Source organism: Calliphora vicina, chromosome 4 (assembly GCF_958450345.1).
Source record: "Calliphora vicina chromosome 4, idCalVici1.1, whole genome shotgun sequence".
Classification (NCBI taxonomy): Eukaryota; Metazoa; Arthropoda; class Insecta; order Diptera; family Calliphoridae; genus Calliphora; species Calliphora vicina.
Window position 1 is genome coordinate 79,419,159 of NC_088783.1, and position 72,089 is coordinate 79,491,247.

The 72,089-nt window shown below is 30.8% G+C and overlaps 5 protein-coding genes across 5 annotated transcripts; 1 reads left to right on the forward strand and 4 right to left on the reverse strand.

The window, feature by feature from the left end:
• Window positions 1–24,055: 24,055 nt before the first annotated feature.
• zuc (Mitochondrial cardiolipin hydrolase zuc) lies at window positions 24,056–44,331 on the reverse strand. The gene is made up of 3 exons (XM_065507602.1): window positions 43,042–44,331; window positions 24,272–24,441; window positions 24,056–24,205 (listed from the first exon to the last, which is right to left on the reverse strand). The coding sequence occupies exons 1-3, from the start codon at window positions 43,550–43,552 to the stop codon at window positions 24,080–24,082; spliced, it is 807 nt and encodes a 268-aa protein (XP_065363674.1). The 5' UTR covers window positions 43,553–44,331; the 3' UTR covers window positions 24,056–24,079.
• Window positions 44,332–46,771: 2,440 nt separating this feature from the next.
• p24-1 (p24-related-1) lies at window positions 46,772–48,235 on the reverse strand. The gene is made up of 2 exons (XM_065507649.1): window positions 48,077–48,235; window positions 46,772–47,945 (listed from the first exon to the last, which is right to left on the reverse strand). Exon 2 carries the CDS (start codon window positions 47,820–47,822, stop codon window positions 47,166–47,168), a length of 657 nt encoding a protein of 218 aa, XP_065363721.1. The 5' UTR covers window positions 47,823–47,945; window positions 48,077–48,235; the 3' UTR covers window positions 46,772–47,165.
• An 883-nt stretch (window positions 48,236–49,118) lies between these two features.
• LOC135956529 (epimerase family protein SDR39U1) lies at window positions 49,119–51,397 on the reverse strand. Its single transcript, XM_065507061.1, has 4 exons — window positions 51,266–51,397; window positions 50,756–51,204; window positions 49,566–49,799; window positions 49,119–49,506 (listed from the first exon to the last, which is right to left on the reverse strand). Exons 1-4 carry the CDS (start codon window positions 51,285–51,287, stop codon window positions 49,309–49,311), a joined length of 903 nt encoding a protein of 300 aa, XP_065363133.1. The 5' UTR covers window positions 51,288–51,397; the 3' UTR covers window positions 49,119–49,308.
• A 228-nt stretch (window positions 51,398–51,625) lies between these two features.
• On the forward strand, window positions 51,626–52,292 carry MED10 (mediator complex subunit 10). Its single transcript, XM_065507395.1, has 2 exons — window positions 51,626–51,827; window positions 51,901–52,292. The coding sequence occupies exons 1-2, from the start codon at window positions 51,706–51,708 to the stop codon at window positions 52,178–52,180; spliced, it is 402 nt and encodes a 133-aa protein (XP_065363467.1). The 5' UTR covers window positions 51,626–51,705; the 3' UTR covers window positions 52,181–52,292.
• Window positions 52,293–57,969: 5,677 nt separating this feature from the next.
• On the reverse strand, window positions 57,970–60,389 carry LOC135958275 (glutamate--cysteine ligase-like). Its single transcript, XM_065509174.1, has 3 exons — window positions 58,767–60,389; window positions 58,261–58,442; window positions 57,970–58,194 (listed from the first exon to the last, which is right to left on the reverse strand). Exons 1-3 carry the CDS (start codon window positions 60,387–60,389, stop codon window positions 58,095–58,097), a joined length of 1,905 nt encoding a protein of 634 aa, XP_065365246.1. The 3' UTR covers window positions 57,970–58,094.
• Between the last annotated feature and the right edge of the window lie 11,700 nt (window positions 60,390–72,089).

Consider the following 72,089-nt stretch of genomic DNA (forward strand, 5'->3'; position numbering starts at 1 on the left):
AATAACAACAGCCGTTATTTCAATATTTTATTGGTTTATGGCTTAAAAATGCGGAATATTTTTCACCTTTTCCCATCCTTCTGGCAACATATGGATTCGGAGCCAAAGGAACTGCTCTGCTTTTGAGGCCATGAACGAATCATGCCAATAAACTCTGTTCCAAAGTGAAGCGTATCGCATAGAGAGCGTTCTGCGTCGATCTAAACAAAATAGTAGTTGGACGCGGCAAGGTCTAGACTATAAAGCGGGTGAGGCAAAACTTCCCAATCACTTAATTCTAAACACTTTGTGGCCGAGCGTTGTCATGATGGAATATTACGGTTTCATGTCTGGCCGCATATTCTGGGCGTTTTTCGGCCAATGCCAGCTTCAAACGAATCAGTTGCGTTCGGTACAGATTCCCTGTGATGGCCTGGCCAGATTTCAGCAGCTCATAATAGATAGGACCTTTTTGCTCCCACCAAATACACAGCATTTCCTTAGCGCCATGGATATTTATTTGGCTTTGGTGTCAATTCGGCTGGTTGGCCGCGCTTCACATACGATCTCTTACGCTTCGGGTTATCGTAATGGATCCATTTTTCATCAAGTAATGATTCGCAGCATTTCAGACATACAAAATCATCTTTCAATGTCTCTCCTCTTCAATTCGTATGATACCGAATTTTCCTGCCTTCGGATGAATCCTGCTGCTCGGAAACGTTTTGAAATTGCTGCTAGAGTTTTACATCAATCTTCATGCCTCCAAATCCTGATCTTTAAACTTTTCGTTAGACAGGTACTGCGAAAACTTAACATTTGGGAGGAGGACCCCGAAAACTACTCCAATATAATTTAATATCAAGAGAGAGAGAGAGAGGAATTCCCAAAACGTTATCAATAAACTAAAATTGGAAATTAGTTGTTGAAGTCATAGGGCAAATGATGTTGGAAACCAACCAATATCGACCAGCAAAAAACTCTTTTTATTTCTAAAAAACATTTAAATTGATCGAAACATAAATGGAATACTGTTCTCTTTTTGGATGAATCCAAATACATTTTAAGAGGCAGAGATGGGAGACCATATTTAAGACGGGAAAGAGACTGGACCCCAAATATATAAATAAGACATTTAAGTTTGGCGGTGGCAAGGATGACCCCAATTCAAGTCATAAAAGATATAGTAGTATGACTGAAATCGGATCCAGATCCATTATAAACAATCTTATTTATCCATACGCAGAGGAAATTATGGACCTAGTTTGGAGATTCCAGTACGACAGTGACCCCAAAGACAGTTCTTGGGTTGTAGCCGAGTGGTTACGATCCAATGAGGCCTGCCCAATCGCCAGACATCAATACCATAGAAAACTTATGGAAAATAATAGATCGCTAAATATGGACTCAAAATTATGCCTCGAAGGATGCTTTATCAGATGCAGTTGTAAGGGAATGGCAAAATATTTTAAAGTATTGTGAACTATTAATTGTTTATTTGGAAAAGTTTCCATCTCTGTATGACCAGCATCGCACAGTGGTTCAGAAACGTATTTTTTTGGCAATAATTCGGTATCTCGGGAACTATTAGAGATATTATTACGAAATTTCACATGATTGGAGCTGAGGTGTTTTTGAGTTGATTTGCGGTTGTTCAGCTTACTAGGGGTAATGGGGGCCAGTACGTGGCCCCTCAAATTTGGTCACCTCTGGTCTTAAATTTTTAAAAAATCGCCAAAAATCCATTTATGATCCGAATGAGCTGAAATTTAAAATATAAATAGTCCTTGAGAATATCTACTAAAAATACGCTTACACATGTAGGTTTTCTCTATTAGTTGAAGAGATATTTAGGTTTATTGATTTTTTTTTTTAATTTTGCTCGATCTTTTTTTGGTTTTTTAGTTATGGCGGGCCAACGGAGGGTCGAATTTTTTTTTACAAAATCAGCTATATTGGCGATAAAATTCTAAATAAAATACAAACAACTTGCTAAGAGTCATGTCGTCCCTATAAAAACTTACACTCATCCAAATTTGGAACATTTAAAAAGTCCGTATTTTTTACGTTTTTTTACCAAAAAAGTGCCTATATTTTTTCTTTTGTAGAAAAAAATTTTCTTCGGAACTACATACAATTTGTATATGATCCGGAAAGAGAACTTAATGGAAAAGCGTGTAAACTAAAATTCGGCTCACTTAAATGGACATAACACTCCCTAGAACTATCCAAACTTGGCCAATTTAAAAAAAAAACATTTTGGTTTGAGTAAAAAAATTTAAAAAGGCAAAGCATCGATCCTCGAAATAGCCCCCTATTTGTATAGCCCTATATGTTTCTTAAATACTTGCAAAGTTTTTTTTACTATCACACGGTAAATAACGTCACAGTAGGCAGTTTTCTAAAAAAAACTGAGTTTTTGGAACACATTTTCCTCGTTTCAGGAATTTCAGTATTTGAAAATAAAAAATGTCAAAAATTATAATGCCATTGATTTAAGGACATTTGAGTCTATATCAGTTCCAAATTTTGTTATGATATCTTTAACCGTTTAAATTTTACATTAATTCAAATTTTATATTTTTCTTCATGGAAAATCACCATATTATAATTTTTTTTTAGTTTTTACATTTTCTAAATTTGGCCCGCCATATCTAAAAAAACAAAACAAGATCGAGCAAAATTAAAAAAAATAAATCAATAAACCTAAATATCTCTTCAACTAATACAGATTACCTACAAATCTAAGCGTATTTTTAGTAGATCTTCTCAAGTACTATCTATATTTTAAATTTCAGCTTATTCGGATCATAAATGGATTTTTGGCGATTTTTTTAAAAATTTGAGACCCGAGGTGACCAAATTTGAGGGGCCACGTACTGGCCCCCATTACCCGTAGGAAGTTGAACAACTACGAATCAACTCGAAAACACCTTAGCTCCAATCATGTGAAATTTCGTAATAATATCTCCAATAGTTCCCGAGATACCGAATTATTTTTTAAAAAATAGCTGTTATTGCATGCGCAATAAGGGCTCAGGGTTTAATTCGATATAAGTCTCGGGCTAGAGGTCCTTGGAGATCACTAGGTACAATCCATAGAAGTTGGAGAAAATAAATATTTTTGGACAATTTATAGTATTAAACATTTTTTTTTTTTTAATTTTCAAAATTTTTTTTATTTGCATATAAGGAGTGAGATCGAAAAATTCTTAACATACATATATGTTTATAAAAAAGAAACCACTAAACTTACAGCTTTAATTTTTTTTTTATTTGATTGAAATTATTATTACAATTTACAAAAAAAATTATTTTTATAGTTTTAATCACTAGTGATGAAATTTTGAACCTTTTTCGGAAACCCTTCCATTAACGTTTTTATAGTGCTTTCTGTCACTTTGCTCGAACATGTAGTCCATCTCCGTTTAAAATCTACCACACTTTTGGACACCTTTTTTGTACTCTTCAATTCTCTTTTAACAAGAGCCCAATATCTCTCCACTGGCCTTAGCTCCGGGCAGTTTGGAGGATTTGCCTCTCTTGGTACAAATACCACATTATTGTTCTTGTACCACTCAAGGGCTTGTTTGCCATAGTGACAGGATGCCAAGTCAGGCCAAAAATAAGTGGACACATTATGAAGTCTTATGAATGGAAGCAGCCTTTTTTGTAAACATTCCTTGATGTAAATTTCGGTATTTATAGAGCCCGTTGTAACAAATGAGTGGCTTCTTTTGCCGCAACTGCATATTGCTTGCCATACCAAGAACTTTCTGGGAAATTTTGTCTGCTTTTGGGTCCTAAACTTTTCTTCAACATTCCCTCGAGCATCAGCAACATAAAATTTTTGACCTGGAAGTTGCGAAAAATCTGCCAGAACATACGTTTCGTCATCCATTATGCAGCAAGAATATTTTTTTATAAAACTTGACTTCAATTTCCGTGCTCTGTTTTTGGCCTCTAAATTTTTAGTAGCGTTCCTGTCAGGAACTTTTTGAGCCTTGTATGTTTTTAAACCTGCATTAGCTTTAACTTTTCGTACCAAATAGTCCGTGCACTGAGCTAACCGGGCTGCTTTCCTACCGGATGTGTTGGGAGCTCTTTTGAAAATGCGTTCTATTTTTTTGGCTTTAGAAACATCATGTGGACCATTCCTTCTACCTGAACCAGGTTTTCTATCAACTGACAAGTTCTCCCGGTACTGTTTAATAACATTGGAAACAGTTTGACGGCAGACCTTTGTATGCTTGGCCAACTTTTTGTAAGACCAAGTTGGGTTTTGTTGAAAATATTTAATAATTTCAGTACGCACTTTTTTCTGGTCACTCATTTTAATCAGATTAACAAAAAAATTAATATAATTGACATTACACATAATAACTGACATGTTTTTCAAAGGTAACTTGATCAAAAAAAAATTCAAATAATACTTGGGTTAAAAAATGTAATGAAAAACGTGTGTTAAGAATTTTTCGATCTCACTCCTTATATCATTTATAACATCCAATTCTATAAAAAAAATCATTATAGTGTTATTACAAGAATATTTTAACAGCATGAAGCGATAAAAGGTAGCATATATAATACGGTAATTTCAAACGCATTCACTTAGGTCACCTTTGAATGTCTGTGGACAAAAAAGTAATAAAGATATAAGCCTAATATTTTTGGTACATGATAATTAGATTGTTTATTACAAACTGTGAAAAAATCAGGTAGATCAGAAGACATGAACAAAATTAATTAATGCCGCCCTTGAACCAGTGTGCATCGTCTCTACATAGAATGCCTTGAGGAGTACAGCTCTTCTCTCCAATGTTCGCCAAAGAATCTAGTCTCTGCACTATGGGTAATAAAAGGTCATATTAAGTTTACAGCCAATATATGAAACTAAAAAAATATATGATATGAACAAATTTAAACCAAACTAAATCCAATTATTACACACTGCTTTATATTCTCCCTTTTAAATCGTATTATTGGCAACATATAAAATAAATATTCCAAAACAATTGAATTTCCTTGAATTCTGCTTTTATCTTACTTGTGTCCCTTTCAATCTGCAAGGTGGCGGCTTAATTTATTGTCTTATCAAAGTAAAATTGCTAGAATATTATGAATGGTTTAATCTTAAATATGTTTAATAATTTATGGCATTTTAAATAAGAAACCTATGCAACATATTAAAGTTAAACAAATTGAATCAAGCATTAAATTTATTTAAAAAAATAACAATGAAAAGAAAAACTCAAACCCTTAATATGTAATTGTTGCTTCTAGGTAAAATATTGAAGTCCTTTAAATGTAATATGACATGTTATAGAAAATAAAAAAATCAATAAACAATTTTAAGGGATTTTAGCAAATTTTTCCTTTTTTTATAATGAAACATAAAGAGGGCACTGTGAAAAACCTCTTGGAAATTTAAAAGAATTGGGAAAATTTACTGTAAAACAACAACAATAAGTCACCACATTTATTGTAAAAGAAAATATGAATTTGACAACTCTTAAGGCGATCGACCCCCTACTGATGGGAGCTAAATTACAAACACACAAGGATAGAGAAGAGAAGGGAAACTAAAAAAAACCAAAAGAAAGCAACATGTGAAGAAATGTCAATTCTAGGGTTTTTTTAAAGAAAAAGAGCATTTAAAACAACAACTTAATGCTCTACACATCATAAAAATCAATGGTTTGGAAAAATTACAATAATTTTCCTTTTTTTAATGTTTTTCTTTGGGTTTTGGAAATAGAAATTTAAAATTCTCTTGTTACTGTTTCATGAGTATGTGAGTAAGTATATTTAAGAGATTCTTTAAATTTCTTAATGAAACGTAACGGTGCGTGTGGCTTCTTTGGTAACTGTAGTTACAAATACAAAAACTATTACTAGAGAGTTCATTTCTTTTTACTCTTAAAACACTTAAAATTGTTATAGAAAACTATCAGCTAAATCTAAACAAAACTGATCTTGCTGAGCATAATAATGAGAGCGATATGTTGTTATCAGTTTGGGTATTTCAAGAGTTCAATTGTGCACGTTTTTAAGGATGTCTTTTAGTTTGTTTATATTCTAAGGAACTACTTTAGTCCTAAAATCTAGACCTTTTTTGTATCTTAAAAAATTCACAGCATATAAGAAAACTACCATGTTAGACAGATCATAAAATGTTATATTAAATGACTTTAGGAAATCGTTGTCAAGAAGAATACAAGTGACGGAATATCAAAAACAAACGAAAAAAAGGAATTGATTTTTTGTTGATGTTTCAAGATAAACAGATCTGAGTCAGATTAAGGAAGTAATTTTATGATATTTGTTATGAATTATTAATGAGTTTGAAAACGTCTAAGAAAACAGAAAGGTTTGTTATTGGCAATTTTAAAATTCACAGACTTTACATACAGATTTGTAATAATTGTCAATTTGTTAAGCGAATTAAATAAATCTCGATTTGTTTTCAAAATTGTTTACTACAATTAGAGTACAAGTGGTTAATTTTATTCTTATATTGTTAGAATATTGAGTATTTTAAATTTCTTCTTAGCAACAAACAAATTAACTTCTATGTTAGAACCATAGAGAAATAGACATAGATCGGAAACTAAAAAAAACTCAAACAAAATATTGTTTTTGTTTTCACATTGGTAGTTTAATTTACAAATACATTTTCACCACTTAGGATTTTGAGAACTGAGTTAGGTCTTTGACAGGAAAGTTTCCTCTCTATGTATATTTCTCTATGGTAAGAACCTAATTTGTTGCAAAAAATTCTTTCTAATCAACTATTTCACCTGTATTAACGTTACAATTTTGTTATTATTATTATTGTTTTGTTACACCATTATTTATGTTTTGTTCCCTTTCTGTTTTTTCTTCTTGTAATTGGTTATATTTTTGTTTTCAATTTCATTTAGACTTAATTTAACCACAATTATGTTAATTACACCAACTACAAGGAATATTTTGTAAACAACGCAATTTGTTGTTGTTCTGAGTGAGTTTTACTGGCTGTGTGAGTTTGAATAAAGAGTGCGCGCGAAATAAATTGTGCACTTGTGCACAATTAAAACTTTTCAGACATGACAAAACAAAATGTATACGTCAATATTGGCTGTCATAAGTAAATTCGAGTGACCGTTACATAATTTGTTATAAATAAATTTTGACATGTCATCACGTATTTTAATTACTTTAATATGGATCGATTCTTAAATCAATTTGTTGAATTTTGTGACTGCAGTGACTAACAATCTCAGAGACAAACTTGTGTAGATCACAAAATCTGGTTCGTTTCTTTTTTCCAATCCAATCCCTACTAATTGTAGATTTTGCGAAGATTGGCCGAGCGTTGTTATTGTCTGGCCGCATATTCTGGTCGTTTTTCGGCCAATGCTCACTTCAACTGAATCAGTGGCGTTCGGCACAGGTTCCTTGTGATGGTCTGGCCAGATTTCAGCAGCTCACAATAGATAGGAACCTTTTGCTCCCACCAAACACAGAGCATTACCTTAGCGCCATGGATATTAGGCTATGGTACTGATTCGGCTTGATGGCCGAGCTTCACATACGATCCCTTACGCATTCGGTTATTAACGCATCCAATTTTCGTCGCTCTTCTATAGCGATCAAGCATCATTCGTGCATGCAAAATAGTCTTTCAATTTCCCTGCTTTGGATGAATCCTGCTGCTCGCATACATTTTCAAATTGCTGCTTGAGTAGCTCTCAATGATTTAAAACTCTTGCTGAGTTTTACAACAATCTTCATGGAATATAGCCTCCAATTCTTTGTCTTCAAACTATTTTGGTTCCTGGGTGATCTTTGTCTTCCTTTTCGGCACTTTTTTCAAATTAAAGAAGTTAAGTAAAACTTCGATTCGTTGGTACAAAATTCCACATTTTCGAAGCAAAAAAAAAAAAATTGTTGTTTACACTATAATGTTCAATAAATATATGAGAATAAATGGCAGATATATACTCTTCAAAATGACATATAGTTATTAAAAACAAAACCTCGTTCAAAAGATACGTCATCTATTGTAAATCCCGCATTTTGCCTCTTCGTCAACTAGAAAATTACCTTATGAGTTTGGAAACTGGCGAATACGGGTGAATGAGTTAAAAATTAAGCATGTTAGAGGAAATTGTCCACCTGCCACACTCAACAATGTTAATACACCGAAGTCTGATTATGTCCTATACATAGTATTGATCTAGTTGGCGCCGTCACATTGAAACCAAGAGACTTCACATGAAGCTAAAAGCCTCTAGCCTCTAGCCTTCACTGATTAATCAGTGATCAATCAAAAATAAGCCCTGAATATAAAGTCATCCTGTAGAAGGCCGATTAAAACCAATTTTGAATTCATCAGAATTCTTATCTTGTTTTATACAGAAGGTCGAATCTAAAATGCTAAGGACCATGACGGGAGCACCATGGTATATATGAAATGAAAACATCCACTGGGACTTGAAAGTACGATTGGTTGAGGAAAACTGAAAAACCATTCCACCCGCTTGCAAGACTTCATCCACAGAATCAAACCCGATCAAGGCTTCGTAGATAAGATCTACCACCACGCTGAGATAAGGGCCATTCATCCATGAAGGCTCTCTTGTTAGAAAGCAACTAGTTTTAATTTTAGTTATAAGATTTTAATGCTTATTGTTAGGCCTGTAAAAAGGCAGATTCCATAAAGCGTTAAAAAAAAACTTAAAAAGTCTTCTATCCCCCGATAAGTGAGTTTTAACTGGAAGTCCAGTGTACGTAAATATAGATTTATATAAACAATATTGATGCTTTTTTGCTGACATATTGCTATATTGATTTATGCGATGGATAATAATGAATAAGTTAAACAGCTGGTCCAGTTATGATTCCGTATGTTAAATTTCACCACAAGTACAAGCTCAAGGGTCGTTGTTCATCTTGAGTAACTAACATGTCGAGTAAATAAAGGTGTGGATCATTGCCAAATCACTAGTGGAGGGACTTGCCTAACCAATGAGCAGCTCACTTGGGTCCATTCAAAACTGTTACCAGGGTATTTATAATACTTCCGTTGTTTCCGAGTTAAACCAGATTCCCTGATGAAGGAGTAGATTCGTCGAAGATTCATTCTTGATAGCTCATTCAAGCTTGATAGGAATGGCGTTCCCTCACGTTTGTCAGAGCCGGGCAATGGCAGAAAAGGTGAGACACAGTCTCCTCCTCTTCTTCATTATGACAGCATCTACACTAGTCGTTGTACCGTAGTGTTCTAGCATGTGTCCCAATTATACAGTGTCCTGTAATAAAGGAGCTAATTAGCCTTATTTGCTCACGATGGAATTCCATAAGTAGATTCATCCTACTGGCATTATATATGGCCCAGGTCGACCTCGTCGTAACACAGGAAGGTTCATTGGTGCACCTGTTTTGTGCAGTCTCATATAGTTTCTGCTGTACAGCCATCTTGCATTTAACAAGAGAAATACCAGAAAAGGGGTTGATTGGCTCCCCATTCATCATAGCACCCATTTTGATTAATTCATCTGCTATACAATTACAGTGATTTCCATCGTGTCCAAGGACCCATATAAGCGTTATCCTAGAATGTCTCGCTATCTCATTTAGGGATACCCGGCATTCCTCGGTTATCCTCGATGTCGTGAAGACACTCACTATTCCGTTAACGGCAGCCTTGCTATCAGTAAATATACAGAAGTCTTTATGGACTGGTTTTGCCAATGAGCGTTTGATTACGAAAGAGTTTTAATCGCCAAAAGCAGTTCAATATGATGTAACTTTCGTGACATTAACAGTGTGCCCTCTCGAAGAAATTAACCAATGTGTCAACTCTTCCTATTAGCATAGGGTGATCAATGATATCTCTCGCTATCTCATCAAGAGGCACCCAGCATTCGTAGACAATTTTCAATGTGATGACATGCTCTAGGCATCCAATTGCCGCCTCACTATCAGTAAATCAGTAATAAATTATCAGTAAATATGAGGATATCCTTGACTGATATCCCTCGAACTGAATTATGACGTAGAGAGTCGACATTGTTAAGCGACAGTCTCAAAGTCAGCTGATCTGAATAAATTGAACATCCAACGACCGGTATAGTCCACAGATGTACGCAATAGCAGACATTTTCGGTAGTAACTAATCAAGTATAATAAACTTCGTGACCATACTTAGCGCTCCCGTTACTATTGTATAATCGACTTTATTCTCATGATGCGTTCGAGTCTGTCAATGATTTTCTTTCCAACTTAAACAACTAACTGGTGAGATAAACAAATTAGTTTTTTCTTAATCGTCATTAGACTTGAATGTTATTTTAAATTAAATTGAATGTTATTTTAAATGTTGTTAATTGAAAGGAGAAATCACTTCCAATTTATTATCCTATTTTTAAATACCTAAAATGCATTAAATTTATTAAGTTTGCTTAGAAAAGAGTAAAAAAATGGAAACTATTTTCTAAATTATATTTACAGAACTACTTATGACAATAGTTTAGAGATACAAATGTGCACCATTTATTCTGCGTACACTGACAAAAGTAGTATTTGCAACAACAAAAAAACACCTTGCGGCTATTTTCTTCGTTTTTTTTTAATTCGTTCTCTAAACATTTTCAACAACAAAAATTAAAGTGTCAGTTGTTGTTATTATAATGTTGTACATTATAATTCTTTTTGTTTTTGTACAATTTTGCACAACAATGTTGTGTTTTTTTGCTTTATTTCGTTGCCTTTTAATTCGTAACAAATGTTGTTTTTGTAAAATGCATGTGTGAGTTATGAGGAGAGTAAAGTGTAATGAAAGGTTTGTTATTATTTGTATTTGTTTTGTTGTTATGGCAAAGGTTACCGTTTTATTTCTTCTAGTGTATTGTTTAGGTTCCTTTTATTTTTGTTATTATTTATTCCCTTGGCCTTTTTTTAATATTTTTGTTTTGGTCTTAATATTCGATTGGTTTTCATTTTGCTCTTTCTCGTTTTGCATTACCCTTTTGCTTTTATATTACTATCTCCTTTATTGTGATTATTATATTGTTTATAAAATGATTGCGTGTACATTTGACGTTGATCCACTTAATTGCCTGAATTTTGAGTGTCTTCTTCTTGTTTCATTGTATCGTCCAATCGCACTTGTCGTCTCCTGTAGCTTCTGAGCCCTAATTGTATGATGGAGTATGGTATATCAAAAAAAACATCTGTTTTTCTTTTTATAATTTTAGCCAATTATTATTATGTACAGTTTATTTTAGCTTGTTGTTAAAACTAAAAAATTTTGAGCGAATCGTCAGAGTCTTGAAGTCTGGTAATTAAAATTGATGACTTTAATGTGAATGTTATAACTTAAAAAAACAGCAATAGTATGGAATAGGAACTGATAAGGTGCTGAGTTGAATTTAAATTGTTTGGTTATGTTAATGTTTCATGCGAGTCTTTCGTTGGTTTCAGGTTGCTTTCGGTAATCTAAGTTTGAGTAAGTGAAATAATTAGCCAAATACATCACCAGGCCTACTAGGACTGATGATCTATCCAACAGAAAGTGTCCCTGGGAAAAAACGAAAGAATAAGGTGACAATTCCTAGCAAAAATCCTCAAATATAGTGTTCTTGGAATCGAACCCAGGTCGCAAATACCATAACATACTTAATGATCAAACGCGCTAACCAATTAAACAACAGCACAATAAACAATTAAGCCACAGCACGATTTTTTAATGATAATTTACTGGTGGATCGAATCTAACAATTACACTTTGCTTCACTTTTGTGATCTGGAAGGTTAGGTTTAATTGACAAACGCCCGAGGCATATATTGAGTCTATCGCTCTAGGATCTTTCCACGCTCTAGATTCTTTCAAAAGAGAATTGTAGGACCTGAGTTCCGCTCTGTCAAAGGAGGATGGTAGCTTGTAATATACTACATGACCATAATAATAGCGGCAGTATTGGTATTTTTTTCGACAGCCAGACATACATTAATTTAGTTTGGGTCCCAGCGCATAGAGACTGCTATGGCAAAGAACAGGCAGATAATGGAATCTGCTTTGGATATCTCCAATGCGGTTTCAGTAGCAATTCCACTGGAAACTATTGAAAGTATTATCTGCTGACACTTTCTTACAAAGGCTGAGAATAGATGGCGCAACTTAAATACAAGCTAATGTGGGCCTCTTTTAACAAAAAACTAACTATGCAAGTGATAATCCGTAATAGAAGGGACATATCAAGGTTTCAGGCAGTATTAACGAAGCACTGGATGCAAAGCATGCATGTCGCCTTGGACTCCTCATTAACGACCATTGTCGTAACTAAAAGGACAGAGAAAAAGAGGGAATGATTTTCCGCCTTCACAGGCACATATTCCTGTGCAACTACATATTAACCAACCTTGCTGAGTTATCTGGGTCTAGACTTAATGACCTACTGAGATATCTCACGGATACAGGCATTTTTTTAAATATAAATGACACTACATCCGACGAGGTGTGGTCTTGTCAAAACAGGATCCTTTCGACTCTACTTGATTATTCGCGGGAAGGAAACTACCACATTAACCAACCAACTAACCTTTTTCCCCAGGAAAGAAGTCTCGACAACAGTGGAACTTTTCAACAACTATTAACAGCTTAATACTCTGTCATGGGGATCTTCATTCTTAATGAAAGTATATTAGGTTAGAATAGCCCGCAAAACGGGAGTTTACCTGGAGTAAGTGATCGATTCGTTTTCATACAAGGAGAGAGGGAATAGTACAGCAAAAAATTTATACTGAACTTATTAACTCGCGATTTCCATAAGAGTATCAAGTAGTTATTAGTATTAGCCTAAGGCTGACCCGACTCTTAGCGCTGAAATAATCAGACCTATTATCCTGCTGAACTAAGTTAAGGAGTGATAATTAAAGTACCCAAGAAGGTGGATAACTCTTTTAATCATGATTAATAAGGTGTCAATTTCAGCAGATTTTCGAAATGAGCAAGCTGGTTTCAGACCACACCGATCTTGCACCGATCATACAAATAGCCTACCGATCATAGTGGAGCAGTCAGTAGAATGGCGATCTCCACTATATCGGATATTTATCGACTTCTTCAAAGATTTAACACTATCCGCCATCAGGCGTGCCAAAGCAAGAGAATGGAATGCCACCTGAGATAATCGACCTTATAAGAGTTCTGGATGGCCGAGTACCGAAACAGGGATGCATCATATCTCCGCTGTTATTCAATATTGTATTGGACTCAATTATGAATGGTCGACTGGAGGATATTGACTACACTGATGATATTGGCCTGCTCATACACAACTTTACTGACATATCAGCCAAATTGGAGCTGATATGTCTGCTGGCATCCGGTGTTGGTTTTCATATTCATTTCGACAAAACTAAGGTTCTACGTATCAATATAACTAATCTGCCCAAGTTTAGAGTCAACAACATAGAGCTCGTGGATGTGCAATCGTTTTGTTACTTAGGGAGTATCTGATGATATCCCTGGAGGAACTACTCTGTTATATTGATGTTATGAGGCTTTGGAATATTATTCCGCCTAATATTAGCTGATAAGTGGTGGCCTGTTATGGAAGTCAGTAGTCCGAAATCATATCTACTGCTTATGGAAGAGCAGACAAGTTAGAGGTATTCATAAGTTTAACATACGTTGAGAAAGGTCATTGTCTTGAAAAGCTTTAAACCCCACGTATACCACGGTGTTCTAAGAAGTTGTTGAAAAATATATATAAAAGCTTCAGCGATTTCATTCGACAGTAAAAAATGCAACAATTGCCAACGAGTTAGTTAGTTAAATTAAATTTGAATTTTAAATTTGGAAATTTACAGAAAACTGACCTAGAGCTTGAATAACGAATTTCTTTTGTTTCTTAATTCACTCAGGTCAATAAAACGTTTATAAATCTAGAGTATACAATTAACAAGATTATAAATTCTACAGACATGTTTCAATTTCACAATAATGCGAAATTAATAAATCTAAAATCCTGATGAATAAATCTTTAAAATAACGCATTTGTATATGATAGCTAAACAGACACAATAAAACCAGGACAACAAAAAGTCCTTTTACAATAAATGAAAAAAAACAACAATGAACACAAGAAGAAAAGGAAACAAAACAAGTTATAGATGGACGGATGAAACACGAAGAATATTACAATTATAACCACGAAAATGTTGAAAGTTCTTCAGCTTTTTGTTTCCACTTTCAATAAGATGGCAAGTTTGAGCTGAAAAAAAATAAAAAAACTGAACTGAACATCTGTTACAAATGTTTTTGGTGGTTCCAAACGCTATGATTATTACGCGACTCGCAAAAAAAAAACTCAAGCGTCTGCGAAATGAAAGAAAAAAAAAAAACCATAAAATAAAGATTCAGCTGCTTATTTCCAGCTACAACTTCAGTAAAACAAGCAAATGAAACCAAACCAAAGTAACTCTTCATTCTCTAAAGAGATAAAGAAAACAGTGTTTGGAATAGGGATACGAAGGAACATGGAAAAAGACGCGTGGTTTCCTCAACTGAAACTCTAAAGAAAAGACAAAAAATTAAACATGTTTTTTGCCTTAACAATGCAAAAAAAAAAACTGATACTGAATTAGAGTAACTCTAAAGAAGTTACACATAAGTAGACACAAGAGAAGAAAAAGCTTCAAGAGTCTCTAACACAAAACTGTAAATGATGTTAAGCTTTTTATTCTTTAAAAAAAAACTTAATATTAATCATAAAAGAAAAAGGGGAATAATATTGAAATAATTTCGTTTTATACCTATAAAAAACGTATGTATGTTCATCATAAAATGTATTAACCCTGATGTTGGTTGTATGTTTTCTTGAGTGCACAATAATGTTGCATGCCACATTTTTTGGTTACTTACTTAAGACTCATATGTATGCGTTCATGTTATGTTGCACTCTATCAAAAAGTGAAACATGGATGGAAAAAAAACACACACACTGTCTGCATTTTAAAAGACAGTGGGTGAGATAAGAACGATTTTAAGGCTTTGGAAATTAAATTATAGAACTGTGCTAAACTTTCATTAACTTATTGTATAGTTGTCTTTTCAGTGCTTGAATGACCTGTCATGTTCATGTCTTGAAGACAGCCCTACAACGTGAATTGAACTGAATTAGCGAAATTACGACCGTGCAGCGCCCATAATTTGGGAGGGTACAACTCTATTATAATCACTGGTGACAGTCTCTAACCCAAATTGTAATTTCTTGCATCCCAGAGAAACAGGAGAAGATGGCGGATGGAATTTAAAGATAATCTTCTATCATAAACAGAGGTCATATCTCTAACAGCTATAGTTTTGACACAAATTTATTAACTTTTCCGAGATTTACATTTCTTGGGAGGATAAATGTGAATTCCAGGAAAACAGAAGAAGATGGGTGGATGGAACTTGATGAAATTTACAGATCAGGCGGTCATAATCTTTAACTAAGTGTGTTCAGGTTCAAAAAAAGGTTTTCTTCTATAATAAAATTTTATATCCATGAGCATTTACAGATGACTTAATCTATCATAACATACGTGGACAGTCAGTCGGCATTTAAGGCTTTCAAATACATTCTAGCTTAGTGGAAGACTGTAGGAGAGCTCTCGAGGAGTTATTGGTACACTACTTAATAAGATTGTGTTGGGTACCGGGCCACTGTAATATACTGGGAAATAAGGTAGCAGATGAACTGGCCAGACATGGTTCTGATTTAGATCATGGTACTAGGGAACGGGGGTAAAACCTTCTATATGTCACTACTAGGGCTAATATTTGAAAGATTCCGTGACTCCACCAACCAATCCTGGAGCAGTAGGACGGATTGCAAATTGTCCAGGGCCTTTTAGCCAAAACTTAAAGCAAATTCAACCAAAACACTGATTGGTTAGGTGTAGCCTCATGCTTTTAGTAGGATTGATAACTGGTAATTGCTCAATGGGGCCTTCATAGGTAAATAGGATAATGGCACACAGGATTTCTGTTGTGTGTGTGAGGATGTAGAGGAGCTAGAGACAGTAGAGCATATTATGTGCAACTGTCCTAGACTACAGGGTCATATATTTAAATGGCTAGGTAACAGATTTCTGGATGAACTCGGTAGTGTTGCTGGCTGTAAACTGGTTTTATCAGGGGAATAGCTTGGCTATTTAAAGGACGTTCTGTTCTACAGCAATTTCAAATCCGTAACAAAACTTTCCTTTTTCTTTTGCTATGCAGATTTGGATTCTTCTTCTCAACATTCTTTCTTTACTATATATAACTCTTGAAGGGAATCGCAATGGACCTTACGGTCACCGAGTGAAAGTTCACATAGTGCACACCCCTTCCAAACTAAACTATTATATCATTATCTGTGGTCATAATATTTAACTAGTTTTAAGTCATCGAAAGTGATGTGGCAGTTTATTCAGATGTGATAATTTTCAGGGTCGATATCTACGGAAATTCTATCAGAATAGACATTCATTACAGTTGTTAAAAAGGCATTCGATCTCAGCCAATCTACAACTTCCTTCATTGACTAATATCTGCCAGAATAACACTGTAAAGAAGATTGAGATCCTTGGAGTATAGCCCAAAACTCACACAATCTTCCAAGTCTTAATGTCTTTTGTGTAATAGTTAACGTTCCTCTCTTATACCAAGAATACCATTTCCACTGGTTTTGCCACAGCATTGCGAAACACAACGTAGCCAAATTGCTGAGTTCATGGAACATATTTACCTAACTAATCCAGTGGGATTAAGTTTAGGATTGCATTGAGGGTGTAGGTAACTCGAGGGTGTATGTATATCGAGGCCATTCTCAGTAATTCTCTAACAAGCCACCAAACAATAACTCTAGTTCCAACGAATGTTAAGACACATCAGGATTTCCCTTTTATCAAAGTCTAAGTTTATTTGCAAGAATATTTACACAGCATTGCAAAATACAACACAAACTTCCTTAATAAATTCAGTGACATTAGTATAGGAGTTTATTAAAGGTATAGAAACACATTCCCAGATATGTAAGTAATTCTCCCAAAGGAGACCACCAAGTAATAATGCGATATAGAAAGACGAATCATAGAAGTTTACAACCAATGTCTCTGGTGCCGGACCCCTACTTATGACTGACATTCTTTTGAATTCTCTCATTCCTTGACATTCAGCTTCTGTCCTAGAATTTAAAACTAAAGGGTCTTTCATTAAGCGCTTCCTCCCTTTAAATTTATAAAAATATATTATGTCTGTGTGAGATATAATCGACATTTTTTATTCGCATTTGAATTTTATAATTTTCCAAGACTCTGGCTCATACATCAGGCTGAATTTGACCGATGACATGGGTTATGTTAGCTTTGAGGGCCGTTGTAATTTGTGACTTATTCGCATAGATCTGCGACTTAAGAAAACCCTCTCAGGATCTCTGTGGTCAGTTCACATAACCTCCACGTGAGATGGCCATGCCCTCAAATCGATCGTACAGAATGACCATGAGCTGTGTGGAACTTAGCAAAGTCCTGTAGAAACACAAAGACACGTAGCTCTGTCTTGTTGAAACCACATGCCGTTGGAGTCCATATCATCCAATTCAGGACACAATAAGTTGGTAATCATCGACCTATAGCGCTCGTCGTTGATGGTGATATCCTGACCAACATCGTTCTCAAACTAATATAAACCGATGGAACAGCCAGCCTAAAATCCACCCCAAACAGTCACTTTTTCGGGATGCATTGGACGTTCTTGGATCTCATGTGGATTCAACTTTTTTTTTTGTTAAATCCGGCCCCTTCGGAACGGAACGTTGTCCCAATTTTATCATATGCAGGTGTTTTTGAAAGCTATATCCATTAATGGTGATTTGACAAAATACACTGATTAAATGACAGTCAATTCGGCAGATGTAGCTTCAACAATATGGCCGCTATCAACTGTCAAAGTTCGGAAGTCCCTATTGAAAGACTCTTTAGTCTTAAGTGAAATTTAAAATTTGTAAAGGCTTTCATACCATTGCATTTCACATGCATTTCTCAAACAAAACTGTATTATGTAACTGACTATTTTTAATTTAAAAAATTATCGTAAATTTTCTACATTATGATTTCTTTTTCTTGTAAGACGTTTTAATGCCGCTAAATATATTTAAACTTCTGACACGTGTGTCTTTAGCAGCAACAAGCATCATGTTAAAACGTAGTTGATTCTAAGCAAGAGGTTCTCAACGTTTTCGATTTCTTAGTGAAACTTTCAAACTCTAGAATGTGTTTTGAAATTATAAGACAAACTAGGTGGATTTTTTTCATATTTTTATATGACATCAATTTGAGATTTTAAAAAACAGTTGCCTGGAAATACTTCAATCATCAGTCTATGTTTCCCAGAGAGACATCCAAATCATATTTCCAGTATGCAAAGGTTTGTTTACATTCTACTATAAATCGAATTTTCTAACTCTAAGTTCAACTCTTGTTTCAAAGTGACAAAAAATTAAGTTTTGATGTTAAAACTCCCAGATATGTTAGATGCATAAAAAGTTTGTTTCTAGTGGTTTATGATAAAGATTCATATTAAATATTTGGGTACCGCTGCTTTCGACTCCTAGTTAAGCAAAAGAATCATGGAAATGTATGTTTCATATCATATGCATTTTTTTTGTTGCAATATTTAATATGCAACACTCTAAATTCTGTGCAATGAGTGAATGAGTTTTACCTGTTCAAACGAATATTTATGAAATATGTATAAACGCTCAAGTACCCTTATTCACAGATAGTCAGACAGACATAGAAGAACGCCGTCTATGTCTGGGCCATTTATAGTTGTAATACAATTTATTTGTATGGTTTAAAACAAAACTAAAAAAGGAAAAAAAAAACATACATAAAATTAATAATTTAAACTAGCGCATCAATTTATAAATTAATTATAAATGTGTGCAAAATGCATGTGGGGAGTTTTTCCACAGCATTAAAATATGTATAAAACATGCTGGGGGAGCCGCAAAACCAGTCAACTGGTTACACACGGCTACTTCCACACTGCCAACTATGATGGGCTCTTTTCGTTATTTTTTTATTTCTTTTTTTTTTGATAAATGGTTAAGTGTCTTATTAGCATAATCAACGTCATAGCACCTTGAACAATCAACAGGAATCATTGATTGGGCCACATAATTTTTTTTCCTTTTTTTTGCTACGTGAAAAATTATGTTTAAAGGAACAGGTGGTTTTGAAGGTGGCATTTTAATAAAGTATAGTTTAATGTGATAAAGTATTACAAGATGTTTTATGCGGAGCTTTGAAATGTTAAACCAGAGATACAAACCAGCTGTGTTACAAAATCGAAAATGTTTAGCAGGCATCTTATTAGTAATATAAGCTAATAAAAGTTACATCTTGTAATATTTCTAATGATCTTGTGAGTAATATAAAAATTGTTAATACAAGCCAGTTTGCAGAGAGTGGTAAATATATTTCCTCTTGCGGTATCAATCTTGGGACTTAAGAAGTCAAGAGGAATGCATCAGCACAATATTTGTTATGTTTCCATGCTACAAAGAAGAGACTTACAGGTTCTGTCGCAGATCCTAAATTATAAAAACTTTGGGTTCTAAATTCCAACCAGAAACTACTGGCCTGCAATAGGGTTCTGTAAGTTGATTGGTTTATTGATCAAACAATCAATAATTCAAAAAAAATCAAAAAAACTTCATCTTCAAGATCAAAATCGCAAAAAATAAAAAATAATTTTTTTAAGCTGCCTAAAAGTATGCTTTAGTTTATAATAATTTAATAGTTTATAGCCCAAAACACTTAATTCCTTTAGTTTTTTCTTACTAACTTATATTGACCTACCTAATCGTTGATAAGAATCATTCCTATGAAGTTCATATGTTCTAGAAAGTTGTTTATTGAGATCTTAGGTACATTTTTGTAGTTGATTGTTTCCTTGAATTTTTAACGATTTGCTACCTGAACAGGGGAAAAAAGGTAAAAAAAACGAATTTTTTTAAGTTTTTTATCGATTTTGATATTCCTGAGAAGGGCTACAACTTTGCCTCAGAGAGTAAATCAAAATTCCGAACTGTTTGCAAGTCATGAGCTTGAGAAAATGATCATAATTTAGCAAAAATGTCCCCAAACCTTTGGGGGCCCATAAAAAAAAGAAGTGCATGACTTTGGGCAATACTGGGAGACACTTGTCTTTTTTTTTTGGTCTTTTATGACGTAGTGGTGTCTGTTTGGCATCAATCCAAATTTTCCAAAATTATAAACAAACAAATTTCAAGTTTTAAATAGAGACGAAGATCTCTTTTTATTGCAATTAAATATTACCGTATAGAAGGAATATGTTGCGTATTTAAAAAAGATGCACATAGTGCTTATGCCGAAGACAAGACGAAGAGTGTTTTATAATGCTAAAATAATAAGCATAATTTGGTGTCAAACAATATTTAAGGCCTCGTTAACAGTTTACTCGCCAGAATCTAGTAAAACACTTCCAGCAAGGTTGCATAAAAAAGGAAGCAACGATAGATTCTAACGTTGTTAAAAATAGTAATATAGTTATTACCAAAAGGATGTAACCTAAACAGTGTCCGTATATGGTTATATTTCCATGACTCAAAAAATTACACACAGTGTTATTTTTTCACGTAATTTTTTTCGCTGTCCATTTTGACCGAACAACAGTTGAAAATGAATGATTTAGAAAATATTAATCCTGATATATTTTTAAAAGCTATAGTGATTAAATAAAATAATACTTTGTTGGACCAAGAATAAGTTTTGGCTGGAATAATGTGTAAAAGTGTTTTTTGACTCAATCTTTATTGATTTAAAAATGTATAATTAGTAATTATTGTACCTAGGTTCTTATTAATATTAAAATATTAAAAAACATTTTTAATTTTTGACAAATTTTTTAATTTGATTATTTATCACGACTAGAGATGCTAATCGGGACTGATTTGTGAAAATCCCGGGGATCGGGATTTGATAAAGAATCCCGAAATCCCGACCCGGGGTTTCGGGATTTTCGGGAAATCTAAAATAAATTATACGAAAGAAACGTACATAATTATGTCTTTACAATTGAAAGTAAATTATTTATTTAGCAATTAATTTTTATTATACACTAAAAAGCATACTATTGCATCTATGGTGTCGTCTGCCATTCTGGAACGAATTTTGTTTCCGACTGCTGTGAAAAACATCTTTCACATTAAATCTTTGACATTGGCAAAACCGTTTGCAAATACTTATAACAAATCTGAAAGTATTTTCCTGTTGTTTCTTCAAAAATAAAGTGATCTATTTCTTTTGCAAGTTGCAAATCTACATTATAACTTGGTTTCGTTATTGTTATTTGGGTTTTTTACATTTATTAATAATATCTTTTAGCCTTTGAGCAATCGAGATAAAATCAATGTCGTTTGAAGAGGATTTAAATTGAGTTTTGTTAGATAACTTGCAAAAAAAAGGTGAAGTATTGATTTTGCAGAGCCCCACTCAAGGAAAACCAAAAATACCGCTTTCTTTATTAACTATGTTGTAGCAGGAGTTGAGCTTAACAACTTTTCTGAACATCACTTTGCTATATTCGGGCATGTAGAATGTCGAAATGCATGAAAAAGGCACACAAAAATGAAAATTTCCCCTATTTATTGATGAAAAACGGAATTTAAAAAATCCCGGGCTTCGGGATTTAAGAAATCCCCGTTTGGCATCTCTAATCACGACTTAAGGTATTTATAGAAGGCAATACTGAGTATTAACACTTTTCAAATTTAAAATATTATTGAAATCAGTCGGTATTTCAAAAAATTGTTTCGAAAAAACATTTATTGTTTATACGATAGTTACAAATATTTTATTTCTTTGTTGATTGATATTTTTCTGAAAATTTTATTTTTATTTTATATTTTCTTGACATTTTTATGTGCCTTATTTGTTTTTATAAATATATACCCGATACCACAGATTATTACAGATATGAAACAAATGACAGTTGTCAAAAAAGTTTTCAATGGTTGTGATTTGCAGAGCGAGAGAAAAATTATAATTTCAATAGGAAACTAGTGTGAAATATATTTATCCCTCTTTTCAAACCACAACCATTTTGACATTTTCTTTTGTTATTTTTCTTCTGAAACCAGCTGATTCATATCTGTATAATTTGTGCCCGATACATATGAAAATAAAAAGTTTTTGAATTGTTTTAAACAAATTTTGAATCCGACCGTAAATCAAAAAAATCATTTGTATTTTTTGAAAATCTAATACAAATTTTGTTTAGACGATGAAATTGTATTATGATACTTAAGTTTTTGACAAATATTAAAACTCAGTATTGCCGTCTATAAATACCTTTAGGGGAGATTTTGAGATTTTGGAAAAAAGTTCTTACGTATTAGTTTTGAATTTAATAGATATAAATTAATGTTATTACGAAATATATTAGCGAAAACCAGAAAAATGTCAAGGTAAAAATCGAAAATTTCAAAATTTAAACTTAAATATCATTTAAAGTATAAAAGATAACTTATAGGAAAAAAAAAAGTAATTTTCTATATTATCCTATTTTCTTTATAATGAAAATGCATTTAATATTTATCCGAATTTGTACAAGTTACGAGCTATATAAAGCTTTGCAAAGGTGGTCAACTTTGACACCCATATACTCTAATTTCATTTTATGAAAGCTTATGTCCTCCTGTATGATTTGTTTGCACATCATTTTGCAGCCGGGCTACAGTTGGAGTGTCGTGGGGAGACAAATGAAAATATTTGTAAAAACCTAAAATAACAAACCCATATACGTTGCAAATCATGAACAAAAACCTTGTAAACTAGTGTAATTAAATTCATAATAAATTTTTTATATTTATTAAAGGTTTTAGAAAACTAAATTTTTTTCTATAAAACTTCGATAAATTTAAAAATTAATCATGATTATAGGGGTTTTTATTTGAGTTTCTATACAGTTTTTTTTAAGTAAATCCCAATTTAAAATAAAACAGCGACTGACTTACATTGTATATGTATTCACATATGTTTTAACTAAATTATGTATTTAGTAATTTGAAAATTCCACACATGTAAACCATAATTAAGAAGTAATTTAAGTAACTTGTCAACCCATTTTATGACTATAAGAATTTTTTTTTTTTTAAATAACATGTCCTACATAATATTAAAAAAATGTACAAAAAGGAGTTTTTTAAAAAACACCAAACATGCAACAAACACATGTGTGTTGTAAATATATCAAGTTACACGACATCTTTAAGAGACATTGCAAACAAACTGAAGTATTTTTAAACAAGTAGAATCTGGTTTGCTGTTAGAGAGTGTGACGAATTAAGGATTTTGAAAATCAAATCGTTTTGAACTACAATATAATCAATGTAATTATAATTGAATTTGGAGAAAATTATGTATAGAATTTTAGCAAAATTTAAAGTAATACACTAAACATGATATTCATTCTTAAAACAATCTTAGAGATCACTTCAAGTTGGTATAACCTGCTGATATGTGTGACCAAAGGCATGAGAAAATCGGGTGATGTCATTTAATTATTATTGCCTGATAGAAATAAGTACTGTTTATTGTTTATTTATACATTTGATTTGAATTTTCCTATATAGAAAGTGACAGGAAAAACTTCAGCAGGAAGCTTATTCCACATATGGACAGTAGGGCTAAAGAACGAATTTTCCCAGTAATGTGTTGGCGTTCCACTGACCAGTCGATCGCGAATTGATGAGGCTTTGCCAAAGAACATGTATTTCATAAAAAGCTACATCTTTCGGGAACAAGATCCCAGATTTCAGCAGATCACATTCCATTGTATTGCGATCATGTTCCAGTGAGTCAATAGAACTGGATATACTACGCGGTCGTGTAACCCCAAAATAGAGAAGCACCGGCCTATACATTAGAGTTATATTCAATTATGGGTCGGATATAAGTTGTGTAAATAGTAAGGAGATCAGATCAGATATATTAAAATAAAACTTAAATATCCACTAACCTTTCATTTCATTGTGTTAATCTCTCTGGTTTATTTATTATTTACTTTTAAATCCACATCAAACACTTGCCACATGCGTTCAAACTCTTCGGAATATTTGCGTATATATTCCATATTGCTGCTTATTAAAATATTTTCCCAATTGCCGCCAAAACCCTAGAAATGCAAGAAATTAAAAAAAATATAAATTCAATTTCTCAATAAGTAATCCACAAAACATACCTGCATGGTCCAATTAAGAGAGCCCGTCATCAAAATGCTTCTGACTTGACCTTTATCAACCTCAGATTTATTTTGTTTTTTATGTATGGCGGCAACACGTTGTGGACTGTCGAGAATACAAAATTTATGATGCATAAACATGGTGTTGGTGTTGCAGCGTATGGGAACACCTGAAAAACAAAATAAGAAATAATAAAATTAAAAATCATAATAAAACTAAATTAAAACAAAACAAAAGGTGTAAAAAAATTAATTCAACAATGAATAAATTAAGGGCCTTTTTTCTAAATCCTTCCGGCGTCAAGTGATAGTTTATATGGAAAACTAAAAACTTGAAGAATCTAGATAACAAAATGCTGCCAGGTTTTTCATCTTTATAATACTGGATCACGTCAAAAACAATTCACACACACTCCATGCATTTCTTATTGGACTGATTGGTTTGAAGAACCCCCACCCCACCGAGGCTGTACCGAATCTTGTATAAGGTGCCAATAAATTATTTTTCTGATATAGGGGTTATATGGGGCGGGCGTAGGGTTAATTATGGACCGATCCTCACAAAAGTTGATAGAAAGATTTAAGTTCATATAAAACTTGTTAATGTCCAATTAAATCACGATATTAATTATTATAAGACAATTATGAACGTTCAAGCCATTTTCTGAGGGGGACCTTGTATGGAGACTAGGGACAAATGTTGTCCGATTTTCGTCATACGTTACAGTATAATTTCAGAGAACTTTGGTCTAATTTGTGCTAAATTTTAACAGTATTACCGCATAATCAACATATTTATGACTGCTCAAACAGTATTCCTGGAGACATTCATATGGGGGCTAGATGAAACCATGTACCGATATTTCCCATTTTCAGTATTAAATCACCCTTATCAGCAGAGAGTATTTGTGAGAGTTAGCTGCTATTCAAAATAAAATATAAATTTTTTGGCGCACCGTGCGATAATAGATTAAGAGTATTAAAACATTATTGTTTTTTATTTATTTTTTAGAAAAATTTAAACAAATATCTAAGTCCTCTTAAATGTTTGTTTTATGATGATGGTTTTTTGCTCATTGTTAGCAGCACAGTCTGACTCTTCAAATGTACATATGGCAATACCAAACAATACAAAACATAAACCATAGCATACTCGTAGGTGTAGAGGTGAGTATAAACACATTCACCATACAGCAGTAGGAATTTTTATTTGTAACTTGACATAAAAAATGTGTCTGTACTTAAACAAAATATGTTGCCTATTTTAGGGGTTAATGTAATAATCAGAGAATTGATTGATATTTGCAATTTTCAACTCAATCAGTATAAAAAAAAAATGCCTAAGAAATAAAAAAATCACCTAAAGATTTTTTTTTGTAAAATAATTTATCAGAATTATGTTAAATGAAACAAGATTTATTTATAAATTTTTGGTCAGATCGATAAAAGGTGGACATGATAGTTGGAGATCAAGAATTCCGCAAAGACCTTTTACTATTCTGAAATATTATCTTTCAAATCCTTTTGCCAGATGTACCAGTTTGTTTTCAGAGACAATGAAATACTGGAAGTCCATTCTCATTCAGGGTTCCGACGAACTCATAGGATGTGGAGCAGCAAAACAAAACTGAATCCAGATATATTTTTTATGAAACTGTCCATGCTGATGCAACTGTTTTGTATGAATCATAATTAACAATTTTCTTTACAAATTTGTTTTAAAAACTTACAAAATGCTATTTAAACATACATTTCCTAGAATAATACGGTACACTGTCATTATTTATTCAATACCAATTATCTAAAAAGTTATAAAACTAATAAGCTACCATAAAATAACAAAATTTGCTGCAACATCCTGTCATTCGACAAGTAATCATTTATCAAACAATTTCATTGGCTTTGTTAGCGAACTGATTAAGTATAGATAAATAGCAGTCAGAAATTGTCAAACGAAATGTTATAAGTGTGGAAACAATTCAAATTTCGAAAATTTCCCAGTATTTTTCATACAAAATTGTATGCATTTCATTATTTTAGGGCATCATATTTGGATTATTAGAATAATTATGCTTCAACTGTGAAATAAATTAAATTAAAAGTGGTCCCATTAGTAGCGCAAAATTATTATGTTTTCATTCTTGAAAGTCTCTCAACGACTATTGCGACGACTCTGAGAAGATTCTACCTCGTAAATCAAAAGTCGATCTGGTACAACTGAGGACAGGATGGAGCAGCAGGCTTAATGACATTCTAATGCCATAACTGTTCAACCAATACTACTTCACTTCCTTGCATTTTACCTTTAATTTTTCAGAAAAGTTGTAGGAGTCTAGTTTTCATTCTTCTAACTTTTTCTATAACGGAATATGAATATACTAACCACAGTTTCTCTAGCAATGATGCTTATTAATGTTTTTTCTCAGGAAATAACCATTATTATAATATCCAAACCTGATTAAGTGCATTTGGGTTAGTCTTATTCCACAGATTGCACAGGATGTAAATTTAGCACCTCCTAGACATCGCCAATACCGGTCAGTTTCTTATAAAGTGTTAGAATTATAACATATATAACCATATGCCCAAAGAACTAATCACGGGACTAGATCTGTTTTAATAGTTGGATCCCATAGAGTACTACCAAGGTAACGATTGACTTAAGCCACTTTCAAAATAAATGCAATCTTAAAAACATCAAAGAGTTCGTTAGTTGTTAAGCCATCCTGAAATCCATCTCAATATCTTGGTTCGTTTAAGAAATACACCCTACTTCAGGCAATGGTCGAAAATAGTACGTTTTTGTAACAAAATTCTAAGTTTATCATTAAATAAAAAGGCCGATTCGGTTGGTTGGCTGGGCTTCACATACGATCTCTTACGCTTCGAGGTTTCGTAATGGATCCAATTTTCTTCGTCCAAACATCATTTCGGACAAGCAAAATCGTTTTTCAAGGTCTCTCTGCTTCAATTCGTATGATATACAATTTCCCTGCTTTTGAATGAATCCTGCTGCTCGCAAACGTTTTGAAATTGCTGATTGAATAGCTCCCAATGATTTTGCAAGCTTTTGTTGAGTTTGACAACAATTTTCAATGAGTAATGCCTCCAATTCTTGGTCTTCACCACTTCTGAAAAAACCGATGGATAACATACACCATAATCGTTTGTGAGCAATCAGTGGGCTTCCGCGACATTTTTATTCAAATTAAAAAATTTAAGCAAAACTTCCCGACTATGGCGCCTTGTTGGCACAATATTCCATATTTTCGAAGCAAAAAAAAACATTGTTGCAGAATCATTACATACTTGATAATTCGAAGGGTAAGAGATCGTATGTGCAGCCCGACCAAACAGCCGAATCGAAACCAAAGGAAAATATCCATGGCGCTAAGTAATGCTCTGTATTTGGTGGGAGCAAAAGGGTCCTTCCTATTATGAGCCGATGAAATCTGGTCAGACCATCACAGGGAACCTGTACCGAACGCAACTGATTCATTTGAAGCGAACATTGGACGAAGAGCGCAATGAATATGAAACCGCAATATTCCATCATGACAACGCTCGGCAACATGTTGCAATCCTGTTAAAAAGTATTTAGAATGAAGTGGTTGGGAAGTTTTCGCTCACTATTTGTTTCGATCTATGCAGAACTCTCTCTCTGGGATACACTTCCTTTTGGAACAGAGTATCCGATATTGGCTTGACTCGTTCTTGGAGTCAAAAGATGAGTGAGCAGTTTTTTTTGGCTCGGATTCCATATGTTGCCAGAAAGGTGGGAAAAGGTCATAGCTAACAATGGCCAATACTTTGAATAAATTTATATTTTACAAATGTTTCAAAATAAAAGCTCTAAATTTGGAAAAAAATCCCGAATTTTTGTCATACACCAAATAACATTTTCTTTTTTATCCTTAAATGTATTTAGCTTTTCGAAAATAAATTTAAATCAAATCATTTTGCAAACGTTTATGAACAATTTGTGCAATAGTTTATTTAATTTTACAAATCACGAACTGTTTTTTTTTTCATTTTGGTTATTAACAAGTAAGAGAGCTATATTCGGCTGTGCCAAATCTTATATACCCTTCACCAAATTGTACTTCAAAATACAAATTTTAATTATTTTTAGGTAAACAAAATTATTTTTTTTTTCCAAAGTTCTTTCATTTTTCGAATTCTTGTTTTAAAATTTTTTAAATTTAAATTTTGGTTTTTTAATTTAATTTTTTTTTTTGGTGAAAAAAAAATCGTGTTAAAAAATATTTTTACCGATTTTGACCCATTGTAGGTCCAACTTACTATGGTTTTATATACGTCATTGCAAAGGTATTTGAGATATCTATCATTAGATATCGATATTGTCTATATTAATGACTTGGTAATCCAGATATAGGTCAAAAATAGGTAAAAAATCTCAGCCATTTGTGGACCGATTTTGCTGATTTTAAATAGGAAACTTCTCGAAAGCATGTCTGACAGAATTATTGACGATTGGAATCCCGAAGATATCTGGGGTCTTCAGAAAATTGATTTCAACAGACGGACAGACAGACAGACATGGCTATCTATAAGGATCCAAAATATATATACTTTATAGGGTCGGAAAATTATATTGTGGAAATTACGAACGGAATGACAAACTTATATACCCTTCTCACGAAGGTGAAGGGAATAAAAATAATATTTTAAAAAACGTATGCACTATTACAAACAAAGTACATGATTTTAATTTATTTAACATAAAACATTTGTTGCTACGTTTAACATCTTTCTCTTTATATAATAATTATCATTTTCGTTTCTTTTGATTCTACAACACAACAATTTCATTTGATCCTCTCAACCGCATGCATCTAAATTCCGTGTTTATTTGAAAACATCTACTCGACATGTTCAATGAAACCAACAAATATTGATCTATACAAGCCACTAAATCTCCTACATTGTATTATCTTTTTATACTCAAAGCACGAACAAAAAATAATATAGTTTTAAATATTTTTTTTCTTTTAAATATGCTTTGAATATCTATAAAAGAATTTGTTTGGCTTTTGGCCAAAATTGTTGCAAAAAATTTATTTTAGTTTTTTTTAAAGATTTAACAAACTGTTAACAAACATTTTATGTTGTTGGTACATTTGTACCGGATGGATGAATTGTTAATTTGAACATGTAGATGATTATGTTATAAAATAGCAAATAATTTATTATAATACATAAATTAAATTCCAAACGGAAATAAATTTTGAGAAAAAATTAAGATATTTATACAGTTAATTGGGGTGACTTGGATATTATTTGTGTCACGAGAATTTAAAAAAAAATATTTGGGGAATATTGGAACTATTGAGAAAAAGATTCGAAGAACATAATTGAAAATTTTGAATTTTTTTAGAGTTTTCAAAAATGTAAAATATTCCCAAAATTCAAGTAATCAGCAAACAAAATTAATTCATTATAATTCTCATTTTCAATTTGTTAAAAAAAAATAATTTTATTCTCAAGGTCACCGGAAAGAATTGGGCTTCACTTTTTGTTGGTCACTTGTTGTTGTTGCCTGGTTGCGTTTATCTACACTCGGTCAGTTAGTCACACGCTCAGCTGTTAATAAGTAAAACAACATCATGACAGGTTTGTTTGCTTGCTTCTTTGTTTGTTGTTGTGTCTTGCGTTTTTAGTTTGTCGTTATTTAAACATTTCGAACACCAAACACAGCAACAACAAATCTGCATTGTCACTATTGAAATCGAGGGGCGAGGTGTAAAAAGATAATAAGAAAAGCAAATACATAGATACTAAATATAGGAAGAATCAACAAAAGAAAAAGTAGGAAAAAACATATTTCTGTACATATGTGTAATACGAGAGAGAGGCAAACCGAAAAGTTCTTTAAAAGTTTTTGTCTGGTAGCACACATTTTATATTGATTTCTTAATTTATTATAGGTCTATGACAGCAGAATTTTCGATCTATGTGTCAGACTCTATTCAATAAGTTGAAATAACAAAATCAGGTGATTATTATTTATTTTATTTGTGTTATCTTTAGCTTAGTGAACAAACGTGCTGAATTCACTTTTAATGAAAGTTTAGATATATGTAGTTAAATACAAAATGAAACGAATAAGTAAAATTACACAGATTTCTTAAAAACGTTTACAATTATTTCATTTTTACTATGCAAATTTATTATATCAGTCAATTGGAATTTTAAAATATATAAATAATAATCGTGCCAAATTTGTATTAATTATACTGCGTTACACGATTTTGGTAACCTCTTAACTGTTAGCTGGAATGAATAGGTAATGAGTCATAGATTAATTGTTCCAAATATATGTGGTATCCATCACGTCTAGTTTTCTAGGTACATGTCAATTATTATTTTACTACCCTCACTTTAGGGTTAAAAGAAACAGTTACTATTTCCGATTAGGGTTCCTACGCGGGAAAAATTTACCGGGAATTCCGGGGAATATTTTTTTGTTAATTTTCGGGAAATGTTTGTCGGGAATTTTCGGGAATTTCTTCATAAGTTTTCTTCTAAAAGATAGTCAGTTGGCAAGGAAGTATTACTATTGAAATAACGGAATTTTTTCACTCAATTCAAGCCACAGCAGAAAAATTTGGTTATTAAGAATGAATCAAATTCAAAATTTATGCTCATAAACGAATTATTAAGATGCCTGACATTACAACTTTTAGGGATATTCAATGATTATTATTCATATTTAGAGAAACTAATAACAATAATAGTGGTTCAAATTTGTTTATCTGCAATCAGATTTGAAAAAAATGTTAAAAATTCCAGGGAATTCCCGGGAATGAAACGATTTTTAATTTCCTCCCGGGAAAGAAAAAAGTCCGGGAAATTAGGAACCCTATTTCCGATGTATTGTACTTTTTATTATTTTGTTTTGTTTAGTAATCGTTCCTAATCGATAACGTCGACATATTTGTTCACATTTAATTGAAAATCAAATATGAATACTGAACTAAGTCGTCACCGCAACTGCTTAAAAAAAACTCAATCAAAGTCTCATTAATGGCTTCCAATAGCTTCATCTTGTAGTTTTCTCCGATGTTTGGTAATGCAGTTTATCGGCAATGCAGTGGACAAAAATGTATTACAAACAATTCCCAAAAAAAAACTTCAAAAATGCCAACATTTTTTAATCTGTTGAAGGCACCAAGCTCGGGGCTATGAAATCCCTTTGCACAATATTAAAGAACATATTAGGACATACAAAACAGTTCTTAGTTTTTTGAAAGCAGCTATGCGATTAGAAAATATATTGTCTAAAGTTGAAATTAACTTTTTTGTTCAAATGGAACTTTTTTGTTCAATTTCCTTATCAATGCCGAATTTTATACAATCGTTCACAATCATCGTGAAGTAAAGTAACTGTCTAAGTGATAGAAATCGTTTCGACGTCATTGTCTCTCGCTGGCATCTTTCTAAATACAGTATAAATTAGTCTGGTTTCTTATGAGGTTGATAATGTTCCCAGCAAGTAAACAGGAAATACCCCTTTTCTAAGGGAAGTATTTCTGGAGATAATATATCAGATCCATGAAAAGGTAGCTGGTTATTATTCAAACTTAGGCTTTTCGTTTTCCAAGTAGTCTAAATCCGAAGCAAATGGCTAGACAAATGCTCTGACTGATCGTGGATGCAGTTGATATATTGTCAGTGGGCTCAAGTTCATTTTTTAAGTCAGGTAATGCCTCTAATTCCTCACGCAATGATGCATATATGCAACAAACCAAAATCATTACAAAGTGTAACCAAATTGGTTTTGACAAAAAAAATTGATTATTGAAATAGACTCTCTTACCTTTGACTCATACAAATTTCAATAACCAAATATCAGTATTTCTTCAATAAATAATTTTTCAGAAATGAATTCGAAGAGTGCAAAACAGATTTATACACGTACTTCACTTGAATGAAATAAATACCTAATTGATCCTATATAGAAACCTTATTCGCTTCTAAATCGTTAGAATACTTTATTGCCAATCTATAACATGGAGTTAAATTGTAATATCAGCATATATAATATTTTTACACTTATTTTAGGGATATGTTGCAAAAATGCAACATGGCGCCGTAAAGGGTTAAAAAGTGCCTATTTTTTATGTAAAATTCAACTTTAGGGCAAAAATTCTGAAATCGCATAGTAGATATCAAAATATAGTAATCTATTTTAGATGGCCCAGAATGTTATATATTATTTCGTAAATGATATACGGGAATTGTCAGGTAGCGGAGAAAATCAATATGGAATAATTTTGTTTATTTTCTAAAAGAAACTTAAATTTTTATTTTTCATTCCCCTATATCTGCTCTTGAATTTGATTGATTGCAACTTATTTTTGATTTGAATTGCAATTCATTGTTCTTATTCATTTGAATGAATTCAAAATCAATTCAAACAAATTGGAAATGAATTCACTTTAACAAATTCATATGAATTGGAAATGCCTAATTAGTTTGAATTGATTCAAATTTCATTCAATTCATTTTTGTTGTGAAAAGAATTAATTCAAAATTTAGCTAATTCATAATGAATTAAAATCAAAAATTCATTATGAAATATAAAACGGAAGTCCACCAGCAACGAGGACCGGGTCAGCTGGTAAATTTATATGTATTGTACAAATGTTTCAAAACAAATTCTAAAAATCTTGCATTTTTAAGTCATACACCCAATAATATACGACAAAGTGTTAATTGTTAGCGAAAAGAAATACATAATAAAACTAAATATAGTTTTTATTTATTCGAAACAATTTTCCACCTGCCCTCGTAGCAAAAAAAATAAAAAAATTAGAAAACTAAATTGTTTACACACAAGAAACAAAAAAAAACACCGACTGCGTTAAAGATACAATTTCTGTTTAAAACAATGATGTTCATTTCATTGTGCTTTCGCGCTGAGTAACAACACACATATTCTTATTCTCTTTAAAAGAGCATAACAAATGTCTAATTTTTTTCAGAAATTCATTAAGCATTGTTGTTGGTTGGTTTTTGGACGAAGCATAGCAAACACACGCGTTTCAATTACAATTGAACACAAAACAACAAAGTCAGAAATAAATAAAAAAATTTAGAGAATTTCGGCCGTATAATGTATATTCTTTTATTTCCTTAAAATTTAAATTACATTCATTTAATAAATTGGTTATATCTGGCAAAAATTCTAAATCTAAACATTCTTTATTTTGTTCTTATTTTAAGTATTTGACATTATGTTTGCTGGGTAGCTCTCTCACCAATACATCTTCATTTTTATTTTTGAACATCACTGGTTTAAAACGAAAGAAATGAATTTGCCGTATGTCTGAGTATGAGTAAGTGCAGAAAATAAATGAAAAGGCAGAGTGGAATAAAAATAAAAAACAATAACAACAAACATGTTTGTAGATTGTACGTAAAAAAAAAATAAAAAAAACAGACACAAACCCACCAAAGTACTAACAAACACATTTGTATGCAATTTGTTGTTGTTTGTCATTGTTTATTCTAAATTAAAGGGGGGAGCTAAAATGTTTGTGTGTAGAACAGTGTAGTGTAGTGTAGCGTAGTGTAGTGTATTATGCAAACATTCGCATAGCAATAACAGCAGCAGCAAAAGCAGCAATAGCACAACATCTAGGCTAGCTAACGGGCTAAAGTAGAGAAGGCAGAACATGCAAAAAATTAAATAAAAAAAAAATATCAACAACAACATAGAGAACTGATGATGATGAATTTTTCTACACGATTTTTGTTTTTGCTAAATGAAATCATATTTTTTCGGTATTTTCCTTCACTCTTTTAAAATATTAATAACGAACTGAAGATAGTTTTTGCTGATGTTGTAGTTGTCCAGACTGCATGTAGTCAGCTAATGTGAATACACTATATTAGAGATTAGATTTTTATTATGTATAGGTAGGTAGGTAGGTAGGTAACAAACATTAGTAAATTGATAGATAGATAGTACTAGAAAATATGTATTTTTAAAAATGTTCATCAATTTGTTATTGACAATTTTAAAATACATTATCATAATAATGATATTAATTATTTAATTATGTATGTAGTTTTAAAAAGGGCATTTTCTGCAAGATTATTTATACCTATAATATCAAAGGAGTTTTTTGGGATTTAATTATTCCACCTGTTCTGTAAACAAAATCAGAGTAACTTTTTCGCTTTTAAAACGAATTTACATATTTTGCTCTTCTGTAAATCGTATCCACATGTTTAAATCGTGCGATTTGCAGAACATACATTTTTAGAATATGTACTCTACTCGTTTTAGAAAATCGCTTGTTTTTAAAATCACTCGATTTGTAGAACAGGATGGACGATTATTGGAATAAACACCTATGTTCTGTAAATCGAATCCGAGTTAAGGTTTCGTTTTTAAACAAATTCACATATTTTGGTGTTCTGTAAATCGAATCCATTTGATTTACTCGTTTTATTTTCGAGTAAACTTAACTAAGCTTAATTTTTTTCCCAACTTAAGGGTCTAGATTGACAGATATTTTTAACGATACCTAATGAAATGTCTGGATGTGTCAATTCGCAGATACACTTTCTATGCCAGGCCGCCAAGACAGCTATTAAAATAATTACCGAACTTAACGCTCAGAAGTTTAAATTTTTATTAGGGAATCTTGTTTTATAAATAATGGGATATTGTGTGCCTTTCTTTGTGCCAATATCATTTTATGATACTCCGTCGGCATTTTGTGATTTCGATTATTTGAAAATTTTCAATTAATATGGTGCCCGTTTATGAAAATTACTATGTAGACATTAGGTCGGGTCAATTTGTATGGAGGATCCAAAAATAAAAAAAAACGTATAGCAGAAACTCATTCTATGGAAATATCTATGAAATTTTGCCCAAGAAACCATAGGTCTAAAATCAAATTCTATCTTGCGCATTTCGTCTCAGATAATAATTGTATCTTGGGCTGATATCTTCACTATCCATTCGATTAAAAACATATTAAGTGATACAATACAAATAGGGTTGTGATTGTATGAAATATTATCTGTTGATAAGTTTTTTTTTGGTATTGAGTATTGGTCCATGATTTCACCTAGCCCCATAGAAATGTCAGTTAAGTCGCAGGATATATCCATTTTGATAGAAAATATAATATGAATTCTTTGAGATATATTTTGTTCAAGGGCAATTTTTATACCCTTCACCATGAGTGGCAAGGTATATATAGTTTGTCATTCCGTTTGTAATTTCTATATTTTTCATATGTATATATTCTGGATCGATATAGCCGTCTGTATGTTGAAATCAATTTTCCGTAGCTCCCAAATAGCCTCATACATGATTCATACATCAATATATCGGGAATTTTAATTTTAAATATTTAAAATCGACAAATATATAAGGATATATTAAGTTGGACTCACAATGGGCCAATATCGGGAAAAATGTTTTTTAACCCGAATTTTTTTTCATAAAAAAATTGTTTTTGTCATAAATTTTTTACCATTTAAAATTTAAAAACTAAAAAAAAAAATTTTTAAAAAATTTGGAAAAAACTTTTTTTCTCGAAAGCATGTCTGACAGAATTATTGAAGATTTGGATCCCGAAGATATCTGGGGTCTTCAGAAAATTGATTTCAACAGACAGACTTAATGAAAAATGTAGAAATTACAAACGGAATGACAAACTTATATATACCCTTCTCACGAAGGTGAAGGGTATAATAAAGTTTTCAATACACTTCACTTTAAAAGAGGACATGAAACTCGAATAAGAAAGAGAAAAATCTCAGCACGCTTGGACCAACTTATAAAAGCTGGAATAAAGAGACGAAGTTCAAGAAAAGTAGCTTTATTAAGTAAGCATAATATAAAAAGACACATCCTTCGAGAAAATTGAAAAAAAATATACTGCGGTTGTTTGAAACCAAAATTGATTTGTTTGGGTCTGATGGTAAAATGTTTGTACGAAGACCAAAAAGATAAAGAATTTGACTCCAGGTGCACAAAAAATGCCGTCAAACATGGTTGAGGTTCCATATTGAGTTGAGATTGTTTTTCATCATCTGGCGTCGGTCCAATTTTTTGGATTAAATAAAAAATGAGTGAAATAAGAATTAAATGCTACCATTTGGCGAAGAAAAAATGCCTTATGGTTTCAAGATAACAATGAGCGTCTCCTAGATTGTTCCTCCTAGTCTTCGGAATTCAACGCCATTGAGCTTTTGTGGAGAGTTCTTAAATAGGACTATATAAGCGTAAAAACAAAGACGATATGTGGCAAAACGTCCAGGAAGCATGGTATTCTATACCCCCGGAAACCTGAGCTAATCTTGATTAAAATAAATGAAGGGAGCATCTACCAAATATTAATATAACATTGAAAATTTAAGGTATGTTTAAAATTCTAAAAGAAACTAAATCGTCCTTATTATTTGTTTCATGCTGATTTTGGAATTTAAATATTTTGTTGTAAATTCATAGAATAAAGGTTTGTTAGTCTAATTGAAATACATTTTGTTTATGCATAAACTTTTTTGTATGAGTCTGTAAATAAAAATTTAAGAAAAACTGAACTTTGGGGTGTCGTCCACTTATCCTAAGTACACTAAGTACGAAATCGCTTTTACAATTTTGTTGAATCTCATTGGAGGCTATTGTCGTGTTGTTTGAAGAAACTCCTTGATCCCAGGAATATGTCTTATTATCAGGACTATCGGTAAAAAGTTGTATCGACAAAGCTATGATGAGTTATAGAAATGTCATTGGCTGGAAATGTCAAATTTCTCATAACCGCTTTTTTGTTCTATTTATAAAGGTTTTAATATATTATGATAATGTTATTCATTTTGAAGTCTTGAGTAAACATAACATTATCTATGCAGCCATATTTCTTCAAAAAAAAAAACAGAATCACCTTGAACTATCATAAATTAGTACAGCACACTAATGATTCGATCATTGCACTCAAACAAATATTCTTACGACGTTTAATCATATATTTGGCGAAAAAAAGGTAAAGAAAAAAAATCACTTAGAAACAAAAAAACTCAACTATGAATTTTCTACAAGTTTCTAGTTACTTTGGCAAAAAAAAAATAGAAAAAAAAACAAAAGTGCAAACATTTAATTAATATTTCTTTTTGAAAGAAAGATCGCAAAGCAAACAATTAAAACGAAATAAAAAAAAACAAACAACGAACGCAATACCCTCCAACATCATTCATATCTATACTCGTATCTAATGCAATCGGATGTGCGCATGTCATTCACTCTGTATGCAACAGGCCCCACAAACAAAGAACGATGATTTCAAATGTCGTTATTGCTGCTGCTGCTGACGCCGCTGTTGTTGTTGTCATTGTTTATTAAATTTGATTGATCGCAATTGGCAGAGGAGGAGCATAAGACTAACAACTAACACAGCACTTTAACATGTAGATTAGAGAGAGGAACTGTGGGGTCTTACCCTTCACTTCGGTCTCTTCCATCTTCTTACTAACTCTTGATGTTGAGTAAAAAGGAAAACGAACAAAAAGTTTGAAACAATAGAGAAACAAACAAAATAAAATTGCACAATTTCAGCAGCAGCACTAGCAGAGTTTTGTATTAATTTGACGTAATGTTTTTAAACTTTGGTGTAGTTGTTGTTTCTGCCGAGAATCTGAATGTGAAGAGAAGAATTATGCACGTGGTTTTTGGCACGTCCGATTCGAGGTTAGGAAATTCATAATTGAAAATGAATGAAATATCAACAAACACTAACTACGTTTGTTGGTATTAGGAGAGAGGGAGCTGTGTAAGGGGAGATTTGTAACTGGGTTATTTCCCTATTTTTAAATGTGTAAATTGTATGATGAAATAATTATTTTTTTTTTTTACTATATGACTGATGAGTTGAACTTTTATAATTGTTTCTAGAAAAATTGTATCTTATTTTTTCGAAGATAAAATTTTCTAAAGAAAATTGTGCAAATTTCTAGGAGAAACTAATTTTCTTTACAAATTTGTTCACTTTTTCGAAGATACAATTTTTCTTTAGACAGTTTTGCACTTTTTCGAATATACAAATTTTGTTAACAGAAAATTTTTACTTTTTCGAAGATGGTAGAAAATTTTACAATTTTTCGAAGATACAATTTTACGCCATTTATATAATTTTTCTACAGAAAATTTTCTACTTTTTATACCCTCCACCACCATAAGTGGTGAATAAGGGTATATATGAGAAATATTCATCTGAGACCCAACAAAGTATATATATTATTGATCCTTATGAAATTCTAAGTCGATTGAGCTATGTCCGTCTGTCCGTCTGTATGTATGTATGGCTGTCTGTGTAAAACACGCTCACGTCCAAAATAGACAAACAAAATTGGTAAACTTGCAAGAAAAATGTTTATTGTTCTCCTAAGCAGTTTGGTATTGAAAATCAGCAAAATCGGTTCAGTGGAACCAGAGTTATGAACCAAAATATGAGACAACCTAAAAAAAAACATGATCATTTTAAAATTGTTTTTGTTATTTGTGCAAATATATTGCAGATAATACCATCAAATTTTACACACGTTATTTTTATGTTAAAAGGTCTAACTCTGGTAAAAATTATAGGAATCGGTCCATGATTTCTCCTAGCCCCCATACAAATTTCTTCCCGAAATGTGGTTCTATGGTCTGTAAATGTCTACCAAATTGCAGTATCCACACAAAATTAAAGAAAAATAAGTTTCGTACTTAAAAAAATCACAACACCAAATTTTTTGTGGATGGGCCCATATTTGACCATAGCCCCCATATAAAGTTCACTTCCGAAAATCACTTAAATAAGCATAAATGTCTTATAAATATCGCTATTAAGTTGAAATTCGTCATAAATAGTCCCCATATATACCAAAATCGCTGTACCTAATTCATAGCTCCCATATATGGACCACTTCCGAAAAACACATTAATCTACATAAATATCTGAAAAATATCAATATCAGAACAAATTTGTATACAAATCTCTAATTTATATTTAGAAATCATACTACAGGATTTTGTGAATATCGGTCCATATTTGACCATAGCTCCCATATAAGGTCCACTTCTGAAAATCAGTTAAGTACTCATAAATCTCTTATAAATAGCTTTATCATGCTAAAATTCGACAAAAATAATACTCATATACATAGATATCACTGTACCAATTTTTACGCAGATTAACCGATAATTGGTCATAGCTCCTCTATTAGGCCCATTTCCGAAAAAGATATTAACCTTAATAAATATTTAAAACAAATCGATATCAAAATGAAATTACACACAGATCAGTAATTTGTATTCAGCAATCATACTGTGAATTATGGTTCATATTTAACCATAGCTCCCATATAAGGTCCACTCCCGAAAATCACATCTTACAAATATAGTTATCAGGTTGAAATTCAAAACAGATTTGTTCAATATATGTATACAAAAATCGATGGACCAAATGTTATGATGATAGGCCCATAATTGGTCATCCAAGAATCGTACAAGATTTTTAAAATATTGGTCCATAATTCGCCATAGGTCCCATATAAGGTCCACTCTTGTTAATGTCGTTGTTTATATGAAATTATACAAAACTAGCACTCAAATACTTAGGCCCATAATAGGTCATAGCTTCCATATATTGAATAGTATATGGATAGTACACAGATCAGTAATTTTTAAAATCATACTACTGAATCCCATATTCGGCAACTGCTGCCATATAAATACATAAAAATCACGTTAAAATATTTTATGACAATCGACTCATAATAGGTCATATCTCCCATATAGTCCCACAACCCAATATCTTGAAATTTGTCTAAATATATTTGTATACCCTTTTTATACCCTTCACCATCGTGAGAAGGGTATATATAAGTTTGTCATTCCGTTTGTAATTTCTACATTTTTCATTTCCGACCCTATAAAGTATATATATTCTGGATCCTTATAGATAGCGGAGTCGATTAAGCCTTGTCCGTCTGTATGTCCGTCTGTCTGTCTGTCTGTCTGTCTGTCTGTCTGTTGAAATCAATTTTCTGAAGATCCCAGATATCTTCGGGATCCAAATCTTCAATAATTCTGTCAGACAATGTTTCGAGAAGTTTGCTATTTAAAATCAGCAAAATCGGTCCATAAATAACGGAGATATGAGCAAAAACCCGGGACAACCTCGATTTTTGACCTATTTTTGATCTATACCTGGATTATATATCTAATGATAGATATTTCAAAGTCCATTGCAACGATGTAGATATGGCTATAGTAAGTTGGACCTACAATGGGTCAAAATCGGGAAAAATATTTTTTAACCCTATTTTTTTTTTCATCAAAAAATTTTTTTTGTGATACATTTTTTTTTAAAAAAAAAAAAAATTTAAAAACTAAAAAAAAACTTTTTTTTAAAAATTTGGAAAAAACTTTTTTTAAAAAAAATTTTGGAAAACAATTAAAAAAAAAATTAAATTTTGTTTACCTAAAAATATTTAAACAAATTTATTTTAAAGTATAATTTGGTGAAGGGTATATAAGATTCGCCACAGACGAATATAGCTCTCTTACTTGTTTATACTCTGTTTCTTCAATTGAGGTTAAAAAGGAAAAATGTTGATCTAAACGTATTAACTTATTATTAAGTATATAAATTGGTAAATTTCATACGTTCTAATTTGAATTATAAATTTCTGAATTAGATAACATTTTTTGTACATTTGAAATAAAATATCTTCTGCGTAAACTAGTCTTAAGGTAGGGTCACACATGGCAAATATTTGACGAAAAAGACGTAACCACTAAATAAAATATTTTTAAACTATTTTATTTATTTCAAAACATCTTTTTACTTACGCCTATTCAAAACTTTTGTTTTATTTTATTTGATACTGTTTGATCTTACAAAACACTTGTAAGAGTAAACACGACAAAAATTTGTGTTAATAAAAGTGGTTACGCTCTTTTGAGTAAATATTTGCCATGTGTGACCCTACCTTTAGTAACAATTGTTATATTATTATAGTTGTTATACCATCATATTTAGGTAGAGGGTATTTAAGATTCGTCACGGCCGAATATAGTACTCTTACTTGTTCTAAGATAAATGTTTTGCAAATATGTAGTTCCACCTTTTTGAAAAAAAAATTTTCTATCTTTTCGAACATAAAATTTTCTATTTCCAAAGATAAAATTTTCAACTTTTTCAAAAATTAAATTTTTTAATTTTTCGAAATATGGCAGGGTTTTGAGATAAAATTTTGCTCTTTTTCGGAGATGAAATATTTCTTAAAAAATTTTTTACTTTTTCGAAGATAAAATTTTTCTTAGAAAATTTTTCACTTTTTGATTTCGAAGATAAAATTTTCTAATTTTTCTATACCAAATGTTCTACTTTTTCGAAAATAAAATTGTCTACATAATAGAATATTTTTCACTTTTTTGAAGATAAAATTTTCTATTTTTAAACATAAAATTTTCTATTTCTCAAAGATAAAATTTTTAATTTTTTCGAAAATTAAATTTTTTAATTTTTTCGAAAATTAAATTTTTTAATTTTTCAAAGATGAAATTTGAATAATTTCATCTTTGAAAAATTATTCAAATTATTCAAAAATTTTTGGATTTCTAAAATAAAATTTTTACCTTTTCAGAGATACAATTTTGTAATTTTTTTAAGGTAAAATTTTTCTATAGCAAATATTCTTTCGAAGATAAAATTGTCTATATGTATAATATTTTCTATCTTTTTGAAGACAAAATTTTGTATATAAAATATGGCAGGGTTTTGTGATAAAAATTTTTTCGGTGATGAAATATTTCTTAAATATTTTTTTTACTTTTTCGAACATTTTTCTTAGAATTTTTAACATAAATTTTTTTTAAAAAAGTTTTCACTTTTTCGAAGATGAAATTTTTCACTTTTTCGATTTCAAAGATAAAAATTTCTAATTTTTCGAATGTACAATTTTTCTATAGCAAATGTTCTACTTTTTCGAAAATAAAATTGTCTACATAATAGAATGCTTTTAACTTTTTCAAAGATAAAATTTTCACATTTTGGAAGATAAAATTTTTCACTTTTTAGATTTTTAAATTTTTCGAAGATGAAATTTTTTTACATTTTCAATTTCGAAGATAAAATTTTTTAATTTTTCGAAGGTAAATTTTTTATATAATAAATGTTCTTCTTTTTCAAAAATAAAATTGTCTACATTTTTTGAAGATAAATTCTTTTATGTAAAATATGGCAGTTTTTTAAGATAAAATTTTGAACTTTTCGAAGATGAAATATTTCTTAAAAAAAACATTATTTTAACTTTTCTTATAGAAAAATTTTTAATTTTACGAAGCTAAGAACGACGAAAAATCAAATGTCTTAGAAATATATTTAGAATTCAAAAATTCTCTATTTAACTAAATACTTTTATAGAAAAATATTATCTACTTCGAAAATAGAAAAAATATAGCTACAAATATTCTTTCTTATTAAGCAATATCATTCCAATTACTAAACTAAGCCATCTAATTTACATATGCTTCACATAAAGTTAAAACTGAATTTCATAATCTGTGGTAAACAAAAAAAAACTAATTTGAATTTAAAAACATTGAAACTACCTATAATAATTTGAACCAGAACGTATTCCAATTCGAAATATTTTCATTTAAAAACAGTTTTTCCAATTAGAACAGTTTTAGTTAGCTGTAACATACATAAATAAATCCATACGTTTTCACTTACCTGTTTTTGTTAGTGGTATGATTTGTGAACCACTGGAATAGGCCATTTCATGATCACTTATAATACGAATTAAAACACCGCGATTAAGAGCACGAATAAATGCTTGCGACAATTCATACGACGTAAATGTGTACATGGCCAAATCAATAGAATATTTGGCCGAATCGATAAACTCTATTAGACGACCGACATTGTACGCGGCACAAAAAGGATTGCGACATTTCGCGCCTGCTTTGGACGGAGTGGGCAGTTTAACAATACGACCTTGTGAGTACATACTTGTAGGGGAGGCATTAGTGGGTGAAGCAAATGATCCACCATTGTCATATCGATGTTGAGCGGCACAGGACTGTGTTCGCTCATTGGTCCATATAACCTCACACACTTCTTGGCCAGATGAACGTTGCTTAAGCCATTTTTTAAGCCAATAATATGAATGATACAATAGTTCCGAGGATATAATTACACCAGAACCATATAAACAATAACGTAAGACACTATTTTCCAACATTTTATCTTTTTTTTAATTTCCTTAATTTTTTTTACACATGCACTTGTTTCACTTGCAGCCAACCGGCTTTTTTTTCATTAAACAAATTTAATTTTTAAATTTTATTCACTTTAAGCCTAAAGACATTTTTGCTCTGCTTTATGTTGGAATTTTTAAGGGACTTTAAACAAAATTTAATATTTTCCAATAAAATTTCACTGCATTGGAAAAAAACAAAAACTAGTATGAAATGCACTTTTTTGCAATTTTGATTTCTTGTAGCCGAACGAACACGCGGTTTATTTGACGTTTATTTAGCGAATAATTTACGTTTACTTTTTTGGCTTTCTTCTATTTTATTTGTATTTCTTTATTTTTTGTGTTTCTTGTTTTATTATGAACCGATCTTATTTGTTCATCGTTTTTTTTTCTATTCTAGTTGAGTTTTTAACGCGGCTGCTGTTTAACGTTTTTTGTTCTCGTTGTTTTTGTATTTTGAAGATATTTGCTTTAATTTTTTTTAAATATTTTTGTCGTCTATTATGTGCTTGCATTTCATATGTCTTGCTTTTCCTTTGCTTTTGTTTTCTTCTTTCCCATAAAACAGTAGTTGTTAGATGCACGTGTATCTTTTACTTGATTGTTGTTGTTTTTTGTTCGTGTTTTTTTACTTCAGTTTCTGATTGGTTCTTTGCAATTGCAAAATCAGCTGATTCCGTTTTAGAGTCTAGTAGCTGTTGTTGTTTAATTCATTTATTTTGTTTTGTTTTCTCCTTCTTAATGAACAAAAAAACACATGGTTGTATTTGATGGTAATATTATTTTTATAGTGTTGTACCTGAAAGGATTTTATTGTTTTTAGCTGTTAGAGATGGTGTATTTTGATATTTTTAGGTTATAACAAGGGGAATTTATACAAAGTGGAGTCAATCAAACAGCTTGTAATTTTTTTTCCGCTTTTTGGTTCTAACAGTTTTCAAAACTTTATTTTTATATTTAAATATCTACATATTCTAATCGTATTAACAAAATATTTATTTTTTACATAAATAAGTAAAGCCCTCCTATACAATTAACTACACTACATTAAGTTTTAATACATATTTGTTTAATTTTTCATTTTAGTTTTTTGACATTTGTTAAGAACAATTGTTGTATTTATAGAACTGATAGCACCTTGTATGAATTCGCCTTGGTGTATAATCAGTAAAAAACTAAATTTGAAAACGCCTAATTTTAAATTATGACTATCATTAGCAGTAAAGTTAATTCAAATGATAAATTAGCATCAGCAGGAAAAACATATTTATTTTATTACAATTATATTACAATAAATTATTTTCATATACATAGGTTAGTTTTAAGAAATATAATCTAAATACATATGTATTTGGTTTTATATATTACACTCATTATGCAAATTTTAATCGCAATATTCATGAATTTTAGAAGAGATGTGATTCTTTTTAAAAGTATTTTTAAATTTAGCTTAATGAGTACAACCTAAAACGTATTGGCATTATTATATCTGTTTTCCACCATGGCATTAGCGTTTAACTTTGTTGAGGGGCCTACAGAAGACGCTGGTAAAAAAACAAATTAAAATCACCAAAATATTGGTTTCAAAATTTAGCTCTATATAAGCATCTACCAGGCGATGATTGAGTAATAAGTTATTCCTCCATATCTCTCCAATAGTTGAAATTAGAGGTAAAAAAATTTAAAAAAATCTTGTTTGTTTCAATAATTTTTTTTTATATTTTTCAACTTTAGGAACATTAAATTTACAGTCCAATTATGAAAAAAATAACCTTTTCTTATTTTTAACATTGAATTTGAATGGGAAAAATGGGAAAAAACTCCGGGGTATTTTTTTTATAATTGTACTGATAGACTTTGAATTCTAAAACTTTCAATTCTGATGTAAGTAGTGTCATTAAAAACTTAAGAAATAATGAAGAAGCCGATCATTAGGTTTGATAGATTTTAAAAGAAAAATGTTCTTGCCCATATACAAAAATAACTTTATCAACTTTTGTTAAATTTTTTTTATTTCGTGTTATGAAATAAATGAACAAATTAAATTAATTTAAGCCAGATCGAAATAACAATTATCCCTTGACTGTCTTTGCAGAAACAAATAACCTAATCGATAGCTCACCTTATTTTTATGTGAAGAAATTCGTTTTCTTTATGGTTTTTCACTTATATCCCTGCCGATTCGGCAAATTTTTTAAAGACATATTTTACAAAGCAATTCAGCTAGATCTTTTTATCTAGAATTAAAAATTTTGTAAACATAATGCGCAACTATTTGTAAGTTTACAAAGTTGTTTTCAACGCATAGACGGACATCGAAAATTCGAATCCGCGATAACATAAATAATCCGGTATATATGTTATTTCATGACTGACTTAGGTTCTAGGCAATACAATTTCATAACTAGTTGATTATCTATTTAAATATGGTAAATTAAGTCACATGCACAGAAAAAAGTTTCAACATAAATATTATGATTCGAATTCATTGATTTCAATTCATAACATTTATAAATAATTTCTTAAATAGTATGATTTTTTTAATATTTTATGTTTTGAAATAAAATCTAGAAGGCTTGAAAAATATAATTTCAATTTCATTTTTATTTTTATGTTGTTCAAAAATGTTTGAAATTTTTCATGGAAAATTTTTAGTTTTTTTATGATTTTCAGCTACAAAATGATATAAAAAGCGCGAAAATGATTAAATTGATTTAAGAGGATGAAATGCTTTTATATTTATGAATGTTTTATTATGTTTAATGATAACTTTTAAGTTTCAGATATTCTCCTTTTTATCTTAAAATATTGGCCAATATATGGCTATTATGCAAATATTCTTGCACTAATTCATTATATAATACAATTATAATGCAATTTATTAAAAAATTATGTAAAAAAGCTAAAATTTCCGTCATGTAAAATTTTATAATATTTATGAACATGTTCTTATTTTGAATGAAATAAGTTTGGGAAAAAAAAGTCAAGTTCGATTAATAAAATTTATTACAAACTTCATTCCAATTATGAATTTTTTTTTCTGTGTGTATCATTTGGATAATATTATTCCAATGTAGTTAGAATTTCAATAATTTTAAAAGAAATTTTCCAAAAAAATAGTCGTTACTAAATAGTTACCTATACTAAAACAGATTTAATTATCATCTGAAAAATCTGTAAATAAAACAATTCGTTCAACAGTTCTTTGGAAAATATACATACATAAGTTCTTATTTTTTATTTTATTTAAATTTGTTTTAAACTAAAAATACAGAGAATTTTAACTTAAATTAAAACCCAAAAAGAAATCGAAGATTTGTTTTAAGTTTGTTAATATTTTATTTTTATTAAACTAAACAAAAAATTATATTTTTTTGGAATTATTAGGATGAACTGAGGAGTTGTTGAGGTATAGAAAGATTCTATGAGAAACATGAAACAAGAGAAATTTTCTTATTAAAAATACACCAAAATGGATGTATTTAAAGAAATAAAATGTTGTTAGAGGTCTTTTCTTAACAAATGAACAAAAAAAATAAAAATAAAATATAAATTTAATCATAGACAGATTTTATACGGCAATTGGAAATAACTCCTACAAACGATTATATCGGGCTTGGCTGGGCTTACGATCTGAAAAGAAATTGCGTAGCACTAAAATCTGCACAATGCCAATGACTAAAACGGCGGCAGTCTCAGCACATGACCACCACATAACACGTTCGTTTAATTCCTCAGCCCTTTTGCGTCCCTGAGCCTCACGGAGGCGATGATGTGTTTGAGCATCCAAAATATCATTTAACGACTTGTGTATCGACTGTGAGGAGGTTTCCATTTGTGTCAAAACAGTGGCATGATCATCGACACCGGGCAAGGCGGGCTCTTCGCCCACTTGGAAGTCAACATAAACGAATTTGTGGGAAAATGTAGAAAACTTATTGCTAAAGCAGGCCTGATAAACACCTGTCGTTTCGGATACAAACTGATGACTGTCGAAGGTGGCCTTTTGCTGTTCATAGATTATGCGTCCCTGGGGATCCTTGAGCATAACATCGACATCCAATTGTCCACCGGCAGAAACTTGAAACTCTAGATAGGCGGTGGTATTGCGTTTAATCTCCTCATAAAAACAATCTTCAGCTCCATCGGCTAAATCAAATGTGAATTCAACCGATTGTACGGTGCACGCCCAGATAAGGCACAGCAATATGTTGGCCCACAGCAAATTACAAAAGCCTTTAAATTTTTGCATTTTTGCTAATAAATGTGTTTTTTTGTATGTTGTATTTGTTTAAATTAAAATCCAGATAATGCAAACAGTATAACAAAGTTGTACTCAACAATGGCTTATTGTATGCCACGCAGAAGATGAGTTCTAGAAGTACAAAATAAAAAGAAACACGGCATTTAAAACATTTGTGTTTTTTCGCTACACCACAATCTTGTTTAATACATTGTGTATACATATTTTGCTGTCAAATAATTTATTTTTAGTTTGTACTTTACCTTCGTGTAGTTATTAGTAATTTTTCTATATTAATTTTTATATATTTTGTATTAATTTTATATAAAAAAAAACTTATTCCTTACAAGATTTTCTTTCGTTTTTATCGTTCTTTCTAATTCTTCTTTTTGCACATTTGACAGTTTGTCATCTCCCAAAAACAACACTGACGTGTCAGAAAAAGTTTCTCTTTCGTAATTTATGAAAACAGGGTTGTTCTACAAAATGAAAACAAACAATATGGGTGTTTACATTGGTTAGTGGTAAAAAGGCAAAATGTTTACTGTTTCGAAAGAAAATATCGTAAAACTAGTCGCTGACACCCTCCCCTCACTGATGTAAATTAAAAAATGGCTTTGTTAGGATTTGATAAACGATTAAATGCTCTTTGGAAGCATCAGCAATCCCTGGAAAGAAGCGGACATACATAAAATAGCATAGAACATGTTATGTATATATAACTAAAGAAAGCTTTCTATCGGAATTCATGAAATAAATGATATTAATAAATTCGGTATAAATTATTTATATTTTAAAGTCCTTATTCATAATCAATTTTTAAATTGGTCAAAAGTTTATAAATCAAATTTTTGTATAGAAATTTTGATTTATAATCCTTTGAAAAATAAAAAAATGTGTTATATCAAAGAATATAATATGATTTATATTCTTAGGTTATATAGGTATATGGGGGTAAATGATGACGAGCTTATTATGAACACATAAGCTATTCCAAAGATAAAAATTAGTAAAGGAAATTAAAATATTTATTTTGCATATATACAGTGAGCCGCAAAAGTGAGTATACACCAAAAATTATTGGATATTTTTTAAGATAATGAAAATTCTAAAATTTATCCATGATTAAAATTTTAAAGTTTCGGTTTGATAGAGATTGGCTTGAATAATATCTTTGGTTGTGAAAAATATAGATTTAAGTCGGACTATAATGATTTTCATGATCTTAAAAAATCAAAAAATTCGCTGCTGTTTACTCACTTTTGAGGCTCACTGTATATGTACATAATAAAACAAAAAAATACATCGATTTTAAAAATATTTATTTCCAATTAAAAATCAACGAAATATAATACAAATTTTTCGCTTTGCAAAAACAATTTCGATGCTTTAATAAAAATTTGCGATAAATAAATTAACAAATATAACTAAGATAATCTACTTTAAACATAAAGAATAGTTAACAAAAAAATCTGGCAGATTATCGCCATGCAGTTTAAGATTTTTTAACCACCTCTTCACAGGCAGCCTTGGCAGTGGGATATTTAAATTCAAATCCAGTTTCTAAAGTCCGTTTAGGTTGAATTTTTGCCCCAGTCAACAATAAAGCCGAACGATCCTTACCAAATAGTAGATCAACTACAAATGAAGGTATGGGAAACAGACATGGTCGCCTTAAAGCTGAAGCAAAGGTCTATAAATAAAAACGAATTGGTTTAAAATCGTTTAAAATTGCCACAAAAATTTAAATACCTTTGAAAATTGACCATTGGTGACAATTTCAGGGGCCACTGCATTCAACGGTCCCTTACACTTGTCCGATTCTAGACAGTGTTGTATTAAACGACAGAGATCCTCTAAATGTATCCAAGGTAAAGTTTGTTTACCCGTACCCATAGGTCCTCCTAAACCTAATAAAAATGGCATCCATATGTTTTCTATCATGCCGCCTTCACGTCCCACCACAACACCGGTTCTTAGTTTTACCTAGTGTAAGGAAACAAAATAATTTAGTACCTATAACAGTAACAAATGTTTATAAAATAAATAATTTCAAGAGATTTTTGGTAATTATTTGAATTTTTTATATTAATTAAATTTGAAAGTAAATTTTTAAAATTAAAATTACTTCATATGTATGTAATAATTCAAAGAATACCACTGAAAATTAATATTGAAAGAATTGGACAATTGGAATGCAGTTTCTAGCCTTAATTTGGCTTCCAATATTCTAATTCCCAATAAAAAAAGTAATTTAAATAGATATTTGCGTTGACCTTGACAATAAAAATTGTATAAAAATGCATTCAAATTGCCAATTTTCTAAAAATTAATTTTCAGTGGTATTCTTTGAATTATTACAGAGTAATTATAATAAATGAACTTAGAAAATTATAAATTTACTTTCAAATTATATAAAATATAATTTTTTTGAAATTTCAAAATGTTTTAGAAATTATGTTTTCTTACTCCTCTTGTTTTAGAACTCAAGGAAACAAAATAATTTAGTACCTATAACAGTAACAAATGTTTATAAAATAAATAATTTTAAGAGATTTTTGGTAATTATTTGAATTTTTTATATTAATAAAATTTGAAAGTAAATTTTTTAAAATTAAAATTACTTCATATTATGTAATAATTCAAAGAATAGCACTGAAAATTAATATTGAAAGAATTGGACAATTGGAATGCATTTTCTAGCCTTAATTTGGCTTCCTATATTTTAATTCCTAATAAAAAGAAGTAATTTAAATAGATATTTGCGTTGACCTTGACAATAAAAATTGTATAAAAATGCATTCAAATTGCCAATTTTCTAAAAATTAATTTTCAGTGGTATTCTTTGAATTATTACAGAAAATTATAAATTTACTTTCAAATTATATAAAATATAATTTTTTTTGAAATTTCAAAATGTTTTAGGAATTATGTTTTCTTACTCCTCTTGTTTTAGAACTCAAGTTTTCTGGCAAAGTAGCAGCCTTTTCCCATTCTATACACAATTTAGACATAAAATCAAATTCTTCGCCCTTATCCTCCTCCGTATAGACCTTGTTGTCATTGGGCCGGTATAGAGATACTCCCGAAATATTTACAAACGATTGCACGCCTTGCGATTTTTCTATGGCCTTGACCAAGGTTGCACTTGAGTTAATGCGAGAATTCCATACATTTTGTTTGAAACCAGCTGTCCATCTGCGAGAAGGATCCAAAACATTTTGACCAGCTAAGTTCACTACCGATGTAACACCACTGGGCACGCCATCCTTTTCCAATTGATGCCATGTAATGCGTTTCAGGCCGGGCATACGTGAGACAACAGTGACTTCATAACCCTGCCCGGCTAAATGTTTAACCAAACGAGAGCCTATAAAACCACTGCCTCCACCTTTAATATAATAATATTAAACTATTGTTTCATGGATTTATTTAACATATCAATAACTTACCAATTAAAGCATGTCTGGCCATAATTATGGGAAATTCTTTATTATTCCCAACAATCGTTTACGTAAAACTGCAACAAATTGTAAAGAACAGGGCGAGAATGAAGGAATTCAAAACAAAACAAACTTTTATGGGGTAGGTTCAGTGTATGAACATTAAATTTTTGCCATGAAGTATGTTCCGTAATAAAAACAGAGTTGGTATATTTACAATGCCTAGTGTCCAGTGTTGCCACTTCATATGTAATTGGGGAATCAGTCATGTGTAATTTACATTTAACACAATGGCAACATTTGAAGTGTCATTCATATTATTGCTTTATTGTGTTTTTTTCTCATAATTCGCAAGAAACTTTTCGTTGGACAGAAATTGAAAAAAAATCCTATTTATATTGAAAGTTTTTTTAAGATTTTGTTAATTTGCTTCAACTTTCCGCATAAAAATGTCGGCTCCTTTGGAAAATCTGGAAACCCAATTGGAGATGTTTATAGAAAATGTGAGGCAAATACGCATTATCGTGAGTGACTTTCAGCCACAGGGACAAAATGTTTTAAATCAAAAAATGTAAGTATTTATCTTTGAATTGGAAATTATGAGTTTTCACAAGTTAATCTATTTATTTGTATATAAATTTTAGCCAAGGTTTGGTTACCGGCCTGCAGGAAATCAACAAATTAAAAAATCAAGTTCAAGACATTTATGTACCGTTTGAAGTTTTCGATTACATTGACCAGGACAAGAACCCCCAGTTGTATACCAAGGATTGTGTGGAAAAAGCATTGGCTAAGAATGAAGAGGTCAAGGGTAAAATTGATGGTTATCGTAAATTTAAAGCCAATATGCTGTTGGAATTGTTTAAAACATTTCCCAATGAAATGAATATGTATAGGGCCTATCGCCCGGATTCTTTAAATTGAAATTATGTTCAAACGTCCTCACCCAAAATAATTGATGTGCTAAAGAACTGAATACAAAATTTATTTTTAGAATTAAGTTTCAAATTATTTCAATAAATCAAGAAAAATTAACAAGTCGGATGGTTTTCTTCAAAGCGTTTGCAGGAGTTACAAATTTGAAGTGATTAAAAAGCATCTTATTAAACTGAAGAATTTATTCTACAATGTATGATCAGAGTATAAAAATGACACGCTCAGAAATCTTCGGAATGTAGATGTCATCGAAGTTTTTTCTCCATTTGAAAATCTTGTCAATTATTTCCATTAACAAAATTTAGCCACTGGAACTTCGGCATTGCATTTGAGTAATTTTAAAACTAAAAAGTTAAATTTTGATGATATAGAAATTTATTGAATTATACTGGCAAATTTAGATTAGAGAAATTGTAAAGGCTATTATAGTTGATTCCAACTCCAAGAATACAACTGATATTGACAAAATCAGTAACAACTCATATACTGTTGCCTTTACTTTACAAAATAATAGTAATTATTACATAGAAATTAAATAAAATTATTTGTATACCCACCACCGTCCATCCGTCTGTCTGCACTTAGGGGGATCAAATTTTCTCCAAATATTATTTGTTGATCAGAAATGTTTGGCATTGAAAATGGGTTAAATCGGTCAAGACAACATCCAAAGAAGTTGATAGTTTTCAAAACTTTTTTGCAATTTTCATTGCATATAATACTTTGAAATTTTGCACATATTATTTTAATTATTGTAGAACAATTTGTGTAGCACTCATACAAATATTTTCCCGGAATAAGGCTCTATAATACATAAATGTCTATAGAGGTATCCATACAAAATCTGGTAAATCTGATAAAAATAAATATTTTTATATAAAATGTACAAAAATTGGTGTCAGTATTATATTGGTGACAGTATTATAAGATTCGGGCCAGCCATAAATAATGCTGGGTGCGTTCGTAAATACACTACATTTTTGCATCACTGACCTGCAAACTTTTGCAACTGGTTTCATGAATTTGCTGCATCACTTCCAGAAATGATGGCAAAGTGATGCACTGTTACTCTGCAAATACGAACGTGTTAATGGGGGTAAGTATTAAAAACCCGATATAGTACCAATTAATGAAATAATTTAATTTACATAAATAAATAAATTTATTTCAAATTATTTCGCCATCATAAAAATTAGGTTTATGTGGAATTTTGGGGAAAATGAGCTAACAATTCGAAATGCTCTATTTTTGGTTATAAATAAATTTAATGAGTGAGTTACAATGTTAATAAATAAGAAAAATTTTTATTATTTAAAGTTTTTTCCATGAAAAATTCTTTAAGCTCTATAGAAAAAAATTGAGAATATAAGTCCATCCTAGAGTTGTTAGTACATTTAGTACACGAAAGTATGTATTCAGTTTCAAATATCTCTCATATTATCAGGCCTGTCACACATTTTGTTCGGAATGGTTTTAATTTCATAGTTACAATTCCAATCGATTTTATTTTACATTCTTCAGATTCCGTGTAATTTATTAATTCCAAAAATTTTTAATAATTCTGTATTTCTGATTTTAATTTGAACAGCGACTTTTATATTAAAGTAAATGTAAAGTTTTTGCTACAGAAACTGATTAAAAATTTTAGAAAAACAAATAATTACAAAGAAATTCCACTTTGAAAACTGAAAAAGTAATTTTCGTTTTACTTTAATTCCACTTTCGATCGAAATGGAATTCTGTGATAGGCCTGCATATATCATATGTGTTCAGATATTGCAATATTTGTAGAGCATATTGTTACGTTTTAACCTTTTCAAAACGTTTGGTTTATTTCCTTTAAATAAACCGGATACTTTTGATTGCAAATAAAAGCCGTTTAGTAGTTTGAAAATTGTAACAACTCTTTATTTATTTAAAAATGTACAACAACAGAATTAAATAGTCACTCAATGTTTTTATACACGTTTATAAATTCGCAGAAATACAGATACCCTTTATAATGTACACGAATTCACTTGAAAAATACAGCACACTTTAAGGCACTCAGTTGATGTTTATTCGAAAAGCGTCTCTGATAAACTCACTAACGACTGCAACCTCTGCCACTATTTATAACACTGCCATCTGCACTCTAGATTGCTCTTTAACTGTCAAAGTTCGAATATTCTAGATTTTACTAATATCTGTGGTGTACTTTCTACAACGTTATTTAACTGAATATTCGAATTCGAATATATGGTCAACTGAAAGCTTTTATTTAATAATGCCCACAGATATGTTACAGTTTGCTATTACAGCACTGTTATTTGAAAGCATTATGCTACTTTTAAATCAGCCCTTAAAATCGTTATATTTGAATTCAAGTACAATTTCGTAACAATATAATTTTTGCAATCCATGAAAGATTTTCGAAATATATAATAATCTCGCATTTAAATTAATTGATATTCCTCGCGATATATTTTGGGAGGGATTAATACAATTTAAGCGATAATTGTACTCTCCATTATTCATGAGCGTACATTAACCAATTTATACCTTTCATGGAAAAATTTCTTTGTGGTCCATATAAGGATGTTCAAAGAAGTAAACAAATCAAATTCCATTTTCACCTACTTCCGAAAAAATTTGGATTTGTGGGATTTACAATAGATGGCGTATCTTTTGAACGCGGTTTTTAATAACATACAGTAGCGTGCATAAAAACTGCAACGCTATGCTATGAGATTTTTAACAGCACCGATTTTGTTTAAAAAGGTATTGTGTTAAAATTGTGCGAGCAAAAAATATACAACTCTACGGAAATTTACTTAAATTTTTAAAAAGAATAATTATAAAAAATTGCTAAAAACTGTAACAATGTTGCATTGCCATTATCATTTACTATTAATACAAACTAATTTAAGGACATTAAAATTCAAAAGGATAAACATTTTATCCAAAAAACGCCATTAAAATATTCCGTTATAAAAATTTAGATATAATTAAGAAATCTGTTATGATTAGAGTGCCGAAATAATTTTGATGGTTAGTTTTGAAGTGGATTTTATTGAAATAAATCTTAAATGTTAGACATTGAAGTAATCAAGTCTGTGTTACTGATCCATGGAAGGTGACATCATACAGTGGTGGCCAGGAATTTAAGACAAAAATTGTTTGCTAAATTCCATGTAATTGTCAATTATTTTTGCAAATATTTCCACAAATATGTATGCATGAGGACTGTTTTAACACACAAGTGTGTTTTATTCGACTGTTTCAATTCATACATATTCACCATAAACACATAAAATTTTTCAACATTTTGACCAATTTTTTTTTTTTTTAATAAACATATTTTCTAACATTTATATCATTATAATTTTATTATTATAAAATATTCGGACCAAATTCGTATTTTTAGTTCCATTAGTTTCGGTCATATCATGTTATTAACATCGGATGTTCGCTGAGGTAGGTCAACGTATTTCCACATATCTTTGTCCAAATATGTTTTACCGATTTTTCCAAACATTTTTCAGAAATTAGAAACATTAATAATAAATTTCATACCCTTAGAGGTCCTTTTATTTTGGCTCTATCGCACTTAAAATTCAGTTGATGAAAAAAAATTCAAGTATTTGTCTTAAATTGGTGGCCACCACTGTATATGACTATTACAACCTGCAAATGATAAATTAATAATGCAAATATAATAATGAGAAAGCAATCCAATCAACCATGTATTAAGCGCCTATGCTTTTCGAAGCAGGTCCTTTATGCTTAAAATGGTGCAGTTGTGTGCTATGGATGGTCAATTAACGTAATTTTAATTTATTCGAGTCTGATAGTTTCGATCTGTTACCCAGGCCGTCTGGCAGAGATATTCCTTTAAATATTAAATTAAAATAGTAAAAAAATTGCGATAGCTTAGTAATCACGTAAGCTAAATATAGAATTCTATAAAATAGGAACATTGTAAAATTTAATATTATTTACAGTTGTCTTCCTTTGTTTTTGAATTCGTTTAGTCACCAAAATAAATTTACAGACCACATGATGTCATATGATTGTGAAAATGTAATTTTAGCATTAAACTTCAACACCCTCCTAACATTAACTAGTCATATCCTTTTGATCTTGAGCGCTTATTTACTCAGTTTTAGGCACACCACCACAATTATTTTTCATAGAGAATATCCTCAAGATTTTAAACTGGTAAAGAAATAAATAAAAATTCTTAAAATTTTCTTGGTTTTCGAATAATTCATCATATTGAACGGAAAATCCATCATTCGTTACTTCTGTTATCCTTTGTAGATTTCAAATCCTTGAATTTATTAGTATTAACAGTAAATTTTTATAATTATTTTTTTCAAAATTTTAAAAATTAAGTCAATTTCCTTAAAGTTAAATTTTTTTGCTCTCACAAATTTACCACTGATTTTACTAAAAAATTGATATTTATCCTTACGTACAAAAATATTGGACAAACTGTTATACAATAATTGACTATGACCACAAAGAATAATTTGGAAATTGGGTACCATACGAATTGAAGATGAGAGACCTTAAAAGAAAACATTATTTCCGGTGAAAAATTTATCAATTACGATAACCAGAACGTAAGGGAGTAAAGCCCGACCAACCGACATCAAACTAAATATCCATGGAGCTAAAGTAGTATTAGTATTATCACAGGGAAACTGTACCGAACGCAACTGATTCGTGTGAAGCTAGCATTGGCTGAAAACACCCAGAACATGAAACCGTAATATTCCCTCATGACAACGCTAGGCCACATGTTGCAATATCTGTTAAAAATTATTTAGAAAGAAGAGGTTGAGAAGTTTTACCTCACTCGCCTTATAGTCCAGACATTGCGGCAGAACGCTCTCTTTGGGATACGCTTCACTTCAGAACAGAGTATCCGAAATTGGCTTGATTCGTTCTTGGCCTCAAAAGATGAGGAGATCTTTTGGCTCGGAATCCATATGTTGGGAAAAGGGGGAAAAGCTAACAACGGCCAATACTTTGAATAAATTTATATAAAAAGTAAATTGATATTCATTTAAAATCAATAGTAAATATTAAATATTTTTACAAGATACATAGTTTTTTTGGTTTTTGGCCAGGTTCGATACCTGGCAGAGAACGAAACCTTTTCATCATGGTTTTCGAGTTTTTAAAAAACTAACCCCCCTCTAAACAATCCATCCAAGAAGAAGAGTTGGAAGAGAGTTGGAACAACAACTGATTAACGAAACTGGCACAAGGCAAAAATAACAATAGGCTTGATCTTATGGCAACATCCTACATGTATGCTTGGACCCGCTACAGCAGACCAATCACCTACTTAGCAGGAACAACAACCGTTTAACGAAACTGATACAAAAATAATAACAGTCTGGTTCTAATGGCAACATCGTACATGAAGGCGCACGATACTCCAATAACAAGGAGTGCAATCTTACATGGGAAATATGCGAAAAAACAACTGCAAAAACATCGTATAAGATGGAAGCCACATGCTCCCAAGAGGGGTAATAGAAAAAAAAACATAGTTCTTTTACTATCTACATTAGGTGTTCAAATTTGTATCAAATAACGTGCTAAATCATATCTTCAAAATTTACAAGGACAGAATTGTTTAATTTTAAATCGCCATTTAGTTAAGACCGATTTAGCTATTACGTGAATAAGACAGCGTTTTAACCCTCGCTTTACTAACTTAAACATGTTGTCCAAATCTATATAATCAGTGCAAAGGCCAAAAAACAAAGACTGAATGCGGATACATATTATTGTCTCTTTACCAGTGTAGTTTCTATAATTGTCATTATATTTTTGATTAAGAATATATCCATTAATTTTTATTAAAAGTTTAAATAGGTATATAATGTTTTAATTAGTTGACTTCTTATTTTAATAATTTTGATTCAATTATTTCTTGGTCTTGGATTTGCTTAATCTTCTTTAGAATATCATAATTTATGCTTTCACTAACCACTGAATCATTTCTGTAAGCATAGAGAAAGAATACCATTAATACTATTTATAATTGTAAGAAGAATTGAAAGACTTACTTGTACTCAGGATGATTGTGCACCTGCTCTCTTAACCACATAGCATTTGTTAGAATTTCTCCAGATGATCTTTGTTCCATAAATCTTATATACTTCTCTAGCACGCAATGGGTTTCATTATCTAAATCTAGAGTTTGTAAATAGCTGCGGGTTAGTGGAATCAAGCCGGGACACATTTCAGACTGAAGAATAAAAAAGTAATTAAAAATACACATATAGTTAGTAAAACAACAATAAAATTGTCTAGTCAATGTGCCTGCGTACTTAAAAGCGTTATCAGTGCCAAAGATTAATTTAACAATTATGTTCATACATTTATATTTAGATTAATTAATATGAGTAAAATATAAATGAGAAATGTTTGAAAAATAATTTCAATATTTTAATGCAATAACGGTATGATTGACAATATCATGGGCAATATCTACGTATTGCATTTCCCGATTGGATTTAAATGGAAATTGATTTCAGTTTCGTTATAAGTATCTTAATTATGTCAGACTTACCTTTCCATTAAAGATTTCATCGACTGTCATGAGTTCTAAATCCTTAGCATGACAATCATTGGTGAAACCATTTGTAATGCCATTTTGTTCGATAGGATTGTCATCTTTATGGTAGCCATTGTTTACTTCATTGCTATAGCCATTTGTAAATCCATTTTCACAACCATTCAATTGTGTCTTTGATTTTGTGATATTTTTGCGGAACCAAAATTTCTCCTTACGACAGGCATCGCGTTTTTGAGCAATCACCATATTCTCATCTATTTTACTAATTGGCATGAGGAAATTGAGACGATAATGAAGTATGACACGAGTTAAGAGTATAACAAAACATGAAACAGCAGCATTTTCGAAATCAGTGAGTTGTATATCACAGGGACGAAATTCTACCCTCCAACCGAGTTCTGTATTGGGTATTGCAGGTTTGAAGCGTAATGTCTGCCAAGTAGAAGTATTAATATTATCAAAATGACCCGTGTCCTTTTCGTCGTTTTGATCCACATTACTGCTAAACATCAGCAAGGGATCACGCATGAATATATGGGCCACATGTTGGGCCATAACATGATCTACACCTTCATTACGCAGGTGATCATAAATTTTTTGATCGTAATAAAGTTCAATGTCATTGTATTTCTCAGCCTCGACAGTAAGATACGAATCTATGGAATCCCAACGTAGTTTTTTTAAGCGACACTTGTCATTATTCAGAGGTTTTAGACCCCTTTCTTCTGCGCTACGATCATCTGAGCCATCGCCCATGAAATAATAACTGTTGTCTATGTCTGTCAAATAACCCCGATATATAGGAGCTGCGGCAGTTATAGCCTGTATAACCGGACATAGCGGTGCTAATTGATCATACAAATAACGGGTTTCTGCCATATCAGCTCCTTGTACAGTAACTTGTAAATTACTGCCAAAAGATGTATCTAGCATAACTACATCTGGTTCCTTAAAGGGGCTTCCTTCAATCGGCAACTTTGTATGTTTATCTTTAAATACTTTTAATTTAACTTGCATCTTCCCTCCTCGTCTCAATTGGATATTGCGCGACAAGATATGGAAACGAGAATGACCGGCATAGACAGCCTCATCAGGTATATAAAGTGATTTGACATAACTGTTGGGATCTTCGGGTCTGGTTTCATATGGTGGATAGGTAAAATCTTTGCAACCTAAACGTAAAGAGTTTACTATTGTCAGTATATATTCATCTTCTTCCAACAACTCTTGAGCTTCTGCGCGACGCAGTCGCATATCGGGCTCAACTGTTGTAAAATGTGTAAAAGGGCCTTCAAACGGTTTAAGGGGAGAACTTTCCAATTGATAGGCTGCATATTCAGGACGCCACAAACCAGTGCCATGATTGTGCACTTCCCTGCCATTTAAAATTTTCAAAAGCTGTTCAGCTTTGCATGAAGCTTTAGCTTCCTTTTTCTCATGGTTGAATTTAATAATCATATATTCTATTTCGTCACCCCATTTGAAGGGATCTCCACGACGATCTTTAGATTTACGATATAGATTTATAAATTGTTGTACTCCATGTTTTTGTACATGTTTGGACAAAGCTTTTGTCTCCTGCCAGGTTAAAGGTGTACCTTCGGGTAAAAGGCCCATAGCTGAAAAAGTGAATAAAAATATTAATCTAATTGGTTGTGCATAAAATTTTATATAGGTGAGTATAAAATAAGGTTCCTACGCGGGAAAATTTTCTCGGGAATTGCCGGGAATATATTTTTTGAAATTTTAGGGTATTTCTTTATAAGTTTTCTTCTTAAAGTTACTGTAATTGAATTATTGCACTATATCCATAGATCTTATATCCACCGATTTGTTTTCACTTCCTCCCGGGAAGGAGAAAAGTTTGGGAATTCAGGAGCCCTAGTAGAGAGGCTAATTCATTAATGTTTATACATATATTGAGGTTGGCATTCCCATAACTGAGAGTATGTTGGCATAATTTTAAACTTCATTTACAGAAAATTAATGAATTTGCTCCAATTTGAATTAATGGCTCTGCTCTTCATTATATCCAATTCGTTATCCTTTGTACCAATACCCCGGTTTGCGTCGTTTCGAAGTTGAGTCTTTTTAAAATTTCTCTGATATTGAAGTTGCGTCGATTTTGTCTCAGTTTGCGTTGCATGGCTTAAGCTACGTTTCCGCATACACCGTAATCGGCACCGAAAACTAAATTCTATATAACTATTTGCACCGAAAAAAAGTTCGTTTCAGAAATCGGCAACGAAAATTGGGAACGAATCGGCACCGATCAGTAACAAAAAACCAGGTAACAGGTTACCAGGTACAATTATTAGAGATAGTTTCCAATGTTCAAACCTAAAACGTCAAACTATGTATTTAATCACTTAACTTTTTTTAATTTGTTACCGCGATATTTTTTAAATTTGTTACGTTTTAACTGAAATTATACACACTTATTAAAAATATATAGTTTTTCTTCAATTGTTAGTAAATTTTTGTAATAAAAATTTAAATTCAATTATTTTTTTTGGCATTTCCTTTTTAATTTCGTTCTTGTTTTATGCCGCAACACACCCAACTGAAACGAAAACAATTCAGAAACGAGACGGTGACGAACACCACAGTTTCAGTTTTTGTTATCTGCGCCGATTACGGTGTATGGGGAAACACAGCTTTAGAAGTTGTGTCGTTAGTCGTGGTTAGATTTGCATCGTTTTTGTTTCAATTTGCTTCAAAGTTGCGTCGTTAGTACTTTGCTTTGCGTCGTTAATACGAAAATGTTTGTAATGAAGAATCTATTTTTTCAGCAAAAATTATGAATATCGGAACCAATTAAATGAAAATCAATACAAATGTAAGGAAAATAGTGCTTCGGTTTGCGTCGTTTCGGTATGCGTCTCGTTTCTCCGGTCCCAATTAGCGACGCAAATTGGGATATTAGTGTAATAGATTATTTCTGAGGAAGAGTATGGTATCTTTGAAAAAAAACCGCTTAATCTGGAATCAAAGCTAATTACATAATGACAACATATATTTAAAAAATAAGTCAGAATTATGCTGACTTTGCATATTAAGATAAGAATTTTATTTCAACTAAAAATGATCATCTTCACTTTTATTTATTTTTTTTTATAAAAATTTAAATTTTTTAATCAGTTCAGCTTTAACAATATGAATAATTTGTTAAATTTTTCTTCGAATTTTAATTTGTTTATGCTGTCAAAGATATTGATGAGAAATACAAAAATTGCAATTGTAAAAAATATAATCTGAAAAGGAATACCTGTAAATTAATGCAGTACACTTTTATGCTCTTAATTCCCATCCGACCAAACAAACGAAAATTTATTCGCTTCTTAAACTCTATCGTTTTTTCTTATATAAATTTTCGCAATAAATAATAATTCTTTTTTTCTAATTACGAAGTTACCGCTGTAATAGAAAAATGATTAGTTTTTTATATCGTTCTCGAACCTTCCAGAATGAAGGTTTTGCTGCCACAAACTGAGTGACGGATGACATTTTTTCGAATCGTTTGTTGTAGTCATTCAAGAGAAATGTTCGCATGAAGCTCGATGTATATAACATTTTCTAATGCTGTGATCAGGTGGGTTTAAACACTTTATTTAAATGTATATATTTTGTAAGCATATGACTTTTCACAAATGTTTTAGTTCTGACAAGTTAATTTGTACTTGAGTGTTATTCGACCACTGGTCCAGAGTGTCAGCTTTACCAACAAATATTTGATTAATTTGATTTGATTTAATTACTTACTTGTTTCAAATTGGAACCAAAACTTGTTTCCAATTTTTAAAATTGGTCAATAAATTTAAAAATATCCTATTTGTATTTGAACAAGGATCACTCTATTACACTTTTTACTATCAAAACTTTTAATTTGTTAAAGAATTCACAATTGAATATTAATTTAAAATAAATTCTGTTCAAAACTCATTTGCACCTCAGCACGGGCTCAACCTTAATGCAGTCTAATTTTCACCATATTAATAGACAATCTTATTTGTCTAGAAATAAATTGTAAAATTATTTTGTTCTTGTTTATTGAACTAAAGGCGATAAGATGATTTTATATCAGTTTATTTGTGCAAATTGAAAATTGTCAAAACGTTATCGTCGTTTGGTGTAAAGTTCAAGGGAATGTAAGAAAAGATAAAATCAAAATTAAAGATTTTTAGCGAATAGAAACAGTTGTGTACTTTATTATTAACCATAATTAAGTCTAAATGTCCAAATAAATAAAAAAACATAAACATTTTCAAAGGATTAAGGATATTTATTTGATTTAGATAATCTTCCTTTACAAGGATATCTAAATTGAAGTAGACGATATTAAAACCCTTTTTGATGACACATCGCTTGATGAAATATGTTCAAATGTGAATTTTCCCAAAGAATCGTTATGGTAAATTCGGTTCATATTAAGCAGAATTCATATTTTTAATACAATTTTGTCTTCTGAGATTTATGTACTTAGACTAGCATGCAACCCGCTACTTCGTTAGCGAAAAAAATGTGGAAATAACAAAACTACTACATAAATTATTTTAAAATGTTTATTATAGAAATTTTAATTATTGTGTAAAGTATGTAAATACACCTTACAAATTGTTTGTAGTCCATGATATTTTGAAGTATTAAAAAATCTCAAAACAGCTTGCGTAATTGAAAATTCATAATAATAATTGCCATTATTAATAGTAGATAGATAAAGATATACTAATTTAATAATTTGTGTGAAGTTAAATTTCGAAATTTATAACCCTAGAACAAACCAGTTGAGTTAACAGAGTTCTGTTTAAAAGTTTACATAGCACTGTTAAACATTGTAAATCAAGCAAAGTGTATACAAAATGGAATAATAACCACACGGCTGGAGCAAATGGACCACTAATGACGGAAACGGGAACTAATCTCCCGTTTTTTCCAAAAACTAAGTCAAATCATAAATGTCAAACATAGTTTTATACTTTTTCGGAATTTTTAAAATTTAATTATAATGGATGGACGAATCTAAATTCAGGGAAAACGGGAAAAAATGAGCAGATGGAACTTGCAAGAATTTATAGCCAAGGTGTTTTTCTGTCATAACCCATGGTAATAACCCTTAACAGTGCGAGTTTTGCTAGAGTAATTAAAATTTTTCGGAAATTTAAATTTCTTGGGAGGATGAATCTAAATTTCTTGGAAATGGGAGAAGATGGGCGGATGAATCTTGATGGAATATTTAGGCAGGGTGTTGGTCTATCATGGTCCGTAGTCATAAACTTTAACAGTGTGAGTTCTGATAGAGAAATTTAAATTTTTTTTGGAGAATGAATCTAAATTTCTTGGAAATGGGAGAAGATTGGCAGATGAATCTTGCTGGAATATTTAGATAGGGTGTTGGTCTATCATGGTCCGTGATCACAACCTTTAACAGTGCGAGTTCTGCTAGAGAAATTTAAATTTTTCGAAAATTTTCATTTTTTGGAGGATGAATCTAAATTCCTGGATACCAAAAAAGAATACAATTTTTAGGCCTTAGGAATTGGAATTTCAAAACAGTACCAACAACATTTCTAGTTTTTATTGATCTGAGCCAGATGCATTTAATGTAATATTTCTATGTTTATTTATGTAGGAGATATACATGTTAACAGAGGGTTCTACGGGACTATTTTTACCACATATGGAAACTTGAATTTCGAATTTCAAAAAAGTACCAAACACCTGTCGGCTCTTTTTTTGATTAAAGGCGTACGCATTTAAAATATTATATCCAAGTTTATTTGTTTTGGAGATATAGAGGTACAGGTTTTACCCGTTTTTACCCCAAAATCCCTTCTTAGTGGATCTACATATTGTAAAAGCCCGAATTTCAAGTTTGTAGCTTTAGCGGTTTGGGCTATGCGATGATGAATGAATCAGTCACGTTACTCTTTTATATATATAGATTTATTCACACTCTCACCAACAAGTATTATCGGTCTAGTAAACAGCTATTGCACATGTTGCTTTATATTGCATTTTTGTGCAATCAATTTTATTTACCACAAGATCAACCAGACCAATTGTAATTAATTTGTATCGTTCATCCACCTTATTCAAAATTATAATAATTTTATAAACATTTTACTTGTATGGCGTTGGAATTCCTAAAACAAATGTTAAATTAACAATTATTATTAAATTCCAAGTGTGGTGCGATCACCCTTTTTATATTAACAAACAAAAAATATAAAATTCATCTTATTAATTTTACAGGACTTTTCGTAAACAATATTTTATTAGTTTCACGTGTTGGCACTGAAAACTCACTTAAATAATTTTGTTTATTTTTAATGCATTTTTTGCGCACTAGAATAATCGCATTATCTGGTTACGTGTTTGTTATTTAATTCGTTTTTATAATGTCTGGAAGAAGGTCTTCAAAATATTTATTTTTGGATCCTTTAGCAGCTAAAATGTATTAATTATTGAAAAAGGTTGACTAAGGTTAACTAATGTACACATTTATCAGTTATGCATTATATCACTTAATCATTATAGCTTTTCAGTCATATTAGCCGTCATAAAAAACTCATTTGAGGAGTTTTATTTTTCACGTCATAAAATTAAAGTCATTTGAGGGGTTTTCTGTCAGAAAATAAAACTCTTTCTTTAATGATAATAACAAATTAAAATCCCACTTCATTTTATTTTAATGACAATATTTTTGAAGGACAGCGTTTTAAAGTGGCATATTTATTAATCTAATTGAGATATTGACTTGACATTTATGACATTATGACCAAAAATTAACTTATCTAAGCACAAAGAGTAGCGAAATATTGAAAATAAATAAATATAATTATTTATATAAAAAAGTGACCTCAAGCTTAATTAAAATTAATAATTACAAATTGTAGTTTTAGAAACTCAATTAATACATATGTAATATGTAATAAAATCTTTATTTATTGACAAACAAATTTTCTAAAATTTTTTAAATTTGTCAAAGTGAATCCCGCAATTCCTAAAAAATGGAGCGAAAATCCCAAAAATGGTATTTTTTACAATTTTGCCCATAGTGTCGACATTTCCTTCGGGGATGGGAAAATACTATGGGGATGAATAGAGGATATATCAAGGTTTCAAATGATGCTTTCCGTTTTCTGATACCAGCTTTACAGTTTTAGAAAATGTGGCCCAATGTTGAAATTTTGAAATATTCGAAAAATAGAACATATTTTTTATACCAAAATGTTTAGGATGGCCCTTAATAAACGAAAGTTGGATTTTGGCCATTCTCACCCCGCAGTTTGGTGAACATTAGTAAAAAAATCATCCTGAACAAATTTTAGGTAAATCGGTTGGGGTTAAGACGTGCCGCAAGCCCTCTGAAATTTTGAGATGCATCTACAAGGGGAAAAAATGATTTTTTTTTAGTTTTTGTAAAAATTTTGCCATTAAAAAATTACTTTTGCAATTTAATTTAAAAGAATAGAAATGTGTTAATAATTGTCGTTCTAATGAGACATAAAAACAAATTTGAGAATTTTTTGATCATCTCATTGGGATTTATTGAGAACATAAAAACAGTAAAAAATTATGAAAATATCTCTTATAGTTTTTCCGTACCTGCGATTTAAATTTTGAAATTTTCGAGAAAAAACAATTATGTGGCCATTTTTTGGCGAATGTGCTCTATTTCATTACTGTTATGAATTTTAAGTAAAACCTATTCAGAATATTATAGCCCAAATATTTCTAAATAGACTCTGAAAGTTTTATTAAAATTGGAAAACTTTAAACCAGGGTTTCGAAGAACTACTAAAAGCAGTCGCATTTTACTGAATAGTTGACTTTTTACAGTCTCATGCTTAAAAAAAAGTAACTAGTTTCAGTTTTTGATCACATGGTTACTGAAAAAAGTTGACTGTGCACACACATTACAACAGCAAGCAGCAATCGATTTTGTTTTTTTTCAGCAGCCAAACGAATCAGCAGCCGCCATGTTTCAGTTTTCAACTCTACCGAACTGATTACACGACTTCAGCAGCAAAAACATTTCTGTGTGTGCTGCTTACGCATTGTCAGTTTCGAGTTTAGTTTTTCGTACTACGCAGCGTAACAAAAACTGCTAGCTCGACTGAATAGTACGACTGGCTAGTTTGGCTGGTTGTATAAAATGTGTGTACAACAACACACACTTTATGAAGCTAGGTTGAATCGTATGATTTTTTGGTTTTTGTGTTTACATATCACAGAGGGAATTTAAATGTTATTATTGTTAATAGAAATAAATAGGAACTTCTTATATTTATTATATCTTAATTAAAAATACTAAAAAATAAATTTAATAAAATTATTAATTAATAAATTTAGAATAAAAAAAATGATTGATATTTTTTTATTATATTTTATATTGACTAACACAGTACAAAATTTTTCAGTCCATTGCTTTGGGACTCAATTCTGACAATTGCACGTGAAAGTAGCCCCAAAAATAAGGACTTCTGTATCATTAGTTTTGTCAAGTTGGCTGCCATAATAATTTAATGGCCATACGAATTTTTTTCCTCAAGGTGGATTTTTATCACTTTTTCTATATTTTAGCACGGTTATATTGAATAGTAGAAGAAAAGTACGGAACATACCTACCCGAAAAAGTTGCATCCAGTGCCTTAAAAATCGCAAAAATGAAAATTTTTACCAATATAAGACCCGCTTCCGAAAATCACTTTAAAGTGAATAAATCTGTTAAAAGTTATGGTATACAAAAAAAAGTCATGATAAATAACTTTCATATAAACACAAATCACACGACCTAATTTCATGGTGTTCGGTCCATTGGATTTGTAATCCAGTTATTGAGCAAAAAAGGTGAAAAATTGGTAAAAATTTTCATTTTTACGATTTTTAAGGCACTGGATGCAACTTTTTCGGGTAGGTATGTTCCGTACTTTTCTTCTACTATTCAATATATACAACTTTGCTTCAGCCACAAAAGAGATATTCCGTACGGTATACGAGATATAACCGTGCTAAAATATAGAAAAAGTGATAAAAATCCACCTTGAGGAAAAAAATTCGTATGGCCATTAAATTATTATGGCAGCCAACTTGACAAAACTAATGATACAGAAGTCCTTATTTTTGGGGCTACTTTCACGTGCAATTGTCAGAATTGAGTCCCAAAGCAATGGACTGAAAAATTTTGTACTGTGTTAGTCAATATAAAATATAATAAAAAAATATCAATCATTTTTTTTATTCTAAATTTATTAATTAATAATTTTATTAAATTTATTTTTTAGTATTTTTAATTAAGATATAATAAATATAAGAAGTTCCTATTTATTTCTATTAACAATAATAACATTTAAATTCCCTCTGTGATATGTAAACACAAAAACCAAAAAATCATACGATTCAACCTAGCTTCATAAAGTGTGTGTTGTTGTACACACATTTTATACAACCAGCCAAACTAGCCAGTCGTACTATTCAGTCGAGCTAGCAGTTTTTGTTACGCTGCGTAGTACGAAAAACAAAACTCGAAACTGACAATGCGTAAGCAGCACACACAGAAATGTTTTTGCTGCTGAAGTCGTGTAATCAGTTCGGTAGAGTTGAAAACTGAAACATGGCGGCTGCTGATTCGTTTGGCTGCTGGAAAAAAAACAAAATCGATTGCTGCTTGCTGTTGTAATGTGTGTGCACAGTCAACTGTTTTCAGTAAGCAAATTGTTGAAATTGAAGACTTAAACTTTTTTCAGTTCAGTCGTTACATGAGGCTATTTATTTTGGTGCTGAATATTAAACCCTGCTTTAAACCTTAAATCGTGAAGGTCAAAGGTCAAATTTTTCAATATTTGGAATTTCTAATTTAAAGATAGCGGAATGTTATTTATTTTTGGGTCGATTTTGATGAAACTTAAGAGAAATATAACATGAAGTCTAGTATTTATAATAATATAACACAAATGGAAATTAACCCTTAATGGCACTTGTGGTTAAAATGACCCAAATAGATTTATTTTGCAATAATTGCAAAAATTTTAAAGAAAAACAATGTAAATATATTTTCAAATTGAATTTGATTAATATGATGTATTCGGATTTTAAAATTCTCTTAAAAAGTAATCACAAACAGTTTTTGGCCTCTACTGAACATTTTAAAATTTTGAGTTAATACAGTATTGTTGAACGAGTGCGATATATGTATATTAGGGTGGCCCTTAATAAACGAAAGTTGGATTTTGGCCATTCTCACCCCCCAGTTTGGTGAACATTAGTAAAAAAATCATCCTGAAAAAATTTTAGGTAAATCGGTTGGGGTTAAGACGTGCCGCAAGCCCTCTGAAGTTTTGAGATGCATTTACAAGGGGAAAAAATTCATTTTTTTCAGTTTTTGTAAAAATTTTGCCATTAAAAAATTACTTTTGTAATTCAATTTAAAAGAATCGAAATGTGTACGTAATTGTCGTTCTAATGAGACATAAAAAACAGAAATCGGTTAAAAAATTTTAAAGTTATTAAAAATTCGCCAGGCCATTAACGTGTCTCAGGCCACTAGAACAAGAAATGTTGGAACAAAATTAACATATTTTGAGAAATATTAAAATAAAAGCTCATTTTTACTTAAAATATGTCCATATTTACTTGTATATGAGTTTTTGTCTTCGTAGGATACCGTTAACCTATTCTTAGGTATGAACAAAAAAAATTAATTTTTTTAACGGCAGTTTCAAAACTCCATTTTCAAATTTTTAAAAATTTTGTTAAACAAATTTCAGAATTTTTTGATCATCTCATTGGGATTTATTAAGAGTATAATAGGGAATTAAATCGTGAAAAAATTATGAAAATATCTCTTATAGTTTTTCCGTACCTGCGATTTAAATTTTGAAATTTTCGAGAAAAACCAATTATTTGGCAATTTTTAGGCCAATGAGCTCTATTTTCTTACTCTTATGAATTTTAAGCAAAACTTAATTAGAATATTATAGTCCAGATAATTCTAAATATACTCTGAAACTTTTACTAAAATCAAAAAACGTTAACCCTTAAATCGTGAAGGTCAAAGGTCAAATTTTTCAATATTTGGAATTTCTCTTGGAAAGATTTCGAAATGTTCGAAATGTTGTATATTTTTGGGCCGATTTTGATGAAATTTAACAAAAATATAACACAAAGCCTAGTATTTACAAAAGCAGCAGAAAAATTAACCCTATATAGCACTTGGTGTTAAAATGACCCCAAACTTCTAAAACCATAAAAAATTATGATTTTAAAAGTTTGGTGTCATTTTAACCCCAAGTGCCATTAAGCGTTAATTTCCATTCTTGTGCTGTTATTATAAACCCTAGACTTTATGTTATATTTTTGTTAAATTTCATGAAAATCGGCCCAAAAATATACAACATTTCGATCATTTCGAAATCTTTCCAAGAGAAATTCCAAATATTGAAAAATTTTACCTTTGACCTTCACGATTTAAGGGTTAACGTCTTCCGATTTTAGTAGAAGTTTCAGAGTATATTTTGAATTATCTGGACTATAATATTCTGAATAGGTTTTACTTAAAATTCATAAGAGTAAGGAAATAGAGCTCATTGGCCTAAAAATTGCCAAATAATTGGTTTTTCTCGAAAATTTCAAAATTTAAATCGCAGGTACGGAAAAACTATAAGAGATATTTTCATATTTTTTTCACATTTTTATTCCCTATTATACTCTTAATAAATCCCAATGAGATGATCAAAAAATTCTGAAATTTGTTTAACAAAATTTTTAAAAATTTGAAAATGGAGTTTTGAAACTGCCGTTAAAAAAATTAAATTTTTTTGTTCATACCTAAGAATAGGTTAACGGTATCCTACGAAGACAAAAACTCATATACAAGTAAATATGGACATATTTTAAGTAAAAATGAGCTTTTATTTTAATATTTCTCAAAATATGTTAATTTTGTTCCTACATTTCATGTTCTAGTGGCCTGAGACACGTTAATGGCCTGGCGAATTTTTAATAACTTTAACATTTTTTGACCGATTTCTGTTTTTTATGTCTCATTAGAACGACAATTACGTACACATTTCGATTCTTTTAAATTAAATTACAAAAGTAATTTTTTAATGGCAAAATTTTTACAAAAACTGAAAAAAATGCATTTTTTCCCCTTGTAAATGCATCTCAAAACTTCAGAGGGCTTGCGGCACGTCTTAACCCCAACCGATTTACCTAAAATTTTTTCAGGATGATTTTTTTGCTAATGTTCACCAAACTGGAGGGTGAGAATGGCCAAAATCCAACTTTCGTTTATTAAGGGCCACCCTAATGTATATGGGGGATTTCATGTCAAGTGAACCAACTTTTGAAATCGATGTCTTCCGATCGGGATGAAATTTGCACCAAGGTTAGCTCTATTGGATAGTAACTCAGACACAATTTTTCAACAACATCGGTCGAGAACTCTCTGAGTTATAGGGGGTAAAATTTTGACAATTTGGTCAAACAGGGGTTTTTTCTTATCCATGTAACTTATTACCTATTGTTCTTAGCAAAATGTGTCCCAAATAGTATAGATAGCTATTTCTTCGATCTTTCGAAAAAAAATATTTTAAAAAAAAAATAAAAAATTTTTAATATTTTTTTTCCGAAATCAAAAACTTTTTTGACTTTTTTTTAAAATACGCCTTTTTTTTTTTTTCTTAAAATAAAGTTTAGATATTTTCCTTGAACACCTACTTGGTCGCTTAGTGGGATGCGAGTGGGATATCTATCAAAATAAATATTTTGTAACTCAAAACATAAAATTTTTGACTTTTTTTGCAAAATCAAAAACTTTGTTGACTTTTTTTTTTCAAAATGGACCCTTTTTTAATCTTTTTTTTTAGGTCAAACAAAAGCTTAGATATTATCCTTGAAGACCCTTTTGGTCGCTTAGTGGGATGCGAGTGGGATATCTATCAAAATAAATATTTTTTAACTCAAGACTTACAATTTTTGACTTTTTTTTTTGCAAATACGATTTTTTTTCCAAATGGGCCCTTTTTTTAAAATTTTTTTTGTAGTCAAAAGAAAGCTTAGGTCCATTCCTTTAAGATATTTTTAGTCCCTTAGTGGGATGCGAGTAGGATATCTATCAAAATAAATATTTTGTAACGCAAGACATACAATTTTTTATTTTTTTTTTGCAAAATCAAAATTTTTTTCCAATATGGGCCCTTTTTTAATTTTTTTTTGTGCTCAAAAGAAAGCCTAGGTCCATTCCTTTAAGATATTTTTAGTCCCTTAGTGGGATGCGAGTGGGATATCTATCAAAATAAATGTTTTAACACA

What these genes read in the sequence shown, in the direction of transcription:
- zuc (XM_065507602.1), bottom strand. Translation starts at nt 43,552, where the DNA reads ATGTTGGAAAATAGTGTCTTACGTTATTGTTTATATGGTTCTGGTGTA. An exon ending in CATACCACTAACAAAAACAG is followed by an intron (nt 24,442 to 43,041) that starts GTAAGTGAAAAC and finishes TTTGTTTTTCAG; the next exon opens with GTGTTCCCATACGCTGCAAC. An exon ending in CTCTTAATTGGACCATGCAG is followed by an intron (nt 24,206 to 24,271) that starts GTATGTTTTGTG and finishes TTGCATTTCTAG; the next exon opens with GGTTTTGGCGGCAATTGGGA.
- p24-1 (XM_065507649.1), bottom strand. Translation starts at nt 47,822, where the DNA reads ATGCAAAAATTTAAAGGCTTTTGTAATTTGCTGTGGGCCAACATATTG.
- LOC135956529 (XM_065507061.1), bottom strand. Translation starts at nt 51,287, where the DNA reads ATGGCCAGACATGCTTTAATTG. An exon ending in TGAGTTCTAAAACAAGAGGA is followed by an intron (nt 49,800 to 50,755) that starts GTAAGAAAACAT and finishes TCCTTACACTAG; the next exon opens with GTAAAACTAAGAACCGGTGT. An exon ending in CCAATGGTCAATTTTCAAAG is followed by an intron (nt 49,507 to 49,565) that starts GTATTTAAATTT and finishes TTTTATTTATAG; the next exon opens with ACCTTTGCTTCAGCTTTAAG.
- MED10 (XM_065507395.1), top strand. Translation starts at nt 51,706, where the DNA reads ATGTCGGCTCCTTTGGAAAATCTGGAAACCCAATTGGAGATGTTTATA. An exon ending in AATGTTTTAAATCAAAAAAT is followed by an intron (nt 51,828 to 51,900) that starts GTAAGTATTTAT and finishes TATAAATTTTAG; the next exon opens with CCAAGGTTTGGTTACCGGCC.
- LOC135958275 (XM_065509174.1), bottom strand. Translation starts at nt 60,389, where the DNA reads ATGGGCCTTTTACCCGAAGGTACACCTTTAACCTGGCAGGAGACAAAA. An exon ending in ATGAAATCTTTAATGGAAAG is followed by an intron (nt 58,443 to 58,766) that starts GTAAGTCTGACA and finishes TTTATTCTTCAG; the next exon opens with TCTGAAATGTGTCCCGGCTT. An exon ending in CACAATCATCCTGAGTACAA is followed by an intron (nt 58,195 to 58,260) that starts GTAAGTCTTTCA and finishes CTATGCTTACAG; the next exon opens with AAATGATTCAGTGGTTAGTG.